Raw genomic sequence first — 72,089 nt, forward strand, 5'->3', positions numbered from 1 at the left:
TTTAAGATGCCAGAACTGTGAAGTGAGTAACCATCTGAGATAGAACTGTACAAATAAAACTGTGCGAGAAGATCAACCCAACAGGCATCGTACAAACCCAAAGTCAGTTGCTGTTGTAAGAAGAACATGTGAATATTGCTGTACTGTAATGAACCTGGTCATCTCTGAAGAAGCTCTGGAAAAAGCCCTAACCCATCTGTAAAAAGATGCTTGAAAATGTAAAACTCAGCCAGTGAAGCACGAACTCGGTAGAATGCTGATGAATTTTCTCGACAAGAGTGCCCAATGTCGTCATCTGAAGGTCGATGTTTCCATACCAAGATTGATGAAAACATTTGTGAGGAACTGCTGAAAAATGAGGATTTGGCTCCCATTCTTCTATGGAAAGAAGATGGACAACTGCCAGATTGAAAGAACATCTCTGAGAAGGGGGCAACCACCAAAGCTTCCTTCTTGATCGTCGATCGGTTTCTTCAGTATTGTGATGAAGTAGAATCTGTTCGGGACGAACAGATCTAAGAAGGGGGCAGTGTTACAAATGAACAGTGATAGGTAGAGGTCAACGTATGACCCCGGCGAGATGACACAGCAGCTAGTGTTCCCTGGAATCTACATGTATAAACAAAGACAGGATGTGACGTGTCCACACGTGTTGTTCCAGGGGACGAACAGATCTAAGTAGGGGGACAGTTACTAATGAACAGTGACAGATAAAGGTCACTACGTGTGACCCCGACTTGATGACACTGCAGCCGATGTTTTCTGGAATCTACGTGTATAAATAAAGACAGGATGTGACGTTTCCTGACATGTTATTCCAGAGGATACTAGGAGTGTTTGTGCATATTTTGAAGAAGCGATTAGGGACTCTATATAAGCCAGAAAGTTAATGTGAAAGTCAGTCGTATGGAGTCGTATGGAGTCGTGAGTGAGCCGTTACAGTCGATACAGACTATGTAAGACGTGTGCGGCTCTGTGGGAGAGAAATGTGTACGACTCGATGCAAGTTAACTAGGGTAGAGTTAACTGGAGTGGACTACTGTCGTTAAAGTCTATACAGCGAACTACAGTGGACTTGAGCCGTTACAGTCGATACAGTCGATGTAAGACGTGTGCGGCTCTGATTCGGTAGACTTGAGTACGACTTGGTTCAGCTTTGGGAGACCTGGAGCGACACTGGGAAGTGTGTCGTTGGTCTGTTCTGTGGAATACGGCTCGAGGAAAGTTGAGAAGAGATGAATTGCAACGAAGTATAGCTAACTGTAAACTGACAGATATTGTACAGTCTTCTACGCTACATGTTAGAGTAACGAATTGTTAGAGTTAATAGTCATTAAAGTTATATGAAACTGAAAGTTTAGTCGTCAAGTTCTTTGCTGTGTTTTTATTTGTGTGCCAACTAATACATCTAGCCAGAAAATTCAGAAATACGTAACAATATGTTTCTATTGCACACTGTTTACGAGGGTGTCATGTGGCCAGGGCTCTAACAATTGAGTGGCCCTATGCAAAATAGATAGTGCGCGGCCCAGTCTGAGTAGGAATAAGGATAATAAGTGAAAATTAACATTTTGTGTTTGAAAATAAATGTGTTTAATGCGTTACATTTTTATTAAATAAAAGCTGACAATGTCGTTTTCTTTTTAAATCGTGCATAGGATTGGCGTTTATCATGTTGAATGCGCCCCAAAATGACCATTTTGTCTATTTTAACGACATTTTCATGAGTTTTCAGGATATTTTAATAATTTCAGTAGATTTCCAGATGCTCCTGGAAAGTCAGGAAGCCATGAAACTGATATAAGTTATAATGGTTTAATTTAATAGTTTACACCTAGAATTAGCGTGGGGCCTATGAAAGTGCTTAACCAACTGAAGCCGCATAGCATAAGGCCGGCCCTGCATGTGACCAACGTTTCCAAAGACGCCCTGAAGATCCCGAAATTAAATTTTTAGTTTTCATCAGGATTCGAACCCGGGACCTCCGGTTCAGCCACCGCGCCTCTATGCGAGGACAAATGAAAACGGATATGTGCAGGTCCTGGACTTGAAGAACACAATGATAAGCGTGAGGCGTGCGCTAGTGACAACTGTTCCTTGGGTTCTCAAAGAGTTGAGCTACACTGCAGAAGTCATAAAACCCTACTACATACAGAAGCTTTACAGAAGACATACAGCTAAACTGTGGGAAGCGTGGTCGAGAGGCTAAGTGCGCTTGAACGGTTCGACACCCGACACGGGCAGAGTTGTGTTTACTGAGCGCCTAAAGGCAGCGCGGAAAACCAACTCCTAGATACTCCCCCCCCCCCTTCCCCAACTGGTCCACAAATGAGATTGGACCAAAGCGCTCTGAGCATGCTATAAGCATGAAAGTAGCGCTATATAAAAGCTATAATAATAGTAAAGAGAATAACTACTTCCGTTCTTTTTCTTCTTCCTTATTCTCATTGGAGCGTTCAGAACAGGGGCGGAATGGGTGTCGAAATCGGCCTGGCATGTTTATTTCATTTATTAATTTTTATTTATTTATTTTTATTTTCTTGTATGTTATAAAAAGGGCATCCAATTCTAGGTCTACCTGTCCTCAAAATCATTATAAGTTTAATAAAGCATCGATAACGGTACATATGCATACAGTGGATTATACAAATATACATATCTTTATAACAAATATAGAGGCCTTATGTTGCTTTTTAATAGCAAAGTTTGTATGTCGTCCTAAAAGGATGGAGCCTACTCATAGCAATGTCTCCGGTTGTTAGCTATTACATTGTTTCTGAAAAATGTGTTGATGAAAGTAGTATTGCATTGTCGAGTCATTACAAGATTTGTTTTAACACGACGATCAAAGAGGTCACTTTTATAAGAGAATGTTATACAACTTTTAAAAGAATTTCATACATGTCATAGTGGCATTCATGCGGCCCTTTAAGTGGCCCTACCAGGCCATTTTGGTACCGGCCCACCGGGCATTTGCCCGAATGTCAATCTAGCCTCTGGTTCAGAGCGTTCAGATGACTAGACCAATATAGGAGATGAAATGCGCAGTGGTTTCCAAATTAGGCAGCTCTCCTTAGTATTTGTGACAAGATGTCTGGTTTTGTCATTTCAAGGGAATCTCCCGCTCACATATGGTGTAACATCCAGGTGCACCATCAGAATAATTGGCAAAAAGGGAGGGGGCGCAAATCGAGCATGGTGAAAGAACGGAGAATTAAGGTTTCAAAATTAGATAAACAAAATAACATCAATATTACTTTATAAAAATGTATCATTGATATAAGAATAAATGCACTTTTCGGGTAACAATATAACAGGAACACATTTGAATATATTATTATCAAAAGATATATAAATTTTGCCAGCATAATATCAACTAGAAACAGGATTTGTACTGCGATAAGACCTCACTATGACTTGCTGTAACAAAAAAAAAAAACGCAAACTAAAACTCTATGGCCATATTTCAATGTCCTCAGGTCTCGCAAAGACCTTCCTTCAGGGTCAGTACCAGGAAAAAGAAGATGCAGATAGAGGAAACGATGGGAAGATATCAAAGAATGGAAAGAGATTCTACCCAAAGCAAAAAACATAGAGGAATAGAGAAAGACTGTCAACAGATCTTGTGTGGTGCCCCAATGGCCCAACAGACTAAGGGATAGGTGAAGTTGAAAGATAAAGTAAAAGTATTTAAAACTCACCAGTTTGTCCGTTCACAAATATAACACGGTCAGAGGAGAGTGCATGTTTTCAAGTCTGGCATGACGTAGAGTTCCTGAAACCTTTTTCTGTCTCTCCTTTTTATACACAACAAGGCGTCTGCTCTCACTGTACACTAGTGCCGGAACCAGTAGATTTGCAACTTTTCTTAATGTATTCCAAATTGAGTTAACCAATCAAATTCTACGAAGACGCGTGCATCCTGAGAGTTTAGTCAATGGGGTGGGGGAAAGAAAGGTGAGGATGGGGAGCATGTGTCATTTCACATTTATCTCCAGAGAGAGAGAGAGAGAGAGAGAGATGCAGCTCTCATTAGGGCAGATTTCGTTACTCTAATTGCCCTCCATATCAAGATAAGTGGAAGCAGACATTTATTCATTGTTAGGCCCAAACGTTTACATTCTTTCAAGCAAGAGATCTACATGGAAAGAGGGAGGGGAAAGGTTGATCAGGGTGAGATAATTCTATTTTTAAATAAACTCTCCAACTTTGTAAAACCGAGAAAATCTTGCATGCTGGTGCCTGTCTTAGGCTGATTTGACCGATTGCTCCAAACTCGGGCCCCGCCTGTCAGGTGCCTCTCAATTTAGACTTAGCATATCACTGTCAGTCATAAATCTTGTCAGAGGATTTTAAAGATGTAGGACTTTAAGGGTTAACATGCTTAGTGCATCGTACGATAAACATAACTTTGATTAAGCTTAAATATGTAGGACTTAAAGGGTTAACGTACTTAGTGCCTCGTACGATTAAACATAACTTTGATTAAGCCTCTGGCACCTATTGCGTTTGAGTTGCTTTCTATGTATGTTGTATATTCAAGGCTGATGTAATGAATTAATTAATAAGGCACTCGCAAGCATCCATTAAATCGGGCCCCGAAATTAGTAAGGCCGGCATTGCTTACATGCAGGTTTTTTGTAGCTTCACAGTATTACAAAAAACAACAGCAAAGACACTACATAAGGAAGTGTAGCTTATCTGTGACGTCAGACTAAACGATTTCATTTTTAATATAAGATCATTTGTATTGGTCCAATCGAATGGAAATTCCGTTTGACTACAAAAGGCTACCTCAGTGTAACTGTTGTAACAATAACAATAAAGATGCACATACGAACAACATTCACACACGAAACACATACACACTTACAACCAGCGCTTTATGAATTTGACTTCTATGTACTTCTCGAGACTCGATAAGGACAGAAGAACTTCTAACACTCTGACCGAGAGTGGGATAAAGGAGTTTTTAAATCTTTCTGTTTTAGTCCTAATGGAAAGGAGACGACCACTCCGTTCAGATCTGATGTAACACTGGTTTAATGGGTGCAGGTTATCTTTAAGAATCGTGAGTGTTTTGGAAAGGCATCTTTCATAAAAATGTTCTTCAAGAGATGGTAGCTGTGTTCGAGTGGTATACGATGCTTTTTTAATTTGTTTATGTTCTTAATGCCAGTGAAGTATTAGTGATGGCAAAGTTAATTAGACTGCTGATGGTTGCTGTATTATGTTATTGAAGGACGACTCGACTGATGCACCATATTGATTCAAATCATGCACTGAGGTCGATACACCAGCATCCAGGTCGCTAAACCTGATAGCCAGTTGTCTTCTTATTGGATACTTACATAAACTTTATTCCCGACTTAACCACATTCTTTAATAGTATGACAATATGCTGCAACTCTTTTCTTAATAATAGTAAAAGTTGATAGTTATAGATAAAACAGGTAGGTGCGTTGATGAATAAAACTGGCCTCAGTGTGGCTTCCTTCAATCATTCCCACCTCCTTCCACTGTATCTATACTTCTCTATAACATTATTTACTTTTTGGAAAACGTAAATACTGTAAAGACAAATAGTTTATATACGTCATTCCCCCCCAAAAAAACAAAAACATATAAGTGGGGTTTTTTTTTTGGAAAAAGGGGGGGGGGCGCAAAAGTTGGATTTTTTTTTTTCACATTAACATGTCACTCATTTTTATTCTGAGAATAGAATCAGGCTTTGCAACTGAAAAAAAAAGACGGACTCAAATTAAGTAAAATTCTTACAATTTATAAAATGCATAAATAAACAGACATAAGGCTTGCCGTCGAGCCCAAAGATAAGAAGGAGTACAGTATATTGCGCTTCCTCCAGCCTGCACTGAGTATCTTTAAAAGTGATAATCGGCTTGCACAGGCCCAGACGACTCTTTACACTAAATGTTGTTCCCAGTGGCAGGGAAGTTTGAGACGTGAGCAGCAGATAGCTGTAGCTTTTATTTCAGAGTCTCCAGCTTCTGGACTCGCTGCCGACCAATGCTATATATAGAGCCCTGTAAAACACATTAAGCAATGGCTGAGTCAAACGCAGAATGACCCAGTCAATGACCCAGAGGCATTACCTAACAACCCATCCCCGTTAACTTTACCAGACGTCACACATTGCGTGCTGTGCACATTTTGTCATTTAAGTGCCTGAAACACATCTGCACGTGTAATAGGTGAGCTGTCACTGATTGGCGAAACTCCTCCCACTTTAAAATCTTACCCGCCCCTTTGTTCTTCTTTCTACTTTTGTAACAGATTTCTTGGCTCCATTTTCGTTCAGACGAGGCTAATGTCAGACCAGACACCGCAAGACGCTGATAAGAAAGAAATAACAGACTAGGCTACAGCTTGGCAATTTATGTGTTCAGACCCAAAACAGACTAATTAAACTATTAAACCACACATCTGTTTGACACACGCTATTGTTATCCATCACCATAACAACGTTCCAATGCGACCACGAAATAAACATTTATACATTAAATGTAGTTGTATAAATTAGTTTAGATCAGTCATGTAATTAAATTTGTAATAGGTCTAGTTTAAGAATAATAAATCTGCTATTATAAATATTTTTACCAATTGTTTTTTTTGTTTAGTGCAATTTCATGCTTTTAGCTTTCTCAATATGCTATGCTATTAAAAAGGGGTAGGGGCAAGAAAGAAGGGTGGTATCTGAGTGATCGCTTTTCAAAATGTATTTATATAAAAAAAATTGATCGTCTTGAAGTCAAAATCGAGGGCTAAGGCCTCCTTGACCCAATACGGTAGACACTTGCCACGAAGCTGCTAATGAATTTTTTCTTTCTACAAACAATTAAGGGGACTAATTCAACTTATACCCACGTATTAGTCAAGTAAAATTTCTTTCCCTTGTTCGAGAATGAAACAACATATGTACCGGAAGCTCAAAATTAAAACCAGTGAAATCTGCCCATGTGAAATGTCACCAGAGAATGCTGACCATGTCCTCCAAAAACTGCTCTATTTACCAAGAGGCCAGTACAAGAAACTGGCCCCAAAACACCCCAATAGAAAGAAAACAATAAGGAGAGCTCCCTGGTTTGGAAACCACTGCGCAATTAGAACGAAGAAGAAGAAGTTCGAGATACCAAACAAAATAATTAATTACCAATAGCTAATTGTTTTTTTTTTTAATTGATTCTCGTGTAAAAGAAATCATATTGCAAAATTTCATCTTGATCTCAGGTTGCGTGTGGGAGAAACAACGTGTACAGTCATTTTACCAGACAGACAGACAGACATAATGAGGTGATATAAGCTTTGTAAAAAAATAGAAGTTTGTAAAACTTACGTATGCGGGCTTTTAGTTTCAGTGGGTCATTCGTGTTTAAGTTATAAGCAAAATCCAATACGTCGCATAGACAGCTGAAAATAGTTAATATCTCATGCAATTATTGTGTCACTGATATAATGATTATCCTGACATTTATTTGATCGGATGCTTGTAGGTGTATTATTCGCGGCCATGTCATTCCTACCGTACAGCTGGACAGGCCTGAGATTGGGCTAACAACACTTACAGGCACCTGGGGAACTAGTCGTGGACGTGATGAACTGTTCAATCACATGACATCAATCACATGACATCAATCCAACTGCCATGAAGATGATACATGAATAATGGAATATAATTTACACATACCACTTTTATTCACACACACACACTCACACTATTACACACACACATATAGATATGTATATGTATATAATCTCAATCGACCACCTGCGGACAATGGTTATGCTTGCCCTGGGTGAGGCGCAGCCACGGGAAATACTGCATTCCTCACAGATCTTCGGATTCGAAGACAAGCCTCATATATATATATATATATATATAATAATAATAAGGCCCATGGCTGTGTAGCCCCAGCTACACATATTTTGCCACATCCAGGGCAAGCATAACCATTGTCCGCAGGTGGTCGATTGAGATTTTCTTTTCGCCGTCTGCGTTTGTCCTGGGCAGCAGATTTCTTTTGGTCTCAAATGTGTACCCCGCGGCCTTCATGGGTGACTTCCAGCTGTCTCGTTCTAAGAACGCATGCAACCAGGTGCTCTCTTCTATTTCAGATAAGGAAAGTTGACGCCTAAGCTAGTCTTTGAAGCGATTTCGTCGACCACCTTTTAACTCACCAAAAAAACACTGCCCTTGGCATACGTTAGTCTCCCATACGAGATACGTGCCCTGCTCAGCGTAACTGTCGGACCATAAGAAGTCCCTCTATACTGTCCATACCGGCGTTCGCAAGGACATTTGTTTGTAGTGCATGTCCATGGTGGAGCGAATGCATCTTTGGTGAAAGCGTTCAAGAAGTCTTAGTTGTTTTCTGTATAGTGTCCAAGTCTCAGAGCCATATAGAAGGGTTGAGAGAACGACCGTCTGGTAGACATTGATTTTTGTAGGCAGGTGGAGCGATTTGTTCCGCCAAACTCTCGCCTGAAGGCGTCAAAAGCGTTATTGGACCTGGCCAGACGGTTATCAACTTCCCTTGAAAGTGTGGCGTCATTTGGCGCTATACTACCCAGATATGTGAAGCGGTCTACCACGTTAAGGGGCTGTCCGTTTACGGTGATTTTCGAGCTGAGTATGTTTTATTGAGTGACTTCTGGAACATGACTTCTGTTTTCCCGAGTTTTATAGATAAACCGAAAGAGGCGGCAGCGTATGCAAATTCGTTTACCGCGATCATGTTCACTGTGAGCTAGCAGGACGCAATCATCGGCACAGAGAAGCTCCGTTATATATTTATATATAAGACTTAAAAGTAAAGTAGATATTTTATATAAAACATTAAACTATAATCTTAAAAAAAAACAACAACTAGTAAAAGACAAAGATGCATATTCCTTGTGCCATATGTTAGGACAGATATGTACAAATGCTCCTACTTACCCAGTGCTATTATAGCAAGGAATGGGTTGAGTCAGCCAGGAAAACCAAAGACTTGGCAGAATTTATGTCATTTATTAACATGCATGACTAGATTGACCTAGATATACACATAGGACTTATTCATCTTCTTTTTTTTTATATTAACGTCTGTATTATATACGATAACTCTACAGACCTAACTGAGACAGCCTACATGTGTCTTGGTGGGCGCTGTATCTTAGTGGTTGGGCGCTTGGCCTCAAAACCTGAGGTCTTGGGTTTGAAACTCGGTAAAGACTGGGATTTTGAATTTCAGGATTTCTTAGGTCGCCTCCTGAGTCCACCCAACTCTAATGGATACATGACTTACTAGTTGGGGAAAAGTTAAGGCGGTTGGTCGTTGTGCATGCCACATGACATCTGCTCGTTAACCAAAGAAACGGATGACCTTAACATCCACTTGGTTCCCGTTTCCTTCTACTTTCGTCAGCCAGTCTTCTTTTTACAAGAGAGGTCGTGGTCGAGAGGCTAAGTGCGCTTGAACTTGGCTTGGCTTGGCTACCTAGAAGGGGGCTCGAGGTTCGACTCGGGCAGAGTTGTGTTTATTGAGCACCTAAAGGCAGCACGGAAAATCAACTCCTAGATACCCCCTCCCCCCACTGGTCCACAAATGAGATTGGACCAAAAGTGCTCTGAGCATGCTATAAGCATGAAAGTAGCGCTATATAAAAGCTATAATATATATACAAGGCTTATATCAGTGCACTCTGTCTGTCTGGTACACATTTTTAACACGCTTTTTTTTCTCACTTCCCATTCTCGGATCAAGTGCAAACTTAAAAAAAAAACATGAATAAATAAAAAGAAATATTAAGCCATTTATATAATTAATGTTGGTAAATAATACATTTTGTTTGCTATCGAAAATGGAAATAAATCTTACAGTATTGAGATACAGGGATATAAATCTGGAGTTCTTTCCTTTAAACAAGCCCTTTGTTTCTATTTAGCTTGTTTACTATTAATAAATGCGCGCTGAAATGCCGGAAATCACTCAGCTCAGCTCCTAGATCCAGCCCTTGAAGTTTAGATACAACTGATTTTGGAGGATTCTGGGAGGCTTTAGGAAACCTTTTTTTTAAAAGTTTAATTTACACCAAACATTATTTAAGAAATAAACAAACAAAAAACTCGATGCACATTTTTAACAAAGGATCTTGTCTGTCTTTGTACTCTGTGGGCTAGACATGGGTCTCAAGGCCATGCATGTTAGATGCACGTGCATTTGCAGAAGACAATGAAAACGTGTTCAAAAAAAAAGCAGACCCATAAATCCATTTCAGACCTTCCCTATAACCTTGACCTAGATACGAGGGGCTGCTAGATGATAGAAAAAAAAAAAGAAAACTAGCGGAAGAAAGAAATCCCTCGCACTGCTCACGTTATCATCATATTGAATTTACACAATGAGAAATTTGGGGATGTATTCGAGACCAATCATCAAAGAAGGCCTAAACACTGACCTGTAACGTCGCAACCTATTGGCAGTTGAGACCAATGACTCGTTGCCACGACACATTTCATTTCATCTCGGGTGACTATCCGCAGAAATAATAGAGTGATCTTTCCTTAACTTCTTCTTCTCGTCCAAACTCTTGATCGAAGAAGAGAATTATAGATGGTCTCTATGTATTGGAGATTTTCACGACTAATTAAATACTGTCAAGGAAAATAAATAAAAAGTCACTGTTGCCAACTTAAAAATAAGAATTGAGCAGTAATTTTAACAAAATCTCAATGCTCGGCAATAAGCTCTCCTATTTTTACAGCTAGCTAGTTGTTCATTTGTTTGTAAACTAAAAATTAACATTATTTTGTACTCCAAACAGAAGCTCAAACAAAATGTGGCTTTGCTTAACTAAAAATGGGCACACAAATGATCAGATCTCTTTAAAAAATCACCTAGCTTTACAACACTTTTTTTATTTTGCACACCGGATACGCCAAAAAGCTACCCTTTTAAAAAAAATAGTTTTCCACCACATATGAAAATCTCCGATATTAGATGAACACATAATGAACATAGACACAGAGTTAAAACGTTTATTACCACTTTGCATGCTCCTTCTTCACTAGTGCTATTAGAGCATGGAATGGGTTGCCTGAGCTAGCCAGGAAAACCAGTGACTTGGCAGAATTTAAGTCATTGGTTAATATGCATGAATAAATGCATGACGCGTAGGACGTAATCATCTTCTTTTTTGAAGTAACGTCCGTATTATACAAGATAAGATAAGATGCTGCGTGTACAGAATTGTTGAACATTGATCATGAACTAGCTGGAAAAAAAAATTAGAATAGAATATTTTGCTTGTTTTAAATTTTAAAAAGGTCTAAGTAATTTCTCTGTATTCAGTCAGACAGAGGAAGTAATGGGAAGACAACACAAAAGAATGGACGAGCCTGCCATTGAAAGAGGTTCTATCCAAGGCAAAATTCAGAGAAGATTGGAGAAAGTCGGTCGACAAATCTTACATGGTGCCCCAACGGCCCAACGGACTAAGGGATAGTTGATGGTGAAGTAACTCTTGAAATTTGGTCCTTAAAAAAAATGTAAGATTTTTTCTTCTTGACCATACAACTAAAATTTTACAGTAATCTTTTTCGTAGAACAACCCGTATATTTTCTATTCAGTACAAACTATATATTGTGTCAAATAAAGTATCAAAAAAAACAAAATCTGGCTAAACCATAAAAGCATTTATCTTAAAAGATTACAGATGGTAAAATGTCACACATACAAAAGAGTTCTTCTCTTTCCATTCTCACCCCTTCCCCAATCTTTTAATTTCTTACTGGTAAGTAAAATAAGGAAACAGTTTTAGTGTTGACATGTTTAAGTTGCGATAGTTTACATTTCTTTCAATTCGAGAAGAAAGATGAAATGTGATAAGTCGTTTGTCTATTCTCTTTCTGATTTTTTAAAACTCTCTCGACTTTTTCTGAAGTAGGCCTACACAGCTAGATTCTGTTTACTTGAAAGAGAGGAAAACATCGTTTCGTGAATGTGCAGATGTGAGTGTTATTCGCAAAACCTGAACTCAGCCCAAGAAAGAACAAGTAACAATTAATAAAAAAAAAAGGTGGACATTTACGAATGAAGAAAGATGGCTTTAACCCTAAACCAGGTGCCAGCGAGCAGGGTTCACGGAAGTGCAGGGGCAACTGATAATGAGTGTGGGGAGGACTGCACGTTTATAGAAGACGGGGCTTAAAAGGCTGATAGTGTACTGTAACAGGTCATTCTAACCTATTTCTTATTCAATTAATGGGGCATTTAAACTGATTGAAAGTTTACAGCTCACGTTAAAATATGAATGGGTTATTTAATTAAATTTCACTCGCAACGGAAGCGGACAATCATTCACGTCTAAAACGAGAGAGAGAGAGAGAGAGAGAGAGAGAGAGAGAGAGAGAGAGAAGTCGGGGTGGGGAGAGGCTTGACATCTCGTGAAAACGTCAGGTTAGAGAGTTTAAATTTTAATTTAAGCAGAGGCGTGGCGTTTAATGGTAGGATGTACATTTGAAACTTTAACACTCCCACCCCCTGCTGTAGGATTACATATGAGGGCCAAGTGACCCGTTTTTAATGTAGCAATTTAATACATGAACACAATTCATATCATATAGAACTTTAGATTCACACCAATTTCTTGTAAAATCTTGTTTAAAGACTATTTGCATTCTAGCTATTTATAGAATCAAAAGTGCACATGTTCATGAGACGGAGCAGACGTTGCATTTGAAAGAAATACTGAACTTTGTAAAATAATTCCATTCAATAGAAAAAGGAAACACATTGTTTCATATATAAAGTACAGTTAATTAAGAACAGTAAAGTAAAGTACCCCTTTCAGGACTGCCGATCCATATGGTTGGAAAGGTCATCTTCTATGGCCGACGGTTAAAGAGGGTGTCATGTGGCTAGTACAAAGAACAACCGCCTTTACTTTCCCGAACTGATGTCAGGTATCAATTAGAGTTGGGTTGACTCAGGGACATCAGAAAAATCCCGAAATTAAAAAATTCAGTTTTCACCGAGATTCAAACCCCAGACACTTCGGTTTCTAAAAAAATAAGCAAGGTGTTGACTAAATACTCAGAATTCTGAAAGTGTTCTGTTATAGACAAACTTTGGGAAACACTTGTCTAGGTCTTCAAAAAGCCCAACTGCCGATTTATCTTCCACAAAATAGGTGAGATTTTGTTTATATTTATATAAAGTATAAAGTACTCCCCAAAGTAGATAGCAATCCTATATCAGTATTTTATTTGAAAATACTTCAGTAAAATAAAGATTGGTTATGAATTTCGCGGCATACATTTTTATATCATGCATAAAGTAAAAGTATAGGCGCTGTGGTTGAATGGTAAAGTGATTGGCTTCTGAACTGGGGTGCCGAGTTCGAATCCTGGTGAAGACTGGCATTTTTAATTTCGGGATATTTGGGCACCTCTGAGTCCACCCAGCTCTAAATGGGTACCTGACATTAGTTGGGGAAAAGTAAAGGCAGTTTGGCGTTATGCTGTCGACATGACACCCTCGCTAAAATGGGCCACAGAAACAACATCTGCCTTACAGATCGCAAGGTCTGAAAGGGAATTTACAGTTTCTGCTTTTTAAAGAAATTTCCTCTTCACAGTAATGCGCACGTCAGAACAAAAAACAAATTCCCTTACGAGCTTACGTTGTTATTTTAGGAAATTTCCGAACTTAGAGAGTACGTTAAAAATAAAGAATTCGAGATCGATTCTTTGCTTTTTCCCCTAGTCAATAGACTTTTGTTGAAAGTCGTGTTACAGTAGGTAGTTTTATTTTGCTTAATTAAGTTTTAGCTTCTTAGAGATAATGTAAGGATACTTAAGAAAGATACAGTGATATTTAAAATGCATATCATTTTGTTTTAAAATATGTTAGAGTTTAGTTTTATTGAATACCTTCTAACTGTAAGTCTTTTCGTTGTCAAGGAAGCATTGTGTTTGAGAAACTAAGACAATGCCTTATCAATCTGTTACACTGCGCATTATTGAGCCATTTCGTACCATGGTATCAATTCAAGTATTGTAAAATAAAAAGGATTTCTTATAAGAAAAAATAAACAAAAGTGATGAATTACTAAATTGATACCAAACTAATATTAGCATTTTATTTTATTGTTCTGCGTTTATATGTGTGATATTTACTTTTTATTAATGATTGTTTCTATTATACTGTTAATACACGTAACTCTTTTAAGTTGTTTTATTGGAGTGATCTTTCCTTTTGTTTTGAATGGTTACATTTCATTCCTGCAATGGCTGCAGCAGAAAACTTTAAGGCCAGCGAATACAATCGGGCTCAGTAAAAAACTTTTTTTTCTTCAAATTAACACCTTTAAATAAGAACCAAACATTAATAAAATACCCAGGATTAGAAAAAAAAAAAGGAATCGTATTCTTTATATAGACTATGTGGAAATGAGCCATAGACATTTAATCAATGTTGCAGCTCTATTTGCAGTGCAGGATTTACCTAGAGGCAACATTAGCTTTTGCTTAGAGCCCCCACTTGCTTGCCCCCCCCCCCCAAAAAAAAAAAATTTCAATCAGAAGAAAAAGCATAGGAAACATTGCCTTTGCAAGGTGCTTTATATCTATAATAGTTTAGAGCTCTATCAAGTCTAAATCCGGCCCTGTCTATTTGATTTACACAAATACGCTAAGAGTAATATATTATTATATTTCAGATGGCGACAAGTTTTAATTGTGAATTTGGTATGTGTTTAAACATCTTTATAATTTAAATATATAATTCTCTTCATGGCCCAGCCATGCCTGACACCACCATGAAGTCATGGAAAGATAACTCTTTTATTTTTGCAAGTCGGACAAGAGTTACCCCGCGTAACTATCGAGTTGACTACATTTATATGTGTATTTTTTACACACGTCAATATCTGGTGATCAATAGAATAGTTTCATGTTTTTTCTGTAGCTTTGTTTTTAATTTTGCCCCTTCATATTGTCCTTTGTTTCTTAACCATGGCCACCGACGAAACTGTTGCTCTCGAACTTCGCAAGATGGGTGTAAGCTTGGTTTGCGAACATTGGGATAACTATGGCGACGACCTGTCCGTTGTTCTTACTCACTTAAGCACAGTCATACACTCTGCTCGACAATAAGCTGTCAACATAAATACTTCCGGCGTTTATGGTGGCGAGGCTGAAATTGTGGTGATGTCTCAAATACGTTCCGCTACTATCACTATTCACTTCCGAGAACGTCCACATGACCCTCCTCGAGTTTACAATTCGGGTCAACGTCTCTCCCTATCTCGGCTAATTAGCTGTTGCATTCACCGCAACGTATTGGAGTGTAAAACTATCGCAGTTGCTACCTCACAAACTGTCCTTATTTCCCAAATATCCCTGGCTCCATCAGATTCAAATTTGCCTTTTACCTTTATGCACAGACAATTCCCTGTTAGACTAACCTTTGCCATGACAATTAATAAAACACAAGGCCAAACTTTCAAAAAGATATGCCTGTATCTTCCAAAACCTGTTTTCAGTCATGGACTATTGTATGTTGCTCTCTCCAAATATAAATGTGAAGATACAAGCAGAAACAGGGTTTTGGGATTTGGATTGGGGTCAAATGTGAGGAAAATAAGGGACTGCGCCGAGCGAGGTACACATAGAAACTTCAGTGAGTAGGAGCAATCAAGCTGTAAATGTAAATATAAATGTAAATATAAATACAAAAGTAAATATAAATGTAAATATAAATAAAATATAAATGTACATGTAAATATAAATGTAAATATAAATGTAAATATAAATGTAAATATAAATGTAAATATAAATGTAAATGTAAATGTAAATGTAAATGTAAATGTAAATGTAAATGTAAATATAAAAGTAAATATAAATGTAAATATAAACGTAAGACAAACGTTTAAGACTTATAACGATATGGTAAAAGCAACTTTTAGAATCAATTAAAGATATGAACAGTTCCATGGTGGAGGCTCGAGACCTCCGTTTTTTTTCAGACTTGGCAACTTTTTGAAATATGCTTTTGAAAAGGCAGCACAGTAACATTCCCCCACATACCATATCGCCCTCTGGGCTCATTGTACTTGACCCTGACCCCCCCCCCCCCCGTCTCTAGTTCAGATAGGAAAGTATTCACGACTATCGCTAAATAAAACAGACTCATCTCCCTTAATGTCGAGTTGCTGTTCATCTTTCGACCTTTAGCTTTTACCGTATTTATGAATGCATGAAGCCATTTTAACATAATTTGATCTGAGTCTCTATAAATAGAAAGCCTTTCTAGTGGCAATGGACCTCATTCATCATCAAAACGAACTTTCACGTGATAATATTAATAAAACAACAAAAAACAATCAGTCACGTGATAACCATTGTTGATTAAAATTAGATCGTATTTCGTATAGAATAGATAGGGAAACACTCGACTCAATTCTGTTTATTTACGATTGATGAGTGAGGTCCATTGTTTAAGGACAGCTATTTAAGCAGTTTAATAAATTAAGAGCTTGCTGTCTCGTACTTTTAAAAGCCTCATTCTTGTTTTAGAAACGTAATCACTATCCACTATTTAAAATTATTACAAATGAAGGTGCATTATCTAAAACAGATACACACATCTGGATTCTGGAATAAAGTACTTTTAGAAGTATGGGGTATATCATTTGTTAATCTCTAGCTTGTAGTGTTTTTTTAAAGGTTTTTAATGAATTTAGTCTAGATATACATGTAATAAATACATAAAAGTTTGTTGTTTTTTTTAATGGAAAAATAAAACAGTTTACTCATTACGATTCGTTTGTTACATTCAAAATTGTAAAATGATAAAACAAACATTAATAAGCTCATAGACTCTTTTTTTTTTTTTTTTGTATTCCCCTTTAAGAAACTTACAATAATCAGTTGATGTTGGGTTTTATTTTGTTTCTGATATATTCTTTTCAGAGACTCAACAAATGATACAAAAGAGGAACATATCTGTTAGACTTAATGACGACAAAGAGATAGAAATTTCTTTAGATATTAGAAAACTGGAGAAAAAAACTTCAACAGGTGGAGATGTAAGTTTGTCTTATTAACAGTAAGCTAGAGGAACTCAAGGCAGAAAGAGAAAGCACGCCAGGGAAAGAGAAAGCACGCAAGGGAGAGAGAACGACAGTGAGAGAGAGAGAGAGAGAGAGAGAGAGAGAGAGAAATCTAGAGAGATTTAGAGCTAAAGAATTAAAGAAAATAAAACAGAGAGAGCAAGCAAAAAAAAAAAAAAAAGAATACTTAAAAAAAAACTTATCTAAGGAAAAACTACCGCTAATTACTGCCATTTATCTCAAGATAGCAAAGTTTAGCTCCCTTTCTGCTATATAAACATTTAAATTAATTAATTTCCTTGGGGACCTTCCCCCCCCCCCCCCGTACCTGACCTGTGACTTGGCAACGAGCTTTTGGTCTAAGCCTCCCACAGGTTGTGACATTGCAGGTCAGTGTTAAGGGTTTCTGTTACCAATGGTCTCGGTCCAGCCCCCTCCCCACCACGCAAGTGTATCAGTGCACGCATTTCTCACTAAGGTTATCGTAAGACTTACCAGTCTGATCAATAATAAGAATTAAGGGAGTTAGTGTGTGTTGATTCCTACAAATAAACTCTCAATATGTATATAGACAGGTCACTGTTCCATTATTGTAGACATACGAGACATTGAAGCTTCATATATTTAACTAACAAATTTTTTCGATATATAATGGGTGTAAGATGACTGAACAAAATTATCATCGGCAGTCTCTTTTTTTTTACTCTCTTTTTTCTCGTTTTACTTTCATTTTCTTTCTATCTATTTTTACACTCTGTCACTCTGTCAGTCTGTCTCTCTGTCTGGTAGAAAGTTTGTAAACGTTATTTCTCCCACATCCATTCTCAGATCAAGTTGCAATTTTGCAAAAAAACTCATTGGCATAGACAAGACATGAATCATTTAAAAAAAAAAATTTAGAATTAATTATTGTTTTTGTTTTTTAAAAAGATTTTTTTTTCATTTTTTTGCTATTTATTACCTTCTTCTCATTTTTTTTCTTTCTTTCTTATTTCGTAGCTTTTGTTATGTTAATATCGTCAAAGACGTCAATATTTAAAGCCATAAAAAAAACTTCAACTTTGTGTTCCAAACTTTTCTCCATTAGTTGATGGCTTCAGTTCTGGATGCACTCGATCCAGACACGACAAACACAATTTCCAAAGACCCACGACTGTACCACGTTGTGAATGGAGAGGAGAACTTCATTTCAAAAGAACAAAACATCGAAGCAGTTCTGATTTGTTTTCAGGAACCTGATCCATTCGTCTTAAAAATTCGATTTTAGGTAACTAGAACAGTGTTAATAGATTGACATTTAGGTAAGAGTAAAGATACTATGATTATGGACCATCATTTTAGGCGCTTGGCTTCCCAACTGGAATGTTCCAGGTTCGAATCCTGGTGAAGTCTGGTATTTTAAATTTCGAGATATTTAGGGCGCCCCTGAGTCCACCCAGTTGTAATGGGTACCTGACAATAGTTGAGGAAAGGTAAATGCGGTTGGTCGTTTTGCTAGCCACATGACGCCCTCGTTAACCATGGGCCACAGAAACAGATGACCTTTACATCATCAGCCCAATAAAACTCATGGTCTGAAAGAAGAAATGTACCATTATTTTGAATTATTTCAGTTTGCTTCAGTCAGACATTTTGCATGTTCCTTCAAAATTAAAGATGATTCGTCCTAGCGCAAATCTCCGGCGTGGGATGGCAGAGGGCAGGGTTTAAACCATGGATCATCGTGATGTACCTACTATACGACAGGCAGACAATTTATTTGACATATATTCATTTCCCTTCTTCTTTTCTTTGTAATTTACAGCTTCTAAGTAGTGTAGTTTTCTCGTTTAGGTTTTGGTTTTCATTCCTACCATTGGCTCAGACTCTCTTCAAAGGTTCTACTTTCATAAGCGTTTCGCTGGCAAAGTGGTTATGCGTTGGCTTGAAGAGGCTTGTGCCCTCGAGTACCTCTTCTTTCTCAACCCCCCCCCTTTTTTTTCTTCACTGGTCCAGGCCAGTGATAGCATCATAGCGTTTTGAGAAAGCTAAAGGCGTAAAACTGTGTTTAACAATTGGTAAAAATGTTTCTAATCTCACAGATCTATTATTGTTGGTCTAGATGTATTACAGATTCAATTACGTGACTGATCCAAACTAATTGATAACACTACGCTTAATACAAGTGTTCGTCTTAAAAAGTATTTAAAAAATATTTTCTTGTTTTATTGCACCATTAAAATATTAACGTATCACATTCTACTGTGATATACCCACTCCGCCGGATTTGTTTATGTCATGCGACATGACAAATCCTGCATGCTGTTCTGATTGTGCATTGTAGCATAATAATGGTTGTTCCCTCTTCTCTTGTGGTACGTCGCTAGACAAACAAAACTGACACTTGTGATTTATAGCAGTGCAAACAGTGTCTTAATCTTAGATTAACCCGTGTTGTAGCGTTAGCATTCTGATGTTTCTATAATGTGACTGACTTATAAATCTTTCCCCCCGCATTAGCCTTTCCACTTTCGTATCTTTCTATCCAGCTATTTTTGTTTTAAAAAAACTTCCCGCGGGTTTGTAATAGTATTGAAGTTGCTGCCCTTTGTTAAACTATTAATCATTTATGGGTTACCCACTGGCAAGAATTATGTTTTTGAGAAAATTGTTCACATCCATTCTGCGTATTGTTCGTTAACGCAGTTCAGAAGGCAATGACATGGTTAGTATGTCGAAAGTAATTGTCCAACTGTCCAACTCTCGTCGTAGGCTAATCACAGCCCCGACCCCAGCCGAGTGAAGTGTTTATTCCAGCCCTTCACATATGTTATGTTATGCTTTAAAGTTATTTCAAATGAAACATATTTCAGCCTTGATCAAAATATTCAGAGTTCGTTTGTACTGCGGTCGTCATGGTTTCAAACGGTTATTTTCAGTAAGACCATTCGTTATAACAAGAAATTGATGTGGTGCCGCTAGTCTGGGCTCCATTTTCGGGTTTCTGACTTATTCGGGAAAATGCCCAGATTTTTATGCTCAGAAATGCTTAACTAAATAACAGACATGTACATTTTTTTTTGTCTGTCTAGAAATAAAAATGATGAAAACAGACAAGTCATTTGAATGTGAATGTCTATTAAAGACTTGGAGAAGAATCTATTTCAACTTCGAAGTTCATCAACTAAGTCCAACACAGTGTAATATGGGAAGCAGAGAAATAAATGTAAATTATGGAAAGCTTATGTGTGTGAATATTCGAGTACAATTTAATTATAAGTCAAATAAAAATGTGTATGCACACTTACGATATACGTTGTTGTTTTTTTTTATTAATTTACAAAGCTTATATCAACTCACTCTGTCTATCTGTGTCTGTCTGGTAAAAAGTGTGTACACTTTATTTCTCCCACACCCAGTCTCGGATCAAGTTGAAACTTTGAACAATTATTCATTGACATAGACAAGACATGAATCAATAAAAAAAAGTAACCAATTAGACAATTAAGTACTGGTAATTAATTAGTAATTTGATACCGAAAAGGGAAACCATTACTTCAGTATTCACAGATATGGCTAACGTTGTTGTGTTTAGTCCACTTAAATAGTTGCTAACTCTATTTCTCCTTCAAACATTCACCGAACAAGCCGATATTTCAACAATGAATCAATAAACAAAAATACTCAATCAATTCATTATTGGTAGGCCTAATTTATTTTTATTTGATATAAAAAAGAGAAATAACTTCTACATTATTGAATCAATAAAAAACAAAGATTAGGAATAGAACTTGTGTGTCAAATACTTTGTCTGGCCAATTTATGCTCAGAATTTCACGGAGGTAGATCTTGTGGGAGCATTTCAGCTTCTTTGCGTTCTATCCACGTTTCAGATCCGTACAGCAACGACAGGAGGATGACAACCTGATAGAGACCTAGCTAGGTCATTACACATTTCGACGTCCTCACAGCTGTTCCACTTTGCGGCCTGCACCCACCCACCCATTCCTCTGCTCTTAAATGAATGTTTTCTCTCAAGTTTTTTTTTTTTTTTTTAAGAAAAAAAAAATTGGGAATTACCGAAATGATTTTATTTCTTATAACTGTAAAGTTTTTTTTTTTACTAGCTAGGTCTTTGTCTATTTATTAAAAGATTATCATTGTTCAGACTCTTAGGCTGTTTGACTATAACGAGATACATATACAAGGTAATATAATAGCTACTTATAATATTTAGTTTCACTGAGCTAAAGTTTATATTTTAAATGCATTTCATTAATTTCGAGGCATTCATTTTATCAAATAGGTTGTTATCTGAAAAAAAAAAAAAAACAATAACAAACAACAACAATGAGTAAATAGACGATTGTCAAGGAAGCTTTATGCTGTGCGGGGTTTCCCGAACCTTTTTCTGCAATGGAACACGTGACAATAGTTGAATATTTTACGAAACACCTGCCTAATTTTCTTAATTTTGATGAGTCATAAATCATACTTGTATATACCTTTTTTTTTATACGCCTACATTAAAACTTTATATTTATTTATTATAATTTTTTGTGTGCACTGCGCAATTCAATCATAATTATACAAGGCTTAATAAGAAAACACTATGTTTTAAGTTCTGTCTTTCCAGCTCTGCCTCAACGGAGTGGCTCTCAGCATGGAAAAGCTACCTAAGTACCTTGGTGTAACTTTAGATCGTAAACTAAAAATGTGTGAGCACATCCAGGATGTTGTAAGAAAGGCCTCAGGGAAACTTTGCATTGTGCGGAAGCTGGCATCCACGAAGTGGGGAGCCCGAGCAGACATGCTCCGATCCCTGTATTTAGGAGCAGTCCGATCACAGATAGACTACAGCCTACCTGTGCAAATTTATGGCTCTAGGACTGCTCTTGAACAACTTGATAAAATACAGTCCCAAGCACTAAGATCTGTCTGTGGAACCTTTAGGACAAGTCCAGTGAATGCGGCTGAAATAATGGCTAATATAGCTCCATTAACCCTTAGGAGGGAAAGGTCAGTACTGACCTGCTATGAGCGGTATAAAAGGCTGGATGAATACCTCCCAGCTAGAAAACTAGTGGATGGTTGGAGATGCAGAAGACGTATCCAGATGCAGTCTTTTATGCATCATGCCACTAGACTATCTGATGAAGCTGGCCTCTCCACCAACCGACAAAACATTCAACGCTTTCATCCCCTTCCCCCCTTGGTGTCGCCCAACAACCCCAGACATACGCTTGAAATTAGTAGACCCCAATGCCACTCAGCAAAGCCGTTCATCTAACGACCTTCAAATCCTAGCTCTGGAGACCATTAATACCTTCAAGCCCAGTGCCATTTTTGCATACACTGATGGGTCGGCATCAATAGATTCTGGAAGAGCAGGCTATGAAGCCTACATCGACTTTCTTGGCTCTCACACAGTCAAAATCTTTGGACCATGTGGTAGTGTTTGCAGTTTTGATGCGGAGACCATGGCAGTCTGTGAAGCCTTAAAAGTCATTGACTCTCAACTCGGCGAGGGAAATTTGAGGGCAACACAGATTGTTGTGGTCACTGACTCAAAATCTGTACTACATGCTTTGCAAAGCCCCGGACCATGGCCCCCCAATATCAACACTGTCATCATGGCTTCACATAACATCAAACAACGCTATGGCACCCCTGTAATAATGCAGTGGGTACCGAGTCACATAGGTGTGACTGGCAACACAATCGCAGACTCTTTGGCCCACCAGGGAGGGCAAATTCCACCCACTGAACAGGCTGTAAGCTTTCATCAAGCCCTGGCTATAATACAAAAAAAAACAGAAATGGAAAAGTGGTTTGAGTGCTGGGACAAGTCCCAAAAAGCCCGTGGAGTCTGGGAGTGCATGAGGCGCCCTGACCGCACTTCCCCATGGTGGAGGCTGTCCAGGCCTGAGCAATCTATTATAGCACAGTGAAGGACAGGCCACTGTCCTGTTGGCTCATATTTCTCGCGGCTATGGCCAAATTTTGATTCACGGTGCCCCCTCTGCTGGGAAGAAGAGAAAACCGTGCCACATATTCTGTTTGACTGCCCCAGACTTGCTGATCTCCGTCTCGACAGGTCTGGGAAACCCAAAATTCTCGACCTGTATGGCGACATTTATGCACTACGCAAGACAGCAGGGTTTCTGTCCAGGGCTTTTGCAAGAGAGGGTTTGAGCCTCTCAAGCCCTCACTCTAATGGAGTTTGATGATGATGATGATGAAGTTCTGTCTTATTCTTTTTTAGACACCAGTGCTTGACCTTTCTTAACTCTTTCTCTCCTAACTGACGATACCAACGTTAATTCCATCAGAATGTGGTAAATAATTACGGAGAGAAAGAGTTAACAATGACTTGCATTATTGGCTAGATTTTGATAACAAGCGAAAAAAAAAAGATCCAGACGTCTCTGTGTGCAGTTATTCGATATGAACTTCTGTGTTGCGTCTGTTATTGTATTTAGTTGCAAAAAAAAAAAATGGTTGTAATTTTTCTTACATGTTTTGGATGATCCTTGAGAATTGAAGAGAATCTATCTCCTAGTCCAAACCTCCCGCTGGACTACGGGGGATGGCAGTGGGCAGGGTAAGACCGAATGAATGTGAAGCAAGCTTACCAAACGACCAGGCAGCCTACCAGAGATCGGCAACAAGCAGAACTTGTCTCATAGATAACTATCAAAAAACGAAATAAAGGCTACTTGTCATTTGTCATATGCGAGAGAACAGCTGGAGTATACTTTGAAAGACCGCGGAACATACATCCGAGGCTTAATGTTTGTAAATGTGCCTATCAAAAAACCTACATAGACCGAGCCGAAGAGATTTGGTTGAGCATGTAGGTTACATATAGGTCCTTAATGTCACCTGAATTAGCTTTCGAGTTGCCCAATTTGAGGCACTAATGTCTCGTATCTGCAGCAGGAACAAAGACTTGATTTTTAAAAAACCCATTCAGATTTGTCCTCTAAAAGTAATCCTATTTCTTATTAAAGTAAATACACTTAGGCCTACAGTAAAATTTGATCTATTGTGTTTCAGATGTCTCAATGCGGGTCGAAACTTGTTTCCTTTGGTACGTACATTAACATAGAGCTCATAAAAGACTAGAAAGGTTACAATGTGTTTCTTAAGTGTTATCTAAGCTTGAAAGAGAACCCAAATATAGAAATGTACATAGGACTATACCATGTGATAGGCAGAGGTTAACTGTATGCATTTCTGATTATGTACTTTAGTATGTTTAATCTTAATTTAATCTAAATATTATAATTACTTTTAAATATGTTGCTATTTGAAAGAAAGATATATATTTTACAAATAGTCCTCCCCGTGCATCACTAAGTCTAAACATTAAATTGTAGTAGACAGCTATTTGTATAAAACTCCTTCTATACGTTTAATTTAAACTGCACATAATTTGTCTTGTTTTGACAGAGGCTTGTAAAATACCGAAGAAAAACAAAGCAATTCTAACAATAAATGATGAAGAACAACAGCATACAATTTGTTTAAATACAGTGAAACTTGAAGAGACCAACGCAACAGGAGCTGATGTTAGTGTCAAGCTTATAAAAACTTATCACAACTTTGTTGTTATTTTTTTTACAATATATCCCTTTGACTGTTGGGAAGGGTTTCTCCCAAACAGACAGGCGTGGACCTGTTGCTATTCACCCCAAGTACTGTCTGGTTCCACAATGCCAACGACCATTACTACGATTTGAAACGTGCCATAGACCTAGAGCTCGACCTACGGTCCTGGACCCGTTCGTTAAAAGAAAAAAATACGCGCTAGCCACGGGGAAATTATTCATAGTCCATTTCTATAACCGCCACAGAACCGTGAAAGGACTTGCACTCCAATGCTCGTATTATGGTGGCCTCCTTGTGAAACTCATGGCGAACCTTTAGAACTGATTCAGCGTTAATCGGGTTTGTCTTTCATCCCCACCTAAGCGGGAAAAAAAATGGGGGAGTGGGGCTTCAAATGAAGAAATAATTTTAGTAGTTTCACCACGGCAGGAATTAGAGATAATCCTCTTGAGCTTGTCATTGCAAAGCCCCCAAATCCGTTAAGTTCTATACTGACACATAATTCTTCTAGAGATGGTGCGAGGTAGCGGTGAGTTAAGTAGCAGAAGTAATAAGAAATGTTTCTATTGTCACAAATCATGTGTTGATTGTCTTAATGTTTTTCTTTATATTCAATTAAAAAAATGTTTTTGCATTTTATTGCTTAAAGTTTTAAAGAACATCATCATCATCAAACTCCATTAGAGTGAGGGCTTGAGAGGCTCAAATCCTCTCTTGCAAAAGCCCTGGACAGAAACCCTGCTGTCTTGCGTAGTGCATAAATGTCGCCATACAGGTCGAGAATTTTGGGTTTCCCAGACCTGTCGAGACGGAGATCAGCAAGTCTGGGGCAGTCAAACAGAATATGTGGCACGGTTTTCTCTTCTTCCCAGCAGAGGGGGCACCGTGAATCAAAATTTGGCCATAGCCGCGAGAAATATGAGCCAACAGGACAGTGGCCTGTCCTGCACTGTGCTATAATAGCTTGCTCAGGCCTGTACAGCCTCCACCACGGGGAAGTGCGGTCAGGGCGCCTCATGCGCTCCCAGACTCCACGGGCTTTTTGGGACTTGTCCCAGCACTCAAACCACTTTTCCATTTCTGTTTTTTTTGTATTATAGCCAGGGCTTGATGAAAGCTTACAGCCTGTTCAGTGGGTGGAATTTGCCCTCCCTGGTGGGCCAAAGAGTCTGCAATTGTGTTGCCGGAACATCGGACATTTTTACGATAAGCTTACTTTTCTATTTTCTCTCTTTCATTTCTCTCACATCACCTTTTCTCTTTTTTTTCTCTACTATCTCCCTCTCTTTACTTTATATTTTCTCTCTATTATTTCCTCTCTCTCTCTCTTCCAATTTTCTTTAATTTTCTCTTTCTTTTTTCTGTTACCTCCTCTGTTATTCTCTTATTTTATTATTACTTATTATTTATTTCTACTTAACTCTTCTTTCTCTCTTCCTGTCTGTCTGTCTCTCTGTCGTGCATTTTTTTATCTTTATTTTTTTCTGTCACTATGACTATGACGATACATGCAATTTATTTTAAAGCTTAAGCTGTTATCTTTTTTTTTTCAATGAATGACTTAGTTGAAGTCATCAGTTTTGGATCAAGTGCCTGCATATCGCGACAGAACAACTTCAACAAATATAGTCCTACTGCTGTACCACGTCGTGGATGGGCAGGAGTTGCTCATTTCAGAAGAAGAAAGCCTTGAAACAATTATGAACCGTTTAAACCAAAGTGTTCCCTGCTACCTGAAAATCAGACAAAAGGTAAAAGAAAATTTTAAATGTGCTCTAGTCCTATTCCTTTATTTAGGGCCGGCCTTACAAATTGCGGGGCCCTAATTGATAGATGCTTGCGAAACCCCTGTTCTAACTCTAAAAAAAAATAACAACTATTACTATTAACGAGATCATAAAAGCAATAAATGCACTAGGCGCCAGTGGGTTAATTAAAGTTACACTAAATATGTTAAGCCTTCAAGTCCTACATTTTTATAGCCTGTGACAAGAGCCATGACTGATAGTGATATGCTAAACCTAATTGTTACTGATAGTGATATGCTAAATCTAAATGTTACTGATAGTGATATGCTAAATCTAAATGTTACTGATAGTGATATGCTAAATCTAAATGTTACTGATATGCTAAATCTAAATGTTACTGATAGTGATATGCTAAATCTAGATGTTACTGATAGTGATATGCTAAATCTAAATGTTACTGATAGTGATATGCTAAATCTAAATGTTACTGATAGTGATATGCTAAATCTAAATGTTACTGATAGTGATATGCTAAATCTAAATGTTACTGATAGTGATATGCTAAATCTAAATGTTACTGATAGTGATATGCTAAATCTAAATGTTACTGATAGTGATATGCTAAATGTAAATTGTGGTGTCCCTGCTAGGCACGGGGCCCTATTAAAGCAAACGGTCTAAGCCGGCCCTAGATCTATTATGTTTTCAAATAACTTAATTCAGGCTATATTAAAAAGTGCAATTTATTTTTCATAGTGAGGCAAGCGGACAAGAAATACTTATTGTCACACAAGAGGAAGAAAAATCTATTTCACTAGAGCTATTTCATCATTAGGTCCTTAACTCACTATATGACAACTTGATTTGTGTGAATATTTTATGTGTATACATTGGATCTGCTGTATTTTGTAAGGTTGTACAATGTTTCCAATATGCTTGTTCATGTTCGATCGAGAGCAATGTGCTATTTTAATCTTATTCCCTTCTTATACTTGATAAACATATTTTGGTAAAACATTTGGTAATAACTGCTATGACTACATTATTGGTGTGAAGAATGAGTTTCTGTGCGGCTCCAGTCTCGTAGTGTGTTATATCTGGCTCTGGTTTTGTTCAGGTATATAATGTCAATTTTAAAATATAAACATAAGTGTCATTTTGAAAAAAAAAACACATTTTGTTTCACCTTCATTGTACTATTACCCTTTGAAATACCGGATACCCTGATGATGTCTGCACCCATCTACGATATCGCTTCATGATGGCTTTGGAGCAAGAAAAAAAAAAGTAAAGTTCCCCTTTCAGACCTTGCGTTCTATGGGGCAGATGATGTAAAGGTCATCTGTTTCTGCGGTCCACGGTTAGCGAGGGTGTCATGTGGCCAGCACAACGACCAACAGCCTTTACTTTTCCTTAACTAAGGCCAGGTACCCATTTGAGCTGGATGGACTCAGGAGTACCCTAAAAATGCTAAAATTCAAAATGCTAGTCTCCAACAGGATTCGAACACTGGACTTCAAGCGCTTTATCACTCAATGGACTGCTTTGTCATTTGTATTTGATTGGCTATTTTAATAGCATTATTACAGCGTAGAATTTTGTTGTTTTCGATAGATTCAAAATGCTCAATATTGGAAATTAAAGATATTTTTTTGAATAATCATTCAAATCTATGCAATAAAATTATAGCTTTTAGCTACTGCCAATGTCATGTCTTGATAAAGTTTTTGTCTTTTGGTTTACTGAATCCATTTTTTTTTTACATTTACCAAATTTTGCACTCATTTTCTTGTATATTGTATCTAGACTGAAAACCGAAAACAAATTCTTTTCCGCGATTGATCGATTCACATACCTATATATTGTTAAGGCTTCCGCGCGGCGTTAATTCTTTGAAAAATAACTAGTGTAGATCTAAGTCTGACTGGAAGTAACACTGAACTCAAACTACTTCAGTAACACCGGCGAAAGGCCGAAACAATCAAAATATATAGTCGACGCTGATGTTGTTCTACAAATATATTTAATAATCAAGAAGGGAATCGTCCGATGTCAGCCATGTCCGTAAACTACTTCTTATTCTTTCTAGGATAGGAAAACGTCTTGTTTCTATCAAATCCTAGAGCGTTCTTGTTTTTAAAGATCTGTCACGTCACTTGTCACTAAGTAAAACTTTCCACTTATTCCCGAAACAAATACTAAATTCTAATCATGTCATAACCATGGTCATAACAATATATATTTCTATGTACGTAACTCTTTTTCAAGCTTTAATGGAAGTCGCCCCAATCAATCTTTTCTGTCTTAGAAAAGTAATGTTCTTTAGTTTTCAAAGTTTAGAAATAGCCTAATGCAAAATCAGTTCTCGGATTTTCTTTATATATTCACGCTAATATATGAATCAAAGCCATTTCCTGCTACTTTCCATTGAGATAATGTTTCAAAAATGCTAGATCGAAATAATTCATGTCTTTTGATTTTGTTTGTAAAATGTTTTTGTAAAATGTTTTACATGTTTCGGATGTTCCTTCAGAGTTGAAGATAGTTTACTTCCTAGTCCAAACCTCCCGCAGGACGACGGGGGATGGAAGCGGGCAGGGTTTGAACCCTCGACCGTCGATGAATCCGAATGACAGTCCAGCGAGCAAACCGCACGACCAGGCAGCCATCCATGTACATCTTATGTACATTTAAATAGATTGATTACCTAGATCTTTCTAGATTATGTATCTAAAAATTGCAAATTAATAATCAGGAGACGAGAGTACTCTTATTTTTGATGTTCAATTACTAGATCTAGATCTAAAAATAAAATTATATGTTACATAGGTTAGGGTTGAAAAAACAAAACTACATTACTTCTTATAACTAATTTACAACTAATTTACAAAACAACGCCTTGTTTCAACCATGGTTTCAACTTAAAAAAAAAATAAAAAATTGTAGTGTTAAAAAATCTCCACGTCAAAAGTTTTTTGAAGTTATTAATTTGAAAGCTATTCTACCAACTTGTCACGTGATAAATGTGTCAATGTCACTGCGATTTCAATTTACATTATATTAACAAGAAACGTGATTTCTTTTTGAGAAACATTACTTTTCAACATAACTGAGCCAAGGGAGTAAAAAGGAAGCAAATACTAACCCAGTAGAGAGAATATTGTTTTAAGTGACAGAGAGATTAGTTTATAAGTTTTAAGCTTTATGTGAAGTCTACTTTTGTGAGTCTTATATTGAAATTAAATATTAATATTGTGTTCAATAGGCTTGAGCGCAGAAGTAGCATAGTCGGGAATTTCTGTATTGACGCGACGATAGATTATAAACATAACTCGAGTTAGCTAGGAGACAGAAGCAACGGACAATAGGTGCTTGGCACTTCATAGAGTAAGGACCATAGGCGTAGCCAGAGAGGGGGGGGGGAAGTTCAACCCCCCTCCTAAATGAAATCCCACCTTAGAAGGGGGGTGTCGGAATTCAGTGATTGATTTTTTCCTTTGATCTTGTTTATTTTAGGTGAGATTTTAATACTAAACCATCATTTGACCCAGCTGAGCCAATGGGGGTTTGAGTTTAAAAACCCCAAAAGTTTAGGTGATCAATTAGTTAACTTAATCTATAAACGTTTTTGGGCATCTTATCTCATATAGGCCTACGAGCCTCCAAGAGAGAAGATTCAAAAGTAAATTAGCAGTTATACATAAAACACTGAGCCATAATCATCTAATACAAAAACAAAATCTAATAAAATACTCTGAAAGACACAAAGATAAAGGCACATTCCCCTTTCCATATGACACGACAGATTTGTACAAATGCTCCCTCTTCCCTAGTGCTATTAGAGCATGGAATGGGTTGCCTGAGCCAGCCATGAAAACCAGTGACTTGGCTAAATTTAGCTCATTGGTTAATTATAACTAGATGCATGGCGCGTAGGTCGTAATTTGGTCCCAAACGGTAAGCCTTCGGTTTTCAGCTGGCTCCAACACTGGCCCACAACTTACTCACTAGATTAAAGGTAAATATCATCCTGTATTCTCCGCTCTACTGACATAGAACGGCAAACTGAACATCGCAGCCAATATAAGCTTACCCGAGAACGGAGAACATGGACAGACACACTAAGAGCTAAACTGAGGCTGGACTTACAATTCCACTTCTGACACCATGTAGAATATTTGTGGTACAAATAACAAACTAGTGTTTAAGAGGAACTCCATTTATTACGTAAAACACAGGTGATGCAACACTGACGCGCTAGTGTGCTAATCTACATATAATACCAATATGTTACATGGGGAATATGCAAAAACAACTGTGCGAAAGCAATTAAATTGACGGTGCTAAATGTGTGCAGATGTGCACGACAGAAGGGAAACAAACATTGAAAGGAAAAACCAGTGAGAAGACTAATCCTAAATGACATAATCTTTGGGCTTGAATCATAGATATGACTATAGGTCTGTGGCTTGAACATTAAATTTGCTTCCTAAGCCTATTATATATAGTCGATATCTTCTTATATGGGCCTATTGCAGACGTTATTACGATAAGAGAAAAAGAAGAAGATATATTGTTGTAACTCAACGCAAGGAGGTAATAAAAGACGTTGTATTTATTGAGAGTTATAAAATACACAGTGAGATATGGACTTCAGCTATCCAGTTACATGGAGTCTGTTCTACAAGTCCTTTAACACTAGTAGGCCTAGGCTACTAGGCCTATATATAGTTTTTTTGAAATGGCTTTAATATAGGCCTACTAATATAGGCAGTATAGGAGCTCTATATAATATATAATAATATGATAATTAGCACAGTTAATAATAATAATAATACTAATCTAATATAGACCAAGCCTAAAATTAAAATATCTGATTTATAGTATGTAGAGGTCTATCTGATTAGGAAAGTAAATTTTTAAATAATTATTTTTTGACCTATAGACTGAAAGGTCTGAAAGAGGGGGGGGGGGTGGCTTAATCCCAAAAGTGATCGTGTAAGGTGCGCTATTCCGTAGCAGTTTAGAAAACATGTTAACTATAAAAAGTAGTTTTCCCTGTTAAATTGCATCAATTATTTTGAATCAATCATGTAATTAATTTTTAATGGCTTAAAATAGCCAATCGCGCTTTGAGATTTTAAAAGAAATAACTTTCGAATTTGAATTCGAACTCTAGCCTCTAAGATGGAAGGCCGACGTGTCCTGCCACTGAGCTATTCATGTTGTAATAAGAATAGGAGGTTTTATTAGTCTATTGTTTGTTGTTTTATTTTGTTGTTGTTGATTATTATTCCTCTTCCTCTCTCACACACACACCTAAACAATTTATAAAACCATTAATATTCATTGTTATTTGGAACTTCAGTTTAAAGGCAGGTTCTATTGTGGTGCCATAACTCGTAAAGCTTTCAACTTTATATATAGGCCCTACTCACACACAGTCAGACTTAATAATTTTTTTTTTCTGTTGCATTTTTTGTTTCCGTATTTCTTTATTATATTACTTTTTGTTCAATAAAATCTAGTCAATACAAAATAAGTTACAATAGTATCACTAATGCTGTTAGTATTCGATTATTTGAACGTAAAGTTTAAATCAAAATATATAGCATAATGACACTAATATTGCAAAGTTATAAATAAGTACCATTTCATATGGCAAGTATCACATAATAAAATATATCCCTCATTGGATGGTCACATGTTTGATTAGAACATACATATACCACATACATCACATAGTTGATATACTTAATATAGTTATTTCAGATATGATAAATCTATACGAAATTCATATCAAATAGGCCTACTGATACATTCATAAAGATAATAGAATATGCATCCTCTGTTTGGGACCCCTTAACGAAATAGAGGAATGAGATTCATAATCAACGAATATTCACATTTGACTAGAGCTAACCAGAGCTAGCCAGGAAAACCAATGACTTGGCAGAACTTAAGTCATTGGTGAATAATGCTTGACAAGATGCATGACACGAAGGATGCAATCATCTTCTTTTTTTTTAAATTAGCGTCTGTATTATATAAGATAAGATAAAGAGATTTAACTTAAAATTACACACTCAAAATTGTATGAACGTAGCCAAAGGGTTTTGAGTTTAAACCCCTCCTCAGCTGGGTTTGAAGCTAAAAATACCTCTTCAATACCTCTTCAATTTAAGAAAAAGCAAATTACGCACTCAGAATGCTATGAGCATAGCCAAAGGGGGTTTTAGTTAAAACCCACCCGCCAGCGGGGTTTAAAGCTAAAAAATAAATATTCAAAATAAAAAAAAATAATTTCGCAATCAAAATGCTATAGCGTAGCCAAGCCTATTGGGTGTTTTAAGTTTAAATTTCCCTTCAGAGGGGTTTGGTGCTAAAAAATACCTCTTCAATATAAAAAAAAGCAAATTACACATTAAAATTCTTTGAGCGTATCCAAGCCAATGGGGGTTTTTTTAGTTTCAACCCCTCTCCTCCAGATGGCTTTTTTAAAAGTTTAAAACTCCTCAAGATAGTTTTGAGTTTAAAATCCCCCTACTTCCCTTTTCGATATAATATCTAAAGTAAAATAGTCACCTACTTCCAAGATCGTAGTCAAGAGAAGTTACACATGTCTACCAGTGGCTGGGATCCATTAATAAAGTGCAATGAAATTGAAAAGCACTAAATGTGGCTCTACAAAGATGGCTTAGGCGGATTTTAGGAGTCAGTTATAGAGATCGGGTGTAAATCAAGGAAATCCTATGCCGAAATGGGAGTCGACCCCTTAGTAAGGTTGTGACAGCGTCGCCGAACGGCGCGGGAGGGTCTAAGTCAGTAAGAATAGCACATTAGGTTTTTGAAATAAAACTTTTTAATAGCAAAATAATGCACTCTAGGTACCTCAGAATATGCATTTAGTTGGTTTTCAATACCAGAAATAGTGCTTGGCTGAATATGTCACTTTAGACCTCGCAGAGATATATATAGCTAAATAGTATTTTAGCCTTATACAATATCTAAGATTCAACACAAATGTCCTATTAATCACAAAATAATTATAATATGCCATTCAAACATCTTATTTTTACTGCTATGACCATCTTATTAATTTATAATATATATAAAGAATAATAGACTTTTGCAGAAAGCCTAGGGAAAAACGGTAATTTCCGTTTCTGATTTCAAGAAGTCATGAAATTGAATTCCCAAACCGAGTCAAGTCATGATTATCTAGTCAAGATCTAGATTTAAATTCTTTTCACATAGTCTTATAGAGTCTTATTAGATATAATAGAAATAGTAGAAATCATATAAATGGACATAAATCTAGGATTCGAAGATGTAGAAGGTAAATCAATTTTAATAATATTATGTAGGCCTATATATCTATTCTATAGACCAGTGATTTTCAAAGTCAAATTGGTCTATCGCCCTAGACCCCCAGGGGGCTACGAAGACTTAATAAGGGTCTATGAAAGGGAAAAAATAAATCGGGGGTCTATGAGATGTCCACTGGGTCTACAATAATGGATTTCATTTAAGTATGTCGTGACTTTAATTTTCAGATCCCATTGATGTAGGCCTATACTTATTTCATGTGTGAATATATGATTTGTACTTTAGATAATCCTTTAAATATTCCCGCTAATCAAATGAAAAATTGCTGTATTTAATTTCAATACCGATTTAAATAGCTTGATTTTGTCTACATTTAACTAATGCCTAACAAAACAAAATTATTGAAAATTTATTGAGAATCGGGATTTATTCCTTCCTTGTCAAACAAGCGGTTGCCTAAGTGACTAGTTACACTGGAGGATCATTTAAGACGATGCCACCTGGATAAAAAGATAGGCCTAAAGGTTTGAACTCTCAAAGATAAATTTCAGAATAGGCCCACAAAATCTCTCTTCAACATCATACAGAGGAGATGGTGGCTTGTGAGCATCTTACAAGATCTCTTTACTTATAGTCAAATATGGAAAACACTATAGACAACACTATGATAAAACATTGATTTTTACCAGTTGTTGAAATAGTTTTAAAAACTAATTATTTTATAAAAACCTACATCTGATATTATTAAACGAATTTCTTTAAGCAACAATAGGGCCTACACTTCAAGGGCATATCTTTGGTATGAGTTATAACATTAAAAGCTTCTTATGCTTCTGTAATTCTTTGCCAACGACATATAGCCTACAGTTTGGGAACAGCGGGGTCGCAGGTTCTGACAGGGTGTACCGCTGTGTGCTGCAAACTGCCTAAGGGTCGACGTGTTTGGGTATAGTTGCAAGGCAGCATGACGCGTAGGACGTAATCATCTTCTTTTTTGAAGTAACGTCTGTATTATATAAGATAAGATAAGGTTTGAATGTAGTTTTGCTTCTGCTAGGTGGGTTGCAAGCGAAGGCTAATGAGTCTCTTCTGCCTAAAGCTTAGTGGTTTAGACGTCAGTTACTCGCCTTCGCTCCTTCTCATGTTAATGAAAACAGTTCCGCGGACCCAATATTTGAGCCAGACATGAAAGATCAAGAAACACACGATAAACTGCCATTTGCGAAAACTTTTACAATGATACTAACGCAAATGTATAAATTAATCAATATTTTATGTTTGAATGACTACTTCATAGAACAACAAATTTCTATATGAAACATAATACCCGTAGCAACGAATGGTGAACCTGTCAAAATAAACCCACACATTTCCAGTGAGTTTGGAGATTCCAGTAGTATATATTAATTGTTATTTTAATTGGTTTTAATTTGAATTTTACCAATAAAAAAGATCTCTCTAACTTTATATGTAGCTTTAATTAAATTACTTTTTCATTCTTGGACTCACTACAGTTAGATATAAGTTTTAAAAATGGAGTTGGTGAATTTGCAAAAATGCAATGTAAGTTAAGCAGGGGTCTACCGTAATCCAGAAAATAAGGCAAGGGGTCTACGAGACAAAAAAGTTTGGGAATCACTGCTATAGACTATATAATTAGATATTCTAAATCTAGACTTAGTAATGTTTGACATGTTTTGGATGTTCCTTAAGAGTTGATTCCTAGTCCAAAACTCCTGCAGGACGCCGGAGATGGGATTGGGCAAGGTTTATTGGACCCGGGGCCATCGAGAAATCTGAAGGACAGTCCAGCGCACAAACTGCTTGACCAGGCAGCCATCCTTAATTCTTAATAAGAATGACTTAATATGACCATTTAGATTACAAACCTTTAATTAGAGATATGTTGGGCCCCTTGAATTCAACATAGACATGGCAATTTTTTCCTTTAGCCTACTCTATCTAAAATTCAAAATTGAAAATATCAATGGAATCATATTTTTGGGTGTCCACCTGAAAATTATGCAACTAAGAGTCCTTTTTATCATAAGCTATAGCCTATACGAAAATAAGGATTATGGCTAGTGCAGTATAATCGATATTAGCTTGAAAGTTGCCAATAGCAAGAAAGCGTATTTAACATTAAAAGCTTTGACCAATGCAAAACAAGTGAGAACCACAATGATTGAAAATAATGATGGAACTCTTCTAACTGAAGAAACAGATGTGTTTAGAAGGTGGACAGTATATTGCAAAGGCAACGATCTGTTTAATTTCGAGATAAATCCCAACTAGCCTACAGTTTAATCAACAAAACACCTTGGGACAACAGAGACCTTAAATTGGTTTCAATACTAAAATTAGAAGTAGAGGAAGCAATAATCAATAAGATCACCAGAAGATGGTAAGTTGCATGGAATTAATAACACAACTGCATGTCTGATGTCATAACTGCATAACATCAGTATCAGAACTTTTAAAACATGGCCATGGCAGCTCACATACTACATAGAACTAGCCTATGTGGGCTAGATCTATATGCTTTCGGACAATATTCAATATATGCCAGAAAATATGGTACGAAAAACATGACCTGCAGAATGGACCCAATCATTAATTATTCTAATGTTCAAGTAAGGAAACTTCTTGAAACAATGCCAAAACTATAGAAGGATTAGTCTGATCAGTATCGGTCACTGAGAAATAGAATAATTCTCAAAAGACTCAAGTGTCTCAAGAGAAAAGCCAAGGAGATCATTTCTGAAGAACAGGCAGACTTCAGAGCTAGCAGAAGCACTCTTAAAATCTGTTAAAGGAAAAATGTCTTCAACACCAAAAAAAATTGGTACACAACTTAAAGTGTGGTAAGTGATAAAAACATAAATAAAAAGATAAAAACTTTATTAATGTTATAAAAGCCTATATCAAAATGCGAATAGTTCAGTACTTCTGAACTACCAAATCAGAGAAAGTTTTAGGACATACATAGGAGTGTGGAAAGGATGCATTCTCTCTTTTTAACTTATTTCTGGAGCATATTATGATATAACGGAAATTCTTGAAGAATTTAGTCCTAGCTTGATCATAAATGGTGTAGAGATGATATAGACCTCATTGGAGAAAATGCAGACCAGGAACAAGATCTTACTACAAAACTGGATGCTGCAGTTAGAGCAGTTGGCTTGGAAATCAGTGCTGAAAATAGCAAAGTATTAGTTTGTGGTGGAGATAGTATGAGATACTGCATACAGCTGAATGGCCAAACATTAGAAGAAGTTAAATTGACTTGTTTAAATACTTATATACTTTAAATACCATGGTCTAAACATTTGATAAAACACATTTACCAAATCACTACAAACTTAATGACAGAATCAGTTTACTCTCAACAACATGTTATGGATATCCCTTCAGATTTGATGATAATTAGATCATAACCCAAACCTGCCGCAGGATGACAGGGGATGGCAGCAGACACGGTTTGAAGTTTTGAGCATCAAGACCATTCAGTGATAGTCCAGAGCACATAGCACATGACCATAGTTTTAATACTGTTTTAATTTAATTTCTTATTTAACAAATAGTTTTAGATAGTATAGATAAAAATCCATTAAATAGTTTTACTTCAAAAAATGTAATGATTTTTTTCTGTTTTTGTTGTTTCTGTAGAAGCTGAAATTGTTAAACATCTGAGCATCACAGCGTATATAAATGATAATCCTTCACCCTACATTGTTTCATTTCCACGAGAGAAGTTTGAAGAGGATTATCTAAAAGCGGTTGATGTAAGTGTGTAGACCTAGATAAGCAGTTCTCAACCTTTAGTTCTCAGCGACCCATTTTTACAATTCTCCAGTCTGCCGCGACCTCCCCCCTCCCCGCAAACACACACAGTAATAGAAGAGAAGACAAAAACAATCCATTTTTTCAATGGTCTTTGGAGACCCCTGGCAAATCGTCAATCGACCCCCCAAGGGGGTCACGACCCACAGGTTGAGAACCCCTGACCTAGATAATCATTAAAAAAAAACAAGTTGGTATTTATTTAGCAATATCAATTTATGCTATTATATGCTTTTCTATGTGGGGTGTGGTGGCTAAGTAGTAAAGCGCTTGGCTTCTGACTGAGGGACTAGGATTAACATTTTGAATTTCTGGTGTTCTGAGTCCATCTGACTCTAATTAAGTACCTGACATTAGTTTGGGAAAGTAAAGGCTTTTGATCATTGTGCTGATAACATGACACCCTTGTTTACCTTCAGGCATAGAAACAAATGACCTTTACATCATCTGTCCTATAGATTGCAAGGTCTGAAAGGGTTAATTTAGTTAACTTTTATACTTTACAATGAGTGGAATAAGTATCTCACCTCTGTAAATACTCATATCTAAATAAAAGTCCCTGCATATTTATTAATGCTTTCTTTTAATTATGTTTTTTATCAGCTACATTTAAATAGAGAAAATGACAATCCTAAGTTGAAACATACTGCCCATAGTCATCCCCTAATGATATGCAGGAGTATTAGATTAAAATGGGATACTCTTAATTTTTAAAATAATGTTTAAAGATCTACAAGCCTACAACTTTTGAAAATATGCTCTCTGTTTATAATGAAATCCAAGTGTGGTAGAATATGGGCAGGTCATAGGTAGAGGAAAAAAATTCAGTTAAAACAACTGATTATAAGAGCCCTGGTGGCTGAGTGGTAAAGCACTTGTCTTTCAAACTGGGTCCTGGGTTTGAATCCTGGTGAAGTCTGGTATTTTTAATTTAGGTATCTTTAGGCGCCTCTGAGTCCACCCAGCCCTTATTAAATTATTGTTCATATCGTATTAGCTTCTTAGTCCATGATATTTCTTTTTGGTAGAACTAAACATTATAGTTTTGTTATTTAGATTATTTAAACTCAGTAATGTAGTAATCATGTTTTCTCAGTTGAAGTGCTTGATCATCTCTGAGCTTAAAGAATATCTTTCCAATGAAGAACCAGCTAGTTTCTGCTTGTCTGGGATTAAAATTGGTGCTGATGGTGTCGAAGAAATAAGCTTTGAGGACAACGAGGCATGCTCAACCTTTATGATTGAATATACATTTACTGAAGGCTTCAGGATAAGGGAAAGTAATCACTAAAATGAAATATATTAATATATCATAGCATGGGTTTTCTTCCAAAAGTAAAAGAAATGATATTTGATTGTAATTGAGTTAATAATAAGGTAAATTTTGATTGTTCTTTTATATGTTTATAAATGGTGTTTACAAAGAGTGTTACATTTTTCTAGTAAGTAAGTCATACTTGTTACTTTCTTACTGTTTGCATTTACCCAAAATTAATTAAACTCATGTAACCTTCTCTTTTGCTGTTAGTCTTTAAAAAAAAAGAGAATTACATCATATAAGATAAAATACATTTATTACTTTTACTAGTTGAAACATATAATATAGTTCCTTAATGATATGATTCATTTTAAATGCTTAAAGCTAAGTTTATTTATTTTTTGTTGTTTTTTTCACTTGAATTGAAAATAATGAAGATAATTTGTTATGCTTGTGTTTTGTGTGTGCATTTATAGGTCTTGGACAAAAAGACAAATAAATATATCCTTTGTCGGACAATACCTTTTTCTGCATTAGATATGGCAGATCACAGTTTGGTTTGCAATTTGAAGATACTGCACTCATCCTTATTTTTAAAAATCGAAATATACCTTATATTAGTTATAGGTCTTTTCTCATGAATATTGTAGATAAATATTACTAAAACACTTATAGAATGGTCCTTCATAATCTAAAGAGTGTCTTATTATTATTTTCACTTAGTTTTTTTGTGGTATTATAGAATGGTCCTTCATAATCTAAAGAGTGTCTTATTATTATTTTCACTTAGTTTTTTTGTGGTACTAATCTCTCACTCTCTCACTAACTCATCATTATGTACTTACTCTATTAACTCTTTATCTCCGTAATTATTTTCCACGTTCTGACAGAATTGTTCATTTTTCACATTTGTACATTCTACCCTGTTATGATTTATCTTCAATAACATTTTTGTGTGTTATCAAAAAAGTTACTTTGGTAAAGAATTTTAGGAGATTACCTGCTTTTTTTATATAACAAATATAAGTTTATAAAACCAAAAAATTAATTTAATTTAATGGGGTCAAATCAACGATACTATTGTCAATTAGAAAGAGTTAAATAAGCAAGATAATGAGCTTGTCCATTTAGATTAAAGCACTGTTCTTTATTCTCCTAATTAACCTTCTTCCAAAATACTATGGTATTCAGGATGCTATTCTGATTGCTAGTGCATGATAATGAGTAGAACCAACTTGAAGTGTCCAAAGGAACAGTGATCAATAAATAAGACCCCTTCTATCTCTTAAACTATTACCTTAACTTTCTTCTTACCAGTGGATTTCACTTAATTCTTCTTACTAAACCAACCAACAAAGTAACTATTGACGAATATGAAATGGGTACAACTGAAGCATTAATTAGGAGTACTAACAAAAGTACAAGTAAAATCTTTGGTACAATGACTGTGGTTTCATTATGCTTATAACTTTAAGGTGTCATGAGGCCAGCACAATCACCAACAGCTTTTATTTTTACTCAGAAATGCCAGGTACCCATTACAGCTGGGTGGACTCTCATGCCTTCTTAAATCTGTTTAGTCCACTAAAATTCATGAAAATGAAATAATTTATTTTTTTAACATAACAAGTTTCTTTCCAAGTATCTTTTATTTTGTTATGGACACTATCGATACTTGTGTGACTATTAATTTTTGTTTTCTTAAACTTTGTTATGGATAGCTTTGTTTCTACTTCTTTTCTTTACATGATATTTTGTGGGTTTTCATAGTTAAGATTCTTTGATAGTAAGATAAATATTTATGCTATTACGTTTTACATTTTTTTTTTTTTTATATTTAAAAAATATAAATTAATTGTAGAATTAGTTTACACAAAATGAATTAAAGTGTGTATATATATATCATAAGGCATATCAAATTGGAAATCTAGAGCAAAAAAAAATCAATTCTAAAGTGTGTTGAATACAAAATGAAATCTGTACTGAATAGTTAAAAAATAGTCCTTGAAAGATAATGATATTAGTCTGTGCAATCCAACTCATTTGTAAAGAATCAATGTTAATGATATGTTTTTATTTAGCATAAAGAGATGTTATTCATTTATGATATGTTTTTTTTTTAATTTGTAAAATTTCTCCACATTTTTTTTTTCAGTTATCAGGGAATTGTAAAAAAAAAAGTCAGTCGAACATTTTATTTTATTCATCTATAGTTACATTCATTCTCATACATCACACTTTTTACTTTTTCAGTATATTTTAGCTTTTTTGTTAGTTTTTCAGACTTTTATCAATGTTAAACTCAGAAATCCTTTTTTTTTTCTTGAGTTTTTAGACTGCAGTTATCACAACAATCTTAGTTTTTTTTTATTAAAAGCAGCTCTAAAAGCATGCCATCTCCAGCAGAAAAGAATCAAGTTTTCATCTTGAGGCTGAAGAAAGAGGTTTTATCTGGGATAATGATTTCAAAATTGAATGTAGTTTCAGACAACTTTAGTAAAATAAATGAAATCAAAATGCTGTAGCAGATAAATATGCATTTTAAATTTCATGGTTGAAAATAATTTGTATGTGTGATGGGGAACTCTAGAAATAATGCATGATTATTTTATATGATCTGACTGAGGAAAGTTCTCTTTCTGTTTTGGAATTATATCTTTAACATTTATATTTTGTATACTTCTTGTAAATAGATTGTTTATTGTGCAATTCTATATGCCTTAACAATATTTGAAAATTACTTTTTTATTTTATTTTATTTACAATAAAAAAATTGTATTTTGTATTTTTGTTTTGTTTTGTTTTTTTAATTAATGTAATTTGTATATTATTTAGAGAAAGCTAAAAGCATGAAATTGGTAAAAATAGTTCTAACTGCACATATTTATTATTGTCGGTCTTCATCCAGTACAAATTTGATTACACGACTGATCCAAACTAATTGATGCAGTACCAGAAAAGGTGATGGGAAGATAGCATAAAAGAATGTACGGACCCTGTCATTGAAAGTGACTAGTCAACGCAAAAGACAGTGGAAAGGAAAAATATCATGTGTGGTGTCTCATCGACACACATTTGTCTAGGCCGCTTATAAATAGGCCTACCTAATGAGAGGCTTACAGTACCTATGCCTGTCTTCCTTCTCAACAGGCAGCGAATCAAATGTGAAATGAGATATGTTATTTTTAGATAGCTGATTTTTTTAACATAATAGTTTCCATGATACCATGATATCGCCAATAATTTTTTTTTCGTTTATCTAAATATTTAATATTGACAATTGGTAGAGGCGGCCCTGAATACAAATGAAACATGGAAAGAACAGTGGGTTGGTCAAAATATAGGTTGATACTGCATATCATGCAGTGGCGTAGCTAGGGTATATGATGTCCGGTGTGGCAACTTGTGATAATGCCCCCCCCCCTCAAAAAAAAAAAGAAAATGAAATAAACATGGAAAAGCCGTTTGTTTTTTTCACGAACTAATATGTATTCATTGTTAAAAAAAACTTCGCAAAAAAAAATTCAATTAAACAAAAAAAAAAAGATACTACAACTAAATCTTTCAAGTTTTTTTTTTTTTTTTGCTCGCAGAACTATCAACATATTTATTTAAATTTTATTTTTTACACCAAAATTGCCAAATTACTGAATTGCAAATTTTTCATCGTCTATCACAATTAATTCGATCTGGGGATTCAATAGTTGGGATGGCGACAAAAATTCATGCTTAATTACCACATCATGATAGTTAATACATCGACCTACATTTCCAGGTGAGAAGATAAATATAGGCTGAATAGTAACTAACAGACCGCCCGCTTCAGATCTAGTATAAGATTTTTCCTCTGTTCTAGTCATTGTCTCTAGAGTTTCTATAGTTTTTGAAAATTAAACTATAAACCTCTTGAAGGCGCTCCAGGGAGGTTTAACCAAGTGCTAGTTATATAGGTGAGGACGTCCTAGCGGTGTGCTGAAGTTGATAAAAAGGTGTGTCCAGTGTACGTAAAAATGATAATGAATTGATTTCATATTCATCAACCCGAATTTCTGCCAAACTCAATGAAAGAATTAGTACAGCGTAATTATCCTAGACAACGTAGCCATAACGCTTGGGAAAACGTCTAAAAATATCTGGCTCGTAATCACCCAGAATTACAATATGTTCATTTATCATATTGTTATAAACCTGGTGGTGGCACAGAGAGGGGTAGTGGTGTGTGTGTAGTCAGCCGACGCAAATCGCCCCAGGCCAGCGCTAGACGAGCGGTCAACCGTGACGAGCTACGACGGTCAGCCGAGTCGAGTGTCAACAGGACAGTTCGGGAAAGATCGCCGTCGTGAACAAGAGCTCAGGAGCGTCACGAGAGTTGTAGTCATCTGACCACCTAGAAACGTCGAGCGGCGTTCTGTCCGGTTCGAGAAGGCCAGTAGGGACCCTATATAAGAGCGGAGGCGACGTAGTCAAGACGGTTCAGAAAGCGGGTTCACGACAGGAGTTCAGAACACGGTCGACTACAGCACAGTTCAACGGTGTGGTTCTGGAACGAGACGGAGAGGCCAGTGCAAGACTTGATACGGCGGAACGGTGTTATCGGAGAGATATTTGTTATCGCAGAGCTATTTGTACTGTTCTACGTGCTGCCAATTGTACAGTATTGGCTGTTATTTATGGACATTAAACCTTTACGTTATTTTGGAGCCCTGACTTGTCAAGTTCTTTAAGTTGGTGGTGTATGGTGCAGTTTGCAGAGAGCCTGGATAGTGAGATTCGTAACAATATGTAGGGACATTTACATAGTCTGACTGGAATCAGCTTGATTCGAATTACATGTTCTCTTACGAGTGGGTCTTACTTGGATAGTAATTTCATAAACTCCCAGAAATTACCTAGATTTTTTCGTTGCAATTCTTCTACAACTTGTTTGCGATGCCCATTGAGTGCCAGACTCTGCTTTGAGAGAAGAGTAATGATATTCTTTCCGGGTAGCACTATCAGACTTTTACCCTTTGGACCGTTTGATGATTTTGATCCCTATGGATCAACCACTATGCGCGCCAACAGGACATTTCAGCCTTGAGTGACGAGGTAATTTTATTTACAGTATTACAATGAACCAGTTGGTGATGGAAAAAAAAAGAAAAAAAAAGATAATTTGCTTCAAAAATATTGATATCACAGTCATTAATGGTCATTAAAATTTACAAGAAACTAACAAGAATCATAGTGAAATGAAAATAAACAGCGACAAGTATTCAAGAGTCTAGAGGTTTATACTCTAGATTTAGATGAAAGCAGCGTACCGAGCAATTAAGTAACAACATATACCATGTGCCCCAGAAGAAAAATCCATATATCTTTACCATGCTTCTGATTTGATCAAGTTTCGCAATATTAAAAAAAAAATAATTTTAGACTTGTAGGCTACCAATTAGAATCTACTGGGCGGACTGTGTGTTAAAATCGGCACAGGCTTTTCTATGCAATCCGGCCCTTAATTACACGAGGGGCATCGAATTATAGCCTACATATTCTCAAAATCATTACGCCAAGTTTTATAATGTTACGAAAACCCAGTTTTCGTAACACAAAGCATTTCTCAGCCTATTCTTTACACATCTTCGTTCACAAGCTCCTCTCGTACAAGACATCATAATTACTAGATACACCATGGAATTACAAAATACACCCCTGTCAATAAATTTTACATCTTTAAAGTGCTGCATCTATAACAGCAACTATCGCCTCATCTGCATTTTCTCCCCGGATTCGGTTTTACTCCTAGCCATGTTTTTGGGCATATAGAATCAAATGTACTAACTCAACTCTTCATCCTCAATTCTTTTGTCCGCCCACCTCACAAAGTTATCTGATGCTTTCTTAATAACCTGCGGATCCTGTTCTCGTGTCTATATATATATATAGGCCCCTATATATATATATATTGTCTACATAAACAATTTTAGCCTATATGCTCTCAGAGCATTGAGTTTATTTGCTTGAAGGTAATTTAATATCCTTGTGGAAAACAAATACCGTCAAGATTGTTTCGTATTTTAGGTCTCTTTGTATTTCGGTTTAAGTCTAACATCTTCGTTGTCTTGACATTAGTGTTTCTTCTTTGGATAAAGTGACTTGATCTCCAGGAATACAGGACGTTGTGTTTTGTTGTTCATTCATAGACGCTGTCAGCATGACATTTAACAATATCCTGACGTGATTGTGTAGGCCCCGATATAAGGATGAGGCATTTCTCGCCGATAAACTGTCGATAATTTTATCAAAATCAGTTATTTTCCAGAAGGTCATGTTCAATAGACGAAAGTGTCAAATTAGTGAGTCGTAAATTCTTCATCGTGGATTGGAAGTATTTCTTCATCAAAGTACGTTTAGGAAAACTTCGCTTGCGTGTAGCCGCACTTACCACAATATTTAAAAAAAAAATAAAAAATTTGCGAATCAAGATACCAATATTCGGGGACTGACATTTTTTTTTTTTTTTTATAAAAGTCTAAAGCTCAACAGATTCTTGTTTTCAAAGTTCGGAGACTGCGACAATTACCTGAAGCCTCAGACTAAATTCGTTTTTGTCTATGTCGCTGGGAGATCATCCAGATTAATTTCCATCTGAAATAATAGAGGCAACTAAAATTCATATTTATCATGACTTGGCTCGTATGGGGTTATTATTTCATGAACAATACGGTCCAAGGAAGGTATTTCCATCAGTAGCTCTTTCTTGTATGTTGATAGAAAATCTATCTTCATCTTTTTTCGCCAGACAATTTGTGTGTGTGTGTGTGACCAATACGTCTTTGAGGCTCTACATGGAAAATAATCGAGAACTATTTGCATTTTATACTTTGTGTATAAATTGGTTTTTATTTTTTGGCACATGTACTTATTCGGTCTTTCAGGAATGGACTGTACTTGGATAGTTATTTCACTTCAGGATATTTCTTTGACTTTATACAATCGTTCTTCAGTCGTTCGCAATTCCCACGGAGTGCCATATTCTGCTTTAAGAGAAAACGCATGTGATGTCCAAGATTCTCTACAGATAATCTCTCCACATTTTTCACTCTTGCTTATTTAAACCTTGAGCCTTGCTGTCATCATTGTTGCCTAGTCATAGACAAACTTCAAGTTCCCTCCAAGCATGTGATTTGCAGCTTAGAGGCTAAAACCGCTTGTTTACAGTTTGGCCACCTTGCAAGGGGGGCTTGAGTTCGAATATCGACTCTAGCAGGGTTGTGTTTGCTGAGCACTTGTAAACCTTCTCCCAGATACCCCCATCCCCACTGGTCAACAACAGAGATTTGACCATTACTAATTAGCGATTCCACAAAAACATAATTATAAACGTGTCCACAACCAGTACATTGAAGAATGAAGTAACAACATGTAAGGCTTTTTTTAAAAAGTGTAAAAAAGCTTTGCCTTCAGAGATTTAAACAAATCTGGTAAAATTTGATTGAAGCTGGTGTACAGCATTTAATTGAATTTAATAAAAAAATATACAGGACATAACAAATTATCAAAACAAATAAACATGTTTGGTTTTATTTATGTAATTACAATGTGTAGTTTAACTGAGAAAGTTTGTCATCAGCCCCCCACCACTTGATCTAGTCAATAGTAATGGAGCAGAACCTACATTTGTTAATCATTGAGGTAACTGCGATGTTTTTTTTTTTGTTTTTTCTTAAATATTGATTCGATTCCTAAGTTATGACATGGTCTTCTCAGAAGGAATTTTCGAAGGGAATTTACCACAATTGTGGAAATTCCCTATATAGAGGTCTAGATCTCTCTCTCTCTCTCTCAATATAACTTATTACTTCTAGGTTATAGATCTAGTCATATTGATTGGCTATTCTGAGAATATATGCCCCGGGATTACGAAGAATCTATCTAGATGTAATGTTTATTTTAGGTTCAAGAAGTTGTTTTTTCGCGGTATTGGAGCAAAAATAAATCTTATTATGGAGGATGGCTTGGCTTGCTTTTAGTCCCCACTGGGCACTGGGTACCCAATGGTTCACAGTAGCTGTAACATGCGAAGCAGCCACACCCAGAAACGGCTCGGATCGGCAGGCTTAACCAGGGCGAGAGAGTGAGATGCGTGTTATTGCGCGAATCCTCCCCACTTTAATCAAAAAATAATCTGAGTTCAGTCATCCCCTCGCCCCTACCTCATACAAACCAAAGATTTAGATCTACTAGATCTAGCCCAGTAACATAATGCATTTCTTAGTAAAGTTTAGAATAGACTTAAAGATTCTAGATATTACGGTACACTCGGGTAAGGCATAGGCTACTGAGAAAACAACGCATTCATAGAAATTTAGGCTATTGTACTAGATCTAGGTCATCCCCTCGCCCCTACCTCATACAAACCAAAGATTTAGATCTACTAGATCTAGCCCAGTAACATAATGCATTTCTTAGTAAAGTTTAGAATAGACTTAAAGATTCTAGATATTACACTCAGGTAAGGCATGCTACTGAGAAAACAACGCATTCATAGAAATTTAGGCTATTGTACTAGATCTAGGTCTCTAACTTATATAACCTATAAATAGGCTTATTACTATTTACTATATATAGAATCTAGATCTACACTAAGTTCTAATAAGAGTCAGCGTCGTAGCCTCATTTAATGAATTTTTGAATTGGTAATTTTTAATTAGACATTTGTGTTTAGGCCTAAAGATGTGTAGGCCTATATGTCTTTATTTCTTACATTAAGTTATTTAAGATCTAGATTTAGATGGCGGGGAGTAGGCCTGATTCCAATAAAACTTCTACATCTAAAAAAAATACAGTATATTTTGGTAAGTAGTCTTAGCTAGAGAATTAAGTTACCAGACATATGATGATGATGATGATATCCTAATCAATGAAAATTGATATAGGCCTACAGTCTAGATTTAGTGCAGTGGCCGAGCGGTAAAGCGCTTGGCTTCTGAACCAAGGGTCCCGGGTTCGAATCATGGAATTTTTAAATTTGTGATCTTTGGGCGCCTGTTAGTCCACCCAGCTCTAATGAGTACCTGACATTATTAGTTAGGGAAAAGCGGTTGGTCGTTGTACTAGCCACATGGCATCCTTGTAAACCGTAGGCCACAGAAAGATTAAGAGCTATAGTCAATACGCAAAACTAATACTTTAATTATAACAATAAAGTAGGCCTACTTATATTAATAAGTCTATAGTTAACATGAGATATAACAATTTTACTTTAAATGAAAAAAAATGTATAAATGTTTATTCTATAAGAAATTGTAGGCTATAAATACATATAAGCAGATATTTTACATTCTAATTCTAACCCAGGACCCTTGAGATGTATGTGAACAGGTCAGAGTCAGTATAGTTCACATCTTATTGTGGCAAAAATTTATATAGGCCTAGAGAATTATGTGGCTAACGCTATTTCGTCCACCATTCCTTTCTTAATTAAACCCTAAAACTGAAAACCTAGTAGGCCTACCTTAATTCATAAACACTGTGAAAGATGTAACGAAATTTCCAAATGACCCTTTTTACTTCTCAATTATCTTCCTCCCCCGCAAAGAACAATCTACTATCTTCCAACTAAGAACAGGACACACACCACTATTAAATTACCACATGAACAAAATAAACTCCACACAACTCCCCCTTAGCAGACACCGCACCCACTCCTTTGAAATCGTAAACCATATCCTCTTTGAATGCCCCTCCCTAACCCTCCTTAGGCAGACCCTACTTCCACTACATTCCAACATAACCAACACCCTGTATGGCAGTGCTGAACAACTGAAGAAAACAGCACACTTTTTTTCCTTGGCACAGTCTGCAAAAGAGCTCACAGCTCAGCAGCAATAAAGCTGGCTAGAAGAAGAAGAAGAAAAAGAACTTCTCAATTATCATAATACTATTTTTATTTTAATATTTTTGTACTTTTTAGAAGCTTGTGCAGTGAAAGAAGTTGTAAGCATTGAGGTCTACATAAATGAGGAATCCACATCTCATCCTTGTCCATTCTCGCTAATAGAAGCTGAAAATGTAGAATTGTTTGCTTCTGATGTAAGCATGAAGATTTTCTTTGTAACTAACTATCAAATTTTGAGGAGGCACTGTGGCTGAGCGGTAAAGTGCTTGGCTTCCTGGTGAAGACTGGGGTTTTCAATTTTGAGATCTTTGGACACCTCTGAGTCCACCCAGCTCTAACAGGTACCTCACATTAGTTGGGTAAAAGTAACTTTAGGTGGTTGGACGTTGTGCTGGCCACATGACACCCTTGTTAACCATAGGCCACAGAATCAGATGGCCTTTATATCATCTGCCCCATAGATCACAAGGTCTGAAAAGGGAATTTATCAAAGTTTTACTGATATGGAAGTTTACTAACATGGTTTTAATGAAGACATCTATCTTTTCATTTTTTGTTTACCAACAGGTAAACAACTTTTGTTGTCATTAACATGTGTTGATGACCTGTGATAATAAGCATTTATTTATTTCTCATTTATTCTTTTTGTAAGTTTTTTAGACATAAAAAATGAGCCTGGTGTACATGTTTGGTCTTTAGGTGACCTTTTTATCAAGTATAGTTCACCATAAAAAATAATTTAAAAAAAGATCATTTTTAGTTCTTTTCAAGTTCTTTTGAGAAGACATAAAAGTTGCTATTTAAAAAGAATAATTAATGATTAATTAATATAATTTCTTATAAGTAATATAATAATAATAATAATAATAGCTTTCATATAGCGCTAATTTCATGCTTTTAGCATGCTCAGAGCGCTAGGGTCCAATCTGATTTGCGGCATCAATTGGACACTTCTCGAATAAGGGCAATTTAAAAAAAAAAAAATTGTATTCTAACACATTTTGTATACAAAATCATTAGGAAATAAACTCATTCATTTAGTAGGCCTAATACATAGAACATACATGTACATTTCGTACATGTCAGTCTATCTTCCTCCTCTTTTGGGATTAAGTTCTTTAGAAAAGAAACAGAAAAAAAAAATATAATTAAAATATCATTTCTTGTATCATAAAGCTTGTAATTGGTTATTAAATTTCTTTCTTTCAACATCAGAAGCCATGAAATTATAGAGAATGTGTTTATATTTTGCAATTGATAATTATTAATAATGAAAATAATTATGCTAGACCCAAAAATAAAAGTTTTAATGTAAGTCTGCTTATATTAATATTATGTATTGACTTTTGTTGGAATAAAATTACTTTGTCTTGCACATATCAATGATATTATAAAAATAATATGTTAATCATGTTTTTGCTTTTCTTATTTTCAATAGCTGAAGAGCTTAATTTTATCAGAACTTCACAAATTTCTTCCCACTGAAGATGGACAAAAATATGTCTTATATGGGGTAAACCAAACTGGTAATACAAGTATCATAGCAGATGATACACTTTTGAAATCAATTATTTCAACATACATTTTGGATGGCAGCTTTAGAATTAAACAAGTATAACTCTACTTACAGTAGCTTTAGGGTTACCAGATTTCTACATGGCCAGAGGAGGACAAAATGTTAAAAAAAAACTTAAAAATTAAGAAGAAAAAAAAAGGAAAAAGAAACTTTAAAATCTCATTGTTTTTACAATGTATCTGATGAAGCCTGTCCGTAAATCATAGGCTGTAAACTTTGTCTTATATGAAGCGACTTTTTGCTTTTGCAATAGTTCAACACCAGTCCGAATGTTTTGAGCCCCATGCATAACATTTTCTTCAAATAGTACTGAATTTTGTTAAAAGTATGTTTTGCACTGAGTCTGTTTTATCTCCTATACACTGAGCATTGGCTACAAGGACGTGTGATATGCCTATGGACTGTCATACAATGGTCATGGTGGTTCTGAGTTTGTCCCTCCCATCCACCTGCAGGAAGTTTGGGCCAGGATATAAGTATCTTCAAATCCGAAGGAACATCCAAAACATGTAAAACAAACACCAAAAATAGTCTTTCCGTGTCAGTATAATGGTGGGAAATGCAGTAATAAAATAGAACATCCTGTGGAGCTCTGAGTAATAAGTTTCATTAGTAACAACCGTGAATAAACAATTACAAGTTAGTAATAGAACTTGTACTATTTATAAGTGTATTTGAAACTAAGATTTGAAGGAATTTGATTCATTGATAAATGGCATCCCTATAAACGAAAGAATGAAAGACAGAAATATTCACATTTCAGACCAGTACTTTCTGGGTGAAGGATACAACTCCAAAAAAGACATATCCTCCTTTTGCCTGTCGTCTGGTAACCCTGACTAGCTCTAAAGACTTATAATCTGTCTTTGAGTCAAGAAGACAAAATTGTATTATCATGCTTGCAATAATTGTTATTGTTTCTTTAGTTTAGGAAAACTCCCAAAAATCTAATTTTTAAACTAGATGTTTTTATTGAAGAAACTAAAAAAAAAATACATTTATATAATTGGTTGCCTTCAGTCTTAAATCAATGTGACTTATGTTGTAGACCATTTTTCCTAGTGGCTTAAGTACCCTAATTTGGAGAGTCTTGCAAATGTTTATAATGCCTTTAAATGCATATATATTCAGTAAAATCACGCCAAAATAATGTCACTATCCTGAAGTGCTACTGTAATCAGGATGAAATTTAAAGGCTTTTTTTGTTTGATTCAAGAGATGAAAGGAAATTTTAAAAAAATCTGAAACTTGTTGAAAATTGATTGAACTAAATAAGGGAAAAAACAAAACATTAAAATTTATAATTGTTCTTTTAACTTACAGTTTAAGCTGATCACAAAATAATTCATTTGTTTCAAGATACAACTATTCTCAGATAATTAATGGATGGCTGGTATGCACTCTTGATTTTCACCTCTCAATAGTTCAAACCTTGCCCACTGCCATCCCATTTCATCCTGTAAGAATCTTCAATTCTGAAGAAACATCAAATTAATTTATTAATTGGGTTGGATTGAACATTTTGTTTAGTGTAAAATCAAAAAAGATTTTAACTGTTTAGATTTTCACGAAATAAAATGGAGAAGCAGGTTCTTCTCAAAAGTTAGAGGTGGCTGAGTGGTAAAACACTTGGCTTCTGAATAGAGCTGTTACAAGTTTGAATCCTGGTGAAGATTGGGATCTTGAATGTCAAGATTTTTAGGACGAGCCTTTAATGTTGTACAAAAAGTTTAAAGGTATATGTTTGTTGAGCTGGCCACATGTTAAGACTCTTGATATAAAGGCCATTGATACTGTTGAGCTGTTCATCATCTGTTCCCAAGACTTAAAGATCTGAACTTTTTTTTCTTCTTTTTACTTGTTCAACTTTAGTCAAGACAAAGGAATCAATCTCTATAGTACTACTAGGTTTGTGACTTTAGATGGAGTAATTTCCAAAATATTATAATTCATTAATTCACATATATTGTCTCTTCTATAGTTTTAAATTAAAGGTACAAGTTTTATTTCAAGTTCAGGCTGAAGTTTTGTTTTATTTTCTATCAGCATATTTGTTTCTTTTGAAAAATGTTTGTGCTATGTAATTGGTGTGTGTTTAGTCTTCCTTAAGCTCCATGCAATTTTAAATTCTGTGTATTTTTTGTTACTAGAAAACCATTAAGATATTTATGTTTCACACCACATTTGGTAATACATTTTATAATAAATTAAATCTGATGGTTTTTTTTAAAACTATGACACATGTTATTTGCTTTTAAAGGCATACCCAGTATATTTTTTTTTATGCTTTTGTAACTCTAGAATTATATACAAATTATACATTGAAAGATTTCTATTTGTTATTGTGAAAACTTATTGACTATTTATTTTAGGTAATGAAATTAAAGTAATGGATTTTTTAAACCACAGTTTCAAAGAGCCAGAAGAAGCCAACAAAAAAACTTGTGCAGTAGAAACATGTTGATACACTGTGATAGATATTTGTTTTTTGTATCATTTTACACACAGACTTTAAAATGGCTGCAAGATTGTATACATATTTTCATCGATCTTCCTTTATTAATATATCTACTTACGTGCATATTTCTTAATTAGTCTATTTGATTTATTACTTTTATAGTTAATTCATGATAACAAATAGGTCTTTCATTGAAATATTTTTTTTTTGTTTGACTACATTTTCTAACATTGCTTGGCTACAATTATTTTTAAGGTTTTACTTACTGATGAATTATTAAATATAGCCAATCAGAAGGAGATGTTTTATGTTCATTTTGCCTAGTTGTGATTTTTTAAAATAGTTTTAGCTCAATCTAAATATTTATAAATTATACTTTTATGGGCTCTATAAAAAAAAGAAAAATGAATTACTAGAATTATATTAAATGTAAGTGACAAAACTGTTAAACATAACAATTGAAAACAAAAGTATATCATATTAGACAAAAACAATAACATCCAATGAAATATATTAACCATTGAAGACTGTTTTTTTTTCCTTCTTAATTTTAAATTTATTTAAAAAAAGAATAGTAATTGAATACTTTGCTTGACATTAAAGTCAATAAACCACCATGCTGTATAAATGGAGAGGTAACACTTTGATGCTAGTCTTAACCCATAAGCACTTTAAACTATAGATTTACTTATATCTCAAGAAGTCTACTGTATGCATTTAGTGGAAGGTACTTTAAAGCTGTCATTGGTGGAAGTGTTAATGGAAATAAGCACTCCACTGCCTATAAAATGCTTCCAATGGCATGTATCTCAAACAGCCTCTGACAACCAGTCCAGCTTCTGGCTTTCACATGTCCACTAACAGAGAAAAGGGCAAAGGTGAGTAGCTGGGGCCTAAACCAATAACATTCAAGCAGGAGGGACTCGCTAGCTTGGCTGGCTACCCACCTAGGAGAAGGAAAACTCAGGTATTCAAAACTCTGCTGCATTGCAGCTATATCCAATCATGGGAAAGGCTTTGGGAGTCAACCCTGAGGACAAACCAGGAGACGGTGACCGTTAGACAGCTTGCAGCACATAGTGCTACACCTTGGCAGAGCCTGTGATGCCCCTGGTCCTGAACTGTATAGGCACTGTCATTCTTTGGAAAGATCATCTGTGAAGAGTGAGACGAAACTGCTCTGTGAGTGACATCATTCCGAGTATAGCTAATGCCCAGGCATTAATCATATTACCATGAGATGATCTATAGTTGTTTCACTCGAAAAGAACCATGCATACAGAATGTTCCTTTTTAAGAGACATCCAGAAACACAATAAAAGAGACCCACCCATTTTATCTGCTTTGCTACACAATGCTGATCTTTTCAAATACCTAAAGGGCACTCAACAAAATCTTACAACAGAACTTGAACATCAAGAATCACTTCTGATTTAATCTTGTACAAATGTAAGAGATAAAGAAATAAGAAAAAAGTGGGATGATTGCATTTATGTGGCAATGAAAATCAAGATGTGATGATGAGATGAGTTAAAGTCTTTTTTTTTCTAATCAGGTTTTTCAAAGTCATCCTCATATTCGTTTTAAAGAGTTAACAGTACAACTCAGTGTGACTGAGCAGAAAACAAGCTACTGTGAAAGCTGTGGGACCCTTAAAGAAACCAGCCATCCCACATATACTTTAGAGTAGCATCTCTTTGATACAGCATAAATTATGTAACATATAAATATATGTGTGAATTATTTGATTAGTCTACATCTATACAGCTAAACTTCTTCCACAGCTAGTTAGTGTAGTCATTTCTTATGGTGTTATTTCCCTTAGAATGATTATCGGAAATCCTCTCCATATGTACAGCTTCTTATTCTTTCATAGCTCCACCATTTGGAAAAAAAAAGTTCAAAAATACAGAAGCCCAGAAATGCATGCATAACATAAACCTATATGTGTGTATATAGAATCAACTCAAAAGTAATGCTAAGAAATAAATAAAACAAAAAAATATATTTTGAAACACAAGAAAATGTAAAATAAAGGGATGTGAATCACAGATCATCAAAAAAGAAAAATCTCATTAAAAAAATAAAAACAGTTTCACATATAAGCCTAAGTGATCGATTATACGACTGTTTCTAAGCCTGAGCTTTTAACATACTGGTTGGGTGTAATTGAAAATAAACTAGTGAATATTTTTTTTAAATAAAAAAAAAAAATCATATGAATGCATAGTTGAAAGCCAAATGGGGACTCTTAAACAATAAAGGGGTACTTATAAAAACTTAAAAACAAGTTTAGAACCGCTGATCTGTACCATTAAAAAACATTTTTGTGAATAGTTTTTTCAACTTAACATTACACAAGACATTTCAAATTTTATTCTTCATTCCGAGGATACCCTTATAAAAAAAATACAACAAAATGAAACAAAAAGATAATATCAAGTCCAAGGCACTCGTATATAATTGGGCTATAGGTAGAAAAATATATTCTAGACTTGCAAAAAAATGAAAGACAATATAGATATTCATATGTAACAATAAGAAATCGCTGAGATTACAATAGCAGAAAAAAAGCAGCATCAGCATTTTAAGCATTTTGCAAATGAAAAAAAAAATATATGTATAAAAAAATTCATTAAAGCCATTAAATAATAGAAAAAAAAGTGAAATGACATTCGGCCGATAAATTAAATGTGTGTAAATACTTGACAAAGTCAAGCCTAGGTAAGACAACATGGCTGATATTATAGCGATAGTTATTTGTTTTGTTTTGCTAGAGTTTGAAAATGGAGATGACAGCCCATGGAATGTTACAAGCTGCAAATATGTATAGCTATGAGATAATAACATCAAAAACAATAAACAAATTTGTATAGCACCATTAGCAAACATTTTTGTAACTGTTTTGTCACAGTCAACTGTGTCAATGGACAAGGGACAGTACTAGTATAAATGTTTAAAAAAAAATCACTAGTCAATTTTTATGTAATTGAAAGCCTTCCAGAGAAACACAGACAGAGTGTGTAAGGCAGTTCAGGACAGCAAGGCAGTTAAGCTAGTGTGGTACAATGTGAGCCTTCAAGAATGTAGCAGTACAAGTCCAGGACTAGACACAGAGACTAGTAGAGTTTAGTATGGCAGTTTGGTTATGTACAGCAAAGCATTTGTAGTTAGTGTATTGCGTAGCCAATTGTGTGGTATTAGCTGTTATTTATAAGCTATTTAAGTACCACATTATTTTGGAACTCCTGTTGTCAAGTTCTTGAGTTAGATGTGTTGAATTGAGCAGGGTTTAGTAGAGAAAATCCTAACAGTATTGAAATTGTAAGGCACAAAAAAGAACTTAAGGTGCAAATGTACTTCATGAAGGAGGGGACGACAAGAAGTGAAAGTCAACTCAGATCCATCAAAATGACAGCCCCAAGTGCATATCACATGACCAGACAGTCATCAGGTTTGTTAGTCATGAAAACTAAGAATAAAATAGAAAATGCTGGTAATGTGAGACATCACATAAAGCCTTTAAAACAAAATACATCAGCATTTAAAAAAACAGGTTAAGAACTTACTAAATCTTTATCAGTGAGGGAAAGACAATTACTCAAACTGTTATCAGTGAGTTCTATCCCACAATGGAATTAATTCAATGAAGCACCAAGCAGTGAATACAAAGAAAGCCCACAAAGCCTGACTGGCTTACTCTGTCTTTGGGAGGCAAGTTATTGCAGGTTGCTGAAAAACTAATACAGTACAGTCAGTCCTCACTTCATGACAGGTCTGTGACAGAAGAGCTCAAATACAACCAAATGTCAAAGATATGACAGATGGCAGAGAGATATTTTTGAATTTCGCATGGTGCACACAGCAGGGGCAGCACAGTGGAGTGTTGTATAAGATAAGCTGGGCTGAGATGGCTTAGCACTTTTTCTCACACTATATGCATGCACAAGAACTTTTGTTAGTCTTTTTTATACTTCTTACAATTTCACAATCAAAATGTATTCCATCAACATGGTAGACAAAAAGAAGAGTAAAATTCCTACAAAATCTTCTGCTAAGAAACCCAGAAAAACCATTGACATAGACAGGTGATGTGTGTCAAAAGAAAAAAAAGCTACTACATATTCTACTATTAAAAAATAATTACTACCAAACCCAAATCTAAGATCACTAACCATGACTAACCATGCTTAACAGTTGAATTTCTGGTCCCTAACCCCATTGTTAACCAGGGACAAGAGTATCAGACTAAACCACATTCCTTGATATCTCTGGTCATCAGAAAGTTCAAAACAGACAGAAGAAAACAATTTAGCAAAGAATATTCATCATGTACAAGACTGGATTTACGTACTAAATCATTACAAGAAAAACTATTTATGAAATGGAACAAAGATACAAAGAGAAAAAATATTAACGCTTTTGTAAGAATAGATGTGTGGAAATAAGTAATTAAAAATGAAATGAATTAAAGCTCCTTATTAATCTGTATTTAAAAAAAATCAAATTAACAATATTGTTCAAACACACTGGTATAAGAAATTCTACATTACAATTAACTTTAATACGACAAATCTACTTATCTCACAATATTTTGCATATCTCAAGAAATCCACTTTGTCAAGATCTATATTACTCCATGGGCCATCACCAAAACAAAACAAAAAAAAAAATGATTGCAGTGACGTGTCTCAATGTATAAATCATGAGTTTAAAAAATGCTGTGCATAAAAGTTTATTAGAAAACAAAACCATAATTGGTTGCTCTGCATGAAAATGTAAATGGCTGTAGAATTGCCATGAAACAAGAAACATACAAACATTATTGCACATTAGATTTGTATCAAGGCAAAAGAAAGAGGTCAAGCCAACAATGGAACATTTGGTTTTAATGACTAGTCATAAACAGTATTCATTAAAGTCAACAACACCGAAACATTGTTTTTGTTAGAATACAGGGGATGGGGACATGGTGGTGGAGTAGTAAGACATCTGCCTTCCCAGTCTGGTGGTTAATAGTTCGGATCCTATAGCCAATATTTGTTTGGAGGGGTTTTGAGTTTTGAATTTATTTTCATTATTGTTTTGATTATCCCCAAGTCCAACCAGCTTCAATGGTTATGTGATGTTTGTTGATGAAAGTTAGGTGGGCGTTGTGCTTGCTAGAATGTGAACTAGTGCAAACGTAGCAGGTCAACTGAGCATCAAGTGTCCTGAAAACAGTGAAGATTTCAAGGGGACACTTTAACTGAGCTTGAACTAAGCGCTCTTTGATCTATCTCCTTACTGTTCATGTAAAACAAACAAAACAAGTGGCCTGCTAAAGTGACATCAGAATTAAATGGCCTAAAGTGACATCAGAATTAAATGGCCTAAAGTGACATCAGAATTAAATGGCCTACAGTGACTTAATGTCCTTAAAGTATCTACAGAAAAAGATGATCATTACTTGGCCCAGTAAAAAAAAAACATTCACAAGCAGAGAGTGCAAATACACACACTGATTCAGCAGTGCTCACAAGGGAGGTAATCAATTAAAAACAAAAAAAAGTTAAAACTTTACAATGTTGGTAGATTTAGTATTGAAGAAAAAAAAAAATCACAATAAAATATGTCTTGCTGCACTTGATGCATTGAAAATCTTATGGCATGAACACAAAAATACTGTATGTTTTACTAGGTTCAGTATAAGAGATTACTAGATCTCCATAGCTTCATGAATTTCTACACTCTGCCTCAAACTTCAGACTTGAAGGCAAAACTTTATAAAAGAGACCTATAAAAACAAGCAGTTGCTTGCAGAAGAAAGGGAAATGGACCGAATTGTATTTTTTGGGCACATTTTTGTTTCGGTTAAAAGTTAATGAATCAAAACATTGAAGATGGCCAATAACATTTCAAAAGTTTGTACAATAAATTGTTTAAATTTAAAACTGAAGGCCAATTCACAGACTTATTCAATGGATTTCAAAATTGCATCAGAAAAGACTGTGACCTAACTTAAACATTTCTCTTAGAGGTAAATGCTGAATAGATCTAGAATTGCATAAAACACAATATAAACATTTTTTAAAAAGCCAATAAGAAAATGAGGTAACACAACTTCTATAGACATTTATAAAAAGTAGGAGTTCTGCAATAATGGAATACAAAAAGGAGAGAAGAGTAAAACATAAAAAAAAAAAGCTAAATAAAAACTGACATAAAAAATGTGAATAAAAAAAATAGACAAAATATTAATCCTTAACTTGACAAGTTTTCTTACAAAATAATATCAAGGAAACTGCTCTTCAATAGACTCCAGCACACATACAAATCAAGGTAATTAAAACTGCTAACAAACTGGCCTAAAATGAGGGAGTAAGTCAACCATCAGAAATACCAATCTATCCAGAACAGGGGAAGAAAAAAAAAACAGAGACTTACTCAACACATTTTTAAAACTTGTAATTTGTAAAATTGATGACTTCCCCAACAGAAAACAAACAATATATACCATGGTACATTATAAGTTTGCCCAGCCGTTCAGCAAGTGATAAAAACATTTTTAGTTTCATTTCAAAACCACCACAAGACTAGTTCTTTAAAGCTCAAGTGTAAACAGCATACAAAATTATACAACACACAAAATAATTGACAATAAATTACAAAAACTTATATAAAAATACTGTGGTTGCAAACAAAAAATAATTCTGCTAAAAATATATTTCTAGGTTTTAAATTTCCAACATACACAATATCCAGAAACATATATTGCATCTCATGTAGAATAGAGAAACGTTAAACAACAAATAATGCATAGGTTAAAAAAAAATGTTTCTTTTTAATTGCACCGATCTACCCGAAACTAGAAAATGGGGCAGAAGGAGATAGTGTCTTTAAACAACAAAAAGCTTTAGATTGAGTATATTTTAAAAGTAAGAGTTGAAACAATAATACTTTCCTCTTGTCCAATCCCATCATTTCATCCAGAACTTTATTTAATCCATCTTGAGTTGAGTGAAGCTTTTCTGTTTTATCATCCACAAGTTGAAGACAGTACTTTCACTTTTTGATTTTACTGTGTAAGTGTTGGCATTGAAGTGTCTATTTAAAACTCATCACTGCCATCATTCAGTTCGAATGGTGTAGTTTCAGCCCAAAACTTTTGACCCTAAGAGAGCATATGTGTGTAGAAAATGGAAGATAAAGTAAATAATCAGGTAAAAAATATGAAATCTTATTGATTAAAATCTAGTAATAAATTTTTGTTTGCTTGTTTCAACAAGTTCAAATAGCAGCAAACACTTAAATAGCAGCAAACACTTAAATAGCAGCAAACACTTCTTAAGTACTGAAAACTAACTGCTAATATAAAATTTATATAGTTATACTAAAGTAAATAGCCTTGAGTATTAAAAAGATTTCAAATGCAATGCTACTGATAACAATAAACTTAAAAAATGTGTCATTTGACTATAAAGTGGATTTTCCTAAACTAGACACAAACCAACTCACACCTCATTTGCAAATTGTTGATATTGAATTCACATAAAACTAATTGTCAGTATTGTCTTCAAGGCTGAAGATTAAGGAGGAGTGCAGTATTTCACCTGGCTAGGCAGTTCTACATTTTTTGCCACATCCAGCAAAGAAACAACCATTGACATCAGTTTTTTGATAAGAGGATATGGTTTACGGTTTCAAAGGGGTGGGCGCAGTGTCTGCAAAGGGGGAGTTGTGTGGAGTTTATTTTGTATTTAATAGTGGTGTGTGTCCTGTTCTTAGTTGGAAGATTGTAGATTTTTCTTTGCAGGGGAGGAAGTTAATACTGTCCAGTTTGTTAGGCGTAGTCATTTCTCTGTACATGGCTCTGCCTGTGTTTCCTGATGCCCATTGGTTGAGCCACTCCTCTTTGTGATTGTTGACTAACATTGACCTTAGGGTGAGGTAGTTAACAGGTCTATCTGGTTGTTCCATAGATGAACCTGCCTTTGATAGCTTATCTGCCTTTTCATTTCCCATGATGCCAATGTGTCCAGGGATCCACTGTAGTGTAATATTGATATTTAATTTTGATATCATCTGGTGGATTGTCACAATGAGTGTTGTCAACTCTCTTGGGCTGTTTGAGGTGCTGCTGTTAAGTGCTTGCAGAGTAGATTGGGAGTCTGTAAAGACAACAATATCTGATGGTGATTGCACTCCTTCATATAATTTGTTTTCCACTGTCTGGAGTGCTATGGTAATTGCCTCAATTTCGGCTTGGAAGTTTGAGCAGTAATCACCACAGGGTACGCTTATCTCAAAGTGTTTATTTTTAGGGAAGACCAGGAAGGTACCAAGACCAGCATTGATGGTAGCTTTGAAAGCCGATCTGTCTGTATAAATATGGATAGCTGTTTTTTGATAGCTTTCAATTGTTTCAAGCGTGCCTACTTTGAGCTCCAGTGGGTTTGATTCTTTTGTTAAGGTGTTATTTAGTAAATGTGTTTTGATGGTTGGTTGTTTGTAGTTTAGTCCGGGTGTAATGTTTGAAAACCTGGTAATTTTTTTCTCTGTTATTGGGTAGGTGGTGTTTTAGGGCTAGTTCGTCAGTAAGTTGGATCAGAATTCTTTGCTTTTTTTGGTTGTTTTTCAGTGATAGAATTGAAATAAACGGCTGGGATTAATTAGGCATGTACCTGTTTATAATTAGTTACAGTGGCTAATTATGCTTTTATGAAAGAATGCTCTTTCATTTTTTTAAAATTAAACAATCATGTGCATGTGTCTAAACCATTTTTAAAACAATGCTTAAAGGGTCTTATCTCAAAAACTATATTCTTTTTGAAAATAATGATTCCTTCAGGCAAGAAAGTGGCGGAATAAATTGTAATGACTTCCTAACAAAATCAGCATCTATTATGCAGTGGTTCTCATAACCTTGTTGTATGGATCTAAGACCTAGGTACTATACAGAAAGCAACTAAGCTTCTTGTATGCTTTCACTAAAGGTGTAAGCACTACATCATGGAAATATGATGTGAGACCACACTATAAATATTGATGTATGTGTGAGTGCCAGTTTGGAAGGTTTAGAGAAGTTTATTATAGTTTACCTATGGAGGATGATCATAAATCTTTTTTTTGATGTGTTGAGTAACAGAGGTGCTTTCTGAAAAGGCTGTGAAGACCAGCTCAAATGCTAGCTTGTTTTAACTGACATAGAAGAAAGCATCTTGCATGTGTCTTCCGATCAAGACAGCTGGAGATCACTTTACTAAGATTACGGGATACCGGTACATATTTGAGACAAAAAGAAAGCTACTGGAAAAGGAAATCTCCTGCTAAGGACATGGGTAGATGTCGAGAAGATAGATAACTTAAACTGACTGCTGCTTATGTCAATGGTTGATTCTTTGCTGGATGTGGCAAAAAAAATGTAGAAATGCATAGCCAGGTGAAATACTGCACTCCTCCTTAATCTTCAACCTTGAAGACAATACTGACAATTAGTATTGGTGAATTCATTATCTCCAATTCACAAATGAAGTGTGAGTTGGTTTGTGTCTAGTTTGCAAAGAACAATCTACAATTTTCCAACTAAGAACAGGACACACACCTCTATTAAATTACCATCTGAACAAAATAAACTCCACACAACTCCCCCTTTGCAGACACTGCGCCCACCCCTTTGAAACCGTAAACCATATCCTCTTTGAATGCCCCTCCCTAACCCACCTTAGGCAGACCCTACTTCCACTACAGCCCAACATAATCAACACCCTGTACGGCAGTGCTGAACAACTGAAGAAAACAGCACACTTTTTTCCTTGGCACAGTCTGCAAAAGAGCTCACAGCTCAGCAGCAATAAAGCTGGCTAGAAGAAGAAGAATCACTGATACTTAATCTTATCTCTATTACTGATACTTAATCACATCTCTATTACTGATACTTAATCACAAATCACCCAAATAGCCAATTTGAACTGAAGAAGATTAGTTTGACCTCTCACCTGAACACTTTTAGGTCTTATGTCCTGATGAAAGAATTTTGCAAAACATGAAACCAAACAGGCGTTGCGTCTCCAGCACTGAACTCTATAAAAAAAAAGAAAGAAATGTCATTAATAAATTAAAAATCATATTTTTACAATGAAAGAGTTATGGCACCTAATGATTCTCTTGCATAGTAATCAATTGTTTTCTCTTTCCTTATTAAAGCAATCAATTTACATTGCATTAACATTATCAATAGCAAACAATAGAAGTTTGTACTCAATTTTGTGTCATAAGTAAAGCCTTAACTCTTTCTCTCTGTAATTATTTACCACATTCTTGTGGAATCAACGTTGGTATCGTCAGTTAGGAGAGAAAGAGTTAAGCTATTTGAGGTCTTCTGATGTTGTTAACAAAAAAATATTTTCTACAAGTTTGACTACTTCTTTTTGAAACATTAGTTCGCAGAAAAAAATAAATAATTTTTACTATTAGCTATAAACATTATGTTTTGCACCATTTCATTTCATGTTGACCTTTTGAACCGGTTTTGCACACTTTACCTTAAACCCACAGTCCGTAATTAAAAATTTAAAGAAAAAAAAAACATGTCACAAAGGACTATTTGACTTATGGTGAATGACAGTAATAGCGGTGCCATGAGTTTTGTACTTTTTAAAATGGAAAATTGATTTACAAAATGAAAAGACACTCTATTGATTCAGGTGATTGTAATACAAAAAAAAAAAACGACAACAAAACATTAGCTTTGCATGAAGCAGTGAACTATATCTTAAATGATTCTAAGAAATGAACTAGATCTAGCAAATGTTTACAATGATAGTGAAATGGAGATTGACTTGACAATCATCTAGATCTAGAGGAAATCGGTAATGAAGACACTAGATCTACAACTGTACCAGCACCTGATTCATAGAAGGAATGAGGGGTCTACATGCTGGGAAGACTGGCATACCAAGAAAGAATTTTGGAGATAAAGATACTAATATATTTCTCTAAAAGTCTGAATACCAGTAATTTGTTATTGTGCTTGTGTAAGTGTAATTTTTCTTCATGAGCCTAGGGGAATATGAAAGTAAGGGCTGGAACTGAGGTTTCAAAGGGTTAATTAGTATGTATAAATATAAACTAACAGAGAGACCAATTCTCAATAAGTAGATAGTAAAAAGTTGTAGGGGTAAGGAAACAGAATAAGCTCTTCTTTGAGGTCTTACAAAGAAGGAAAAAAAAATCATCTTAGAAGCTGTAGGGTTTTCAATTCCTAGAAATTCAATTTTTCAAACCACAAATTTTTCTTATGTAAAATGTGCAACAAAATTATGTCAATAAAAAATATTTAAAATTCAGGAAATATTTTCTTTTGAAAGTTACACCAATACAGTTATTTGGATTTGTATTAGTAGTTATATGGATAGTTATATGATTGAGTACTAGCGCTCTAAAATCTACTAATGCGAAAAGAAACACTTTATACATCAAAAGAGAGATTTCTGTTATACAGTCGAAAGAAAACACAGACAGTACAAACAAACTTTTTTATAAAAACATTAAAACAACGATCTAATACTTGATAAGACGTTTGGCATCAGAGATATTTAAGTGAACTAAAAAGAAATATACTATGACAGAGCGGCCTGATTAAAATCAGTTGATCACATGTAAAAAGGTATGAGCTCACCACCAAATGTTGAGAAACTCTCACTTCATTTTTGTAATACAAATTTCACTTTTAGTATCAACTAGAGGTTATAAACTATTTTTTTTAGTATCAACTATTTACCTGATGGCCACACAACACAGAACAATAACAAGGGTCAATGGAATAAATACAGCAAAAAAATATCCAACATAGATCAAATGTTTTGAGCTGTCATGGTCAATTTCTGAAAAAAAAAAAAAAAAATAAGTGTAAAAATTCAACAATAAAAATCATTAATCGTTAACTTTTTTTAGTGCAAATTAGTGCCATTAGAGAATGAAATGGGTTGCCTGAATCAGCCTGATTAAGATGCATAAATAGACACATAAAATGCATAGGACGTAATTATCTTCTCATAGAAGTAAGCCATGCAGTCTATAAGAAGAAGAATTTAAATAGTGCTTCAGATTTTAAAGACCTCGTCTCCTTCTTTCAAATCTCCTCAGCAAAAGATTTCAATGTTTCTTTCAATGAAAAAAAAAACAAAAAAACTTTCAGTTAAACTTGAAATAAACTGGGATGTACAGTACTGGTAATTCATTTATACACACTTTGTAGAACATAGCTATATGCCTATAGATAAAAAAGTTTAGATGTTAAAACCAAACAGTTAGTAAAAGAGTTTTCACCTCCTCCAGTCAATGACAGAATTATAAAACAACAGTTTTAGAGGACAGGTCAAGGCAATGTTCATATTGGATGTGTCAAGTATGATCTCAGAATGAACAGAATTCCAAACTTTCAAATGTGGGCATTACCATTTGAAATTAATGTCAAGATACTTTAACTCTTACTGTGTGCAATGTTGTCTAATTTATAATAGGATTTAAACCCTGAACCTGGTGTTGTGACTATTGGAGTATCTGAAATGGAACAGTTACATCAACATCCTTTGACTTCTAAAATAGTTGTAAGAAAACACAAAACTATTAATTTTAGAAAATGGCTTTCTGATCAAACTACAAACACCAATACCTGGCCTGAGTCCACCCAACTCTAATGGATACCTGACATTAGTTTGGGAAATTAAGTGATTGTGCTGGCCACATGACACCCTTGTTAACCGTTGACCATAGAAATAGATGACCTTAACATCATATGCTCTATAGACCAAAAGTTCTGAATGGAGAAACGTTTTAAAAGCTTAGTACAGATATTTAACTCTTACTCTCCTAACTGATGATACCAACGTTGATTCCACCAGAATGTGGTAAATAAAGTTAAAGCTTCTACAGTACAAAATAATCATATTAGCCTAGAGAAGTTTCAAGGGAGAGTATTCAACATAAGCGTGGCAGTGATATCTGTGAATATCTTTTCCCATACATGTATTAGTGTGGAAAATTATTTTTGTATTGCACTCTAAATTTTATATTACAACACTTAATTTATTTTCTCAACTATAAATATGGAGGGTTTCCCCAACCTAGAAAAAAACAAAAATTCACCAACAGGAAAAAACCACTTGACATCACATTGTCAAGAGACCCTACTTAGAGAAGGCTTATTAATCGTGTTTGTTAATGGGTGGAACTTTACTCAAAATAAAAACCACTTAATGAAAACAATTTATAAATATATTGGGCTCATTCTTATCATAGACAAAAATTAATATACATCCTCCAATCAAATTTTAGAAACATTAAAATCATATTCCCTTAAACTTTGCAAAACATGAAAACCTAATAAGTGTGTAGCTAATTTGATTGTATTTGCAAAGGTACAAGCCAACAGTTACAAATAATTTACTTTGTATATTAATAAAATACACTTTGTTTGCCAAATCTTTCATGGAAACCAAACGACAAAAAAAAACAACAACAAAGAAAATATATAAGCATTGTTTTTTTTTATACACCCAAACCAAAGCTCTACCAGATAGTCTATGGTGATGAGTCTTAAGTTGTAGACTTTATTAATATGAAGCATGAGTGGTATTTTAAATAGATGGGTCTTTACATGTGATGTATGAATCTTATGTTACTAGACTTCAATTAATCAAAGAAGATAATTTAATGCAATATGACACTGTGAAGTAGATTTAAACATGTTGAAGCTCAGATACAAGATTCATAAATGCAGGCCTAGCTTATAATAAATGCAGTTTTAATATAACTAAACGTAAATGTAACTGAAATTTCTATTATTACCTTTTAAAACAAAGCACTGAATCACCTTCTCATGTTCTCCAAGGCGGCAAGCCGACTGCTTGAATATGACCAGTGAGTAGTTCTGCACATAATGCCCAGCCTCAAAGTGGACGTGGCTTGTGTTCTGCTGTGGGGTCTGCACAGAGCCATTCAAGGACACTTCCAACCAGCAAGGTGAATATGGACTATGGCACCAATAATCAGCACTCAGTTGTGACCTGTAGATAACCACAGTGCACTCCCCTGGACCTGACTCAACTTTTTCTCCATTTACACTAATCCTTGTCTTAGTACTCTCCAGTGGATCTAAAAGAGAAAAAAATTCAGTTGAATGACCGTGGCCTGGCGAAATCTGACAAAAAACATTTCTTCAATGCTTCTCAGATTGCTTTATGATTTTCTGACACCAGAATGAGTCAATATTTATCTTTATTTAATTACTGAAATTAATTTCTTGATGTGAGACATTGATGTGTATTGCTTTGCAGAATATGAAAGGAGAATCTGACTCAAGTTGAGTTGTATGCTAAGCACCTAAAGGCGGCAAGGAAAATCTCTCCACCCAGGAGTCCACAAAAGAAAATGGACCATAGTGCACTAAGGATGAAAGATGCACTATCAAAATAAAAAAAAAAATAATAATAAAAAAACAAAAACATTTTAAGACTTGAGTAATATGATACTAATGCTGCAAAAGGGGTCTATTTATTTTGTCCATATATACAAATGATGTTATTACTGGATCCCTAGTTTGAAGCCAAGTGCTTTACCACTCAGCCACTGCGCCTACCTTTACTGTAATAATACTAAACAGATTTAAGTAAGAGTGCTTACCATAGATCCCAGGGAGATGGATCTCATTACTAGAAATTCTACTGCCATTTGTGTAGCTTAAAAAAGCTCTCAGTTTAGCATGGCTGTGGGCTGTGATGGCTGTCTGGTTCACAAAGAAATGAAACACATCAGCCTGTGTTGTATTTTGACAGTAACAGGACAACCCATCAAAGCCATTGCATCCTTTATTAGGGTAAACAAAACAAAGCTGAAAAAAAAAAAAGCAAAATAAAAAAATAATAATTTTAGAATACCGGTATTATAAATGCAGTTGCAAGAAAACAAAAATGTAATGTTATCAACATACATATTTTTTATAATTATTTGTTGCCCACTTCATTTGTATTCAGTATGTAATAAGGTTAACTTTGATCATTGTTTTGTATAGAAGCCACTTTAAATAGCTTCTAGAATTGGATTAAAGTTCTTTTCTACATTAAGCTAGGCACTTCTTCTGCATTCTCATTAAGTAGAAGAGTTCAAATGACTAGTCCAAAATTTGAGATGAATTGTGCAGTAATTACCAGATCAGGCAGCTTTCCCTATTTTTTCTATAAGAGTTTTAGGGGCTAGTGTCTTATTCTGGCCTCTCAATAGAGTATGCAGCTTTGAAGGTTATGGTTGGCATTCTCTGGTGACACTCCACAAGGGCAAATGTTTACTATTCCCAATTTTCAGATTTTGGAACATGTGTTGTTTCTTTTTGTTGGGTGCAGTTCTGGGGCAAAAAAATATACATTGCTCTTGTCGAGATAGCCTGTAAAAGGCATCGTTTTTCTTTAAATTCACTATTATTTCTTCATTTCTTTTGGATAAAGAAGTGTTTTCAATTGCTCTAACTCATTCTCCCTTAATTTGCCAGTATGTCAACTTTTTCGTTTCTTTCTATTTCAAAGTGTGCTGAGGTTCATTGGTGAACAGTTTCCTCACTATTTCATAAAGGTTTACAACAGCTGTCCTGAGTTTGGAGTACTTCAAGCTTTAAATGACTGTTTTCACATCAGTCTGGAAGAAAATCTGCAATTTCAAGAATTTTGTAACCACTAAATAACATATTTAAAGTGAAAAGGGAAGGTAAATAGTTTCACTTATCAATTAGGTTAGTACAACTTAGTAACAATGATGTTAAAAAACATTGCCCAATTTTTGGCACATGTCCATAAGGTCATAAATAATAATCTTCAAATCTTTCATGAGTGATAATACAATTTAAAGAATGACATAGCTAGCTTATTCATTTTTTTTGGGGGGGAAGGTTTCAACTTATCAGATATTGTTAACTTAAATAATTGATTCCTATTCAAAAGTTTATTTAGATCTGCTTAGCCATATGACATAATGACTATCACCCTTCCAGTACTAACGAAAATTACTACAGTGAAGGAATAATTGACTAAACTCACTGGTTCAAATTTGGAAACATTCTGTTTCAAGATCTCAAGACTAATGGAGGACAACAAATCATTTTCTCCACTGAAATTGGCCAGTCCTTGAACAACCAGTTTGTCACTTTGATAAATCAAACCAATCTGGCAGCTGGTCACACTATCAGATTGATTGTATTGATATAAGAGAACTTTATCTTCCACTTTATCTGAAAATAGATTAAACAAAAAACAACCAATAAGTGGCAGTCAGATGGCCAAGTGCTTAAAATAAATTCTTGGCAGATCAATTTCTCAGCCCATCTTCAAATTCTGATGGAGCCTGAAAATTTAATCAGGCTTAATTGCGATAACAGGCAGAGAAGTGAAACTTCTCAATCTTCAGCTAAGAATATTTACACAAGCGCATTAAAATATAATAACAGAATGATGTGCTAAACTAATCATTATTTAAAGTCCATTCAGTACTATTGAATCAGGTTCTGAAAAAAATAATACTTTTATTTGCAAGTGGTTTCTGTACAAGGGTGTGAAAGATGGATGCTGAATGCCAAACATGAAAGAAGAATTCAAGAGGAGATGTTAGAAAAACTGCGGGGTAACAGATATCAGGAAAAGAAGACAAATGAGTAGGTATGTACTTTTACAAATCATTACTTTGCCCAGCAGAAAGAGTTCATAAGTAGTTAAAAAAAAAAAACAATGAATATGCAAGACTAGTGTGGCCAGAAAAAAAAACATGAACATTTCTTCACATATTAATTAAGTTTGAACACCCAAAGCGAACAATTTGTATCTCTAACTAGATTTAAATAGTGAATGTTAATGTTGACTGCAGTCCTTTCATGACTAGCCCAACTAGAATAGGAAGAAAATAATAATAAGATAACAAAATTAAGGTTCTCACCTTGACCAAACAAATATCCAGGTAGACTTAGTATAGACAAAGCTACAAAAAGTACTTCATGTGTACTAAAACATTTCATCTTTTCATCAACAATGCTGACTACATCTGTTGCAGGAGTCTTGCAATAGGAAGGAAAATGGAAAAAAAAGTATATTTAGATAAATATATTTAGATCCAGTATTGACGTTATGTAATAAAATAAGTTTTTAAAAGATGAATCAACCACTGTATCTTCCTTAGTGCTATTACAGCATGTCATAAATCTGCAAGGAAAACCAGCTTCGTAGCAGAGTGTAAGTCAAAGATTAACATAATATACAACTACATTGACACATACAAAGGACGTAATTAGGTTCTCGTTCTCTTATTTATAAGATAAGATTTCCTCTTACTGAAGATGGATTTTTTGTGGGCTATTTTCTTCACCTTGTAACCCGAAACACATTATAATATATATATGCTCAAGGCTCTGATATTTCCAAATTAATCTTTATTTCCTAAGCATCCAAAATATAATATATATATATTAATTATTGGACTTGATAAATATATATATATATAATAAAACTTGACAAAACAACTTGTCTAAGCAAGACTGTCTCTGTATTTCAGTTGTATCAATGATCCCAGGCTAATGTCATGTCGCTGGTGCTGTCATTCCCAGTCATACTACTAAATACTAGTATTCTAGATTCTACCCTAGAATTAGATCTAGATCTAGTTAGTTCTAGATTAATATCCATAGATAGCCTAGTCGCCCTAGGATAGATCTCATTTAGATCCAGTAATGTATTATGCTGTAATTATAATGCTATATATTATATTATTAGTATGGCTACGCACCGAGTGACACAGAACAGAGAGAAGGTCCTACACTAGACTGCGTAGACTCAATACTTTTTACTAGTATCTTAGGATCTATAGTCTAGATCTATAGTAGATTCTTATATTAGGCACACCGTATTCGGGAACTAGGTCAAATTTTTATTTTATTTTTTTTATTTGGTGACGGTTTAACTTACAAAAAAACTGAAAGCAGATTCTTATTCTGCAACTAAAGGACTATAAAAATAGCTGTGTTTCTTTGAATTACCACTCATAGTCAAGATTTTATTTTAAAATAAATCAGGTCACTTCATGCTCCTATAATAAACGCAGTTTTTGTGCTTTCTCCTTTAGCACACATCGAGCACCGTTAAGAAACACCACTATGTTATTGCTAATAAATTATATCTGGGTTAATTAAAAATTATTTAGATTGTATTAAAAGAAGTAGATTCACTTATGCAATATGTATTTATAGTATATTGCCTCTCTCTATATATAGATATATAAATATATATGCCTACCTATATAATCTATGTGTAGAAACAGAAATAAATAGACTATATAATTATAGATCTATAAATTAATTATTATAATTTAACAAACATGATATTTTCAACTAGGCTACATGTATTCTCTGTCTCTTTCTTTTAATACCCATCCAAGGACCCTCTTCTTTTCATAATTTGGATGTTTGTTTTGTTACATCCCCTCCCTCCCATAGATGCTTATAATTCTTTTCATGACTCTCTCCCCCTTCCCTCCACTGCCTGTATGATAGGTTGTGACACTACACGCTTAGTGTATACCTCTCCTCACCACCAGCGCTCCCCTGGCGTGATCACCTGCAGTGGGCATGGTCTCTGGCTTCAAATTAGCAGCCCGCACTTTTTCTTTCATTCATAAATTATATATTCTAGATATCTCGATCTAGGTCACATTTATTTATTGAAAAAATCATAGATTTATTAATCCCAATAATATTTCTTATTACGATTTTGCTTTGTGCACTATAGGAGAATGTGTTTAATTCATTATTATTCATTGAAACACCTACTTTTTTAATTTTATTTAACAGCTAACAGTATGAATGTGATTAGAATGTCTTTCTAAAGATGTTTGGAAGCTTATTTTGATAGATCCACCAGCCTACGATCAAACAGGCTCATAATATAGCCTTCATCCCTTATATGGGTATGAATTGCCAGGGGAGGTTAAAACAATAGCTTTACATACTTGGTTACCGAGAATCTAAAAAACAGCCATCTGCTTTGGAAAAGCGGAACAAAAATACAGGAACTTATCTAAAATTGGACATGCACTGTCCCGAAACGTCGTTTTTAGCTCCAAACATAAAAACAAATTAATTATAAACAAAAAAAGCGACGTGTTTCTTAAAGGAGAATTCGATGACCTGTGCCTAATATAAGAAGCTACTATATAAGATCATAGATGTAATTTAAAGAAGGCTCTAAAACTAGGTCTACATTCCAACAACTTACAAGTC

The 72,089-nt window shown here is 35.1% G+C and overlaps 4 protein-coding genes and 1 long non-coding RNA gene across 12 annotated transcripts in view; 4 read left to right on the plus strand and 1 right to left on the minus strand.

Annotated features, from left to right (window-relative positions):
* Positions 1-7,910: 7,910 nt before the first annotated feature.
* Positions 7,911-20,405, plus strand: LOC106051707 (uncharacterized). 7 transcript variants are annotated; one of them, XR_008774884.1, is made up of 6 exons: positions 7,911-8,114; positions 11,352-11,548; positions 14,723-14,750; positions 16,977-17,092; positions 18,204-18,383; positions 20,188-20,405. XR_008774884.1 is itself a non-coding variant. In XM_013206913.2 (4 exons), exons 2-4 carry the CDS (start codon positions 14,723-14,725, stop codon positions 18,381-18,383), a joined length of 324 nt encoding a protein of 107 aa, XP_013062367.2. In that variant the 5' UTR covers positions 13,680-13,798; the 3' UTR covers position 18,384. The 7 variants fall into 7 exon arrangements, 1 of the variants encoding a protein (XP_013062367.2); XR_008774885.1 differs by having other exon boundaries at positions 11,356-11,548; XR_008774882.1 differs by lacking the exons at positions 7,911-8,114; positions 11,352-11,548 and adding an exon at positions 13,062-13,192.
* A 765-nt stretch (positions 20,406-21,170) lies between these two features.
* LOC106063847 (uncharacterized) lies at positions 21,171-28,163 on the plus strand. Its single transcript, XM_056011224.1, has 5 exons — positions 21,171-21,303; positions 24,155-24,188; positions 24,551-24,669; positions 26,275-26,460; positions 27,214-28,163. Exons 2-5 carry the CDS (start codon positions 24,155-24,157, stop codon positions 27,214-27,216), a joined length of 342 nt encoding a protein of 113 aa, XP_055867199.1. The 5' UTR covers positions 21,171-21,303; the 3' UTR covers positions 27,217-28,163.
* Positions 28,164-33,639: 5,476 nt separating this feature from the next.
* Positions 33,640-40,996, plus strand: LOC129922961 (uncharacterized). 2 transcript variants are annotated; one of them, XR_008774889.1, is made up of 4 exons: positions 33,640-33,796; positions 37,456-37,571; positions 38,726-39,609; positions 39,678-40,996. XR_008774889.1 is itself a non-coding variant. In XM_056011318.1 (3 exons), exons 1-3 carry the CDS (start codon positions 33,763-33,765, stop codon positions 38,918-38,920), a joined length of 345 nt encoding a protein of 114 aa, XP_055867293.1. In that variant the 5' UTR covers positions 33,640-33,762; the 3' UTR covers positions 38,921-40,996. The 2 variants fall into 2 exon arrangements, 1 of the variants encoding a protein (XP_055867293.1); XM_056011318.1 differs by having other exon boundaries at positions 38,726-40,996.
* Positions 40,997-47,435: 6,439 nt separating this feature from the next.
* Positions 47,436-54,997, plus strand: LOC129922804 (uncharacterized). Its single transcript, XR_008774700.1, has 3 exons — positions 47,436-47,724; positions 48,843-48,961; positions 50,206-54,997. It is a non-coding gene; the product is annotated as an uncharacterized LOC129922804 (long non-coding RNA).
* Positions 54,998-56,722: 1,725 nt separating this feature from the next.
* The window catches only part of LOC106063844 (uncharacterized), a 15,893-nt gene continuing 526 nt past the window's right edge, over positions 56,723-72,089 (minus strand). Inside the window, exons 2-8 of the mRNA XM_013222320.2 lie at positions 69,758-69,875; positions 68,869-69,059; positions 67,466-67,673; positions 66,632-66,937; positions 64,563-64,665; positions 62,779-62,863; positions 56,723-59,954 (exon numbers count right to left, since the gene is read on the minus strand). Coding sequence (XP_013077774.2) covers positions 59,892-59,954; positions 62,779-62,863; positions 64,563-64,665; positions 66,632-66,937; positions 67,466-67,673; positions 68,869-69,059; positions 69,758-69,836 — 1,035 coding nt within the window. The 5' untranslated portion in view covers positions 69,837-69,875 and the 3' untranslated portion in view covers positions 56,723-59,891. The remainder of the gene's footprint in view (positions 59,955-62,778; positions 62,864-64,562; positions 64,666-66,631; positions 66,938-67,465; positions 67,674-68,868; positions 69,060-69,757; positions 69,876-72,089) is intronic.

This window comes from Biomphalaria glabrata, chromosome 14 (assembly GCF_947242115.1).
Source record: "Biomphalaria glabrata chromosome 14, xgBioGlab47.1, whole genome shotgun sequence".
In the NCBI taxonomy this organism is placed as follows: Eukaryota; Metazoa; Mollusca; class Gastropoda; family Planorbidae; genus Biomphalaria; species Biomphalaria glabrata.

Excerpts from the sequence above, each read along its gene's own strand:
- LOC106051707 (XM_013206913.2), top strand. The coding sequence starts at position 14,723 with ATGGCGACAAGTTTTAATTGTGAATTTG. Across the intron at positions 14,751-16,976 it reads AAGTTTTAATTGTGAATTTG|AGACTCAACAAATGATACAA; the intron begins GTATGTGTTTAA and ends TATTCTTTTCAG. Across the intron at positions 17,093-18,203 it reads AAACTTCAACAGGTGGAGAT|TTGATGGCTTCAGTTCTGGA; the intron begins GTAAGTTTGTCT and ends TTTCTCCATTAG.
- LOC106063847 (XM_056011224.1), top strand. The coding sequence starts at position 24,155 with ATGTCTCAATGCGGGTCGAAACTTGTTTCCTTTG. Across the intron at positions 24,189-24,550 it reads GTCGAAACTTGTTTCCTTTG|AGGCTTGTAAAATACCGAAG; the intron begins GTACGTACATTA and ends TTGTTTTGACAG. Across the intron at positions 24,670-26,274 it reads CCAACGCAACAGGAGCTGAT|TTGAAGTCATCAGTTTTGGA; the intron begins GTTAGTGTCAAG and ends TGAATGACTTAG.
- LOC129922961 (XM_056011318.1), top strand. The coding sequence starts at position 33,763 with ATGGACATAAATCTAGGATTCGAAGATGTAGAAG. Across the intron at positions 33,797-37,455 it reads AGGATTCGAAGATGTAGAAG|AAGCTGAAATTGTTAAACAT; the intron begins GTAAATCAATTT and ends TTGTTTCTGTAG. Across the intron at positions 37,572-38,725 it reads ATTATCTAAAAGCGGTTGAT|TTGAAGTGCTTGATCATCTC; the intron begins GTAAGTGTGTAG and ends ATGTTTTCTCAG.